The sequence below is a fragment of the Sprattus sprattus genome, assembly GCF_963457725.1.
Source record: "Sprattus sprattus genome assembly, chromosome: 4".
Classification (NCBI taxonomy): Eukaryota; Metazoa; Chordata; class Actinopteri; order Clupeiformes; family Clupeidae; genus Sprattus; species Sprattus sprattus.
Genome location: NC_137923.1, coordinates 33151756 through 33218952, shown reverse-complemented (window position 1 = coordinate 33218952; position 67197 = coordinate 33151756). Strand labels below are relative to the sequence as shown.

The 67197-nt window shown below is 40.4% G+C and overlaps 6 protein-coding genes across 7 annotated transcripts; 4 read left to right on the top strand and 2 right to left on the bottom strand.

Moving 5' to 3' along the window:
- Positions 1-20062: 20062 nt before the first annotated feature.
- On the bottom strand, positions 20063-21758 carry pold4 (DNA polymerase delta 4, accessory subunit). 2 transcript variants are annotated; one of them, XM_080838108.1, is made up of 5 exons: positions 21618-21758; positions 20851-20961; positions 20617-20682; positions 20290-20401; positions 20063-20200 (listed from the first exon to the last, which is right to left on the bottom strand). In XM_080838108.1, the coding sequence occupies exons 2-5, from the start codon at positions 20957-20959 to the stop codon at positions 20176-20178; spliced, it is 312 nt and encodes a 103-aa protein (XP_080694234.1). In that variant the 5' UTR covers positions 20960-20961; positions 21618-21758; the 3' UTR covers positions 20063-20175. The 2 variants fall into 2 exon arrangements, with proteins under 2 accessions (XP_080694234.1, XP_080694233.1); XM_080838107.1 differs by having other exon boundaries at positions 20617-20706; positions 21618-21753.
- A 13-nt stretch (positions 21759-21771) lies between these two features.
- Positions 21772-35574, top strand: ssrp1b (structure specific recognition protein 1b). The gene is made up of 18 exons (XM_080838109.1): positions 21772-21826; positions 22244-22328; positions 22738-22923; positions 23037-23142; positions 23753-23946; positions 24246-24346; positions 24502-24631; positions 25402-25505; positions 27014-27142; positions 29371-29592; positions 29947-30019; positions 31278-31413; positions 31512-31557; positions 31963-32092; positions 32439-32606; positions 32839-32936; positions 33405-33579; positions 34318-35574. Exons 2-18 carry the CDS (start codon positions 22266-22268, stop codon positions 34369-34371), a joined length of 2115 nt encoding a protein of 704 aa, XP_080694235.1. The 5' UTR covers positions 21772-21826; positions 22244-22265; the 3' UTR covers positions 34372-35574.
- Positions 35575-37787: 2213 nt separating this feature from the next.
- p2rx3b (purinergic receptor P2X, ligand-gated ion channel, 3b) lies at positions 37788-42743 on the top strand (the record flags this gene model as incomplete). Its single annotated transcript, XM_080836276.1, has 12 exons — positions 37788-37912; positions 38149-38284; positions 39289-39360; positions 39697-39772; positions 40152-40245; positions 40882-40959; positions 41110-41251; positions 41443-41579; positions 41878-41971; positions 42158-42223; positions 42331-42408; positions 42588-42743. 12 exons carry the CDS (start codon positions 37788-37790, stop codon positions 42741-42743), a joined length of 1254 nt encoding a protein of 417 aa, XP_080692402.1.
- A 5962-nt stretch (positions 42744-48705) lies between these two features.
- tmem187 (transmembrane protein 187) lies at positions 48706-49467 on the top strand (the record flags this gene model as incomplete). The annotated part of the gene is made up of 1 exon (XM_080836772.1): positions 48706-49467. The coding sequence occupies one exon, from the start codon at positions 48706-48708 to the stop codon at positions 49465-49467; it is 762 nt and encodes a 253-aa protein (XP_080692898.1).
- Positions 49468-49883: 416 nt separating this feature from the next.
- LOC308363468 (parapinopsin) lies at positions 49884-51609 on the bottom strand (the record flags this gene model as incomplete). The annotated part of the gene is made up of 6 exons (XM_080836275.1): positions 49884-50096; positions 50409-50487; positions 50591-50755; positions 50981-51119; positions 51284-51473; positions 51559-51609. 6 exons carry the CDS (start codon positions 51607-51609, stop codon positions 49884-49886), a joined length of 837 nt encoding a protein of 278 aa, XP_080692401.1.
- Positions 51610-52308: 699 nt separating this feature from the next.
- On the top strand, positions 52309-63844 carry ndufs8a (NADH:ubiquinone oxidoreductase core subunit S8a; the record flags this gene model as incomplete). The annotated part of the gene is made up of 7 exons (XM_080836922.1): positions 52309-52452; positions 58859-58916; positions 59071-59136; positions 59310-59399; positions 59592-59764; positions 62741-62869; positions 63037-63844. 7 exons carry the CDS (start codon positions 52309-52311, stop codon positions 63166-63168), a joined length of 792 nt encoding a protein of 263 aa, XP_080693048.1. The 3' UTR covers positions 63169-63844.
- Between the last annotated feature and the right edge of the window lie 3353 nt (positions 63845-67197).

Sequence of the window (67197 nt, the reverse complement as noted above, 5' to 3'; positions counted from 1 at the left end):
AGACGAGACAAGGGGGAAATTACTTTGCAATGGACTGACTCACTCCATGTAGTTTAATATGAGTCTGAAGTCAAATGTTTTAACTTTTGTGGGTAGAGGCTATTGTGATGTTCCTGCTGAGCTCCGCTCCGGCCACGCCCCCTTCAATCACACAAGCACATACACCTGTTTCACTCTCACTCATGCTCTCAGCTGCATGTCATCAGTATCATTCACCATCCCAGCTGCACTGCATTCAGGTCCCCAATCACATGATCACACACACCTGATTCACTCCTATATATAACCTGCACTCCACTCACTCCGTGTTTGGTCTCGTCGCTACAAGGGTGAGACCTTTGCCCAAGTCTTCTAGATCTGTGGCCCACTCTACGTCCCTGGGATTCCGCCTTCCGGCCACCGGCAACTACAACCCCATTGTCAGCTGGCTTCCAGCCCAGCAAGCTCTCTGTCCGTGGGCGTCCAGCCCCGCAAGCTCCCTGTCTGCTGGCTTCCGAGTCAGCCAGTTCGGTGCCGGCAGACTTTCAGGATTGCATTATCCAGAGTGCCGTGCATACGGCACCGGGAGTAATGTGACTGTCTTGTCCGGCCTGTAGCCGTGTACCTCTGTTCTTTGCCCTTGCGCACAGTAGCCAGAGTGAGACTCTGTGCGATCTTTAGTTCATGTTCCTAGATCTTTGTGTTAGAACTCTGTCTGTTAACCCTTTTGTGGATTTGTATACTCTGTTTGTGTCCTGTTCCCCGTCTGTACTCCATCAATAAACTCTGCATCACCTGAAACTCTTCAATCACAAACCCTGCAAGTCAATGTTTGAAATAATTGTCTTCCAAAATAAAACCATCATTTTACAATCTTGAGCATGTGTCAGCACTTTATTGAATGTGTTTGATCATAAAAATGTAGGATCTGGAATCTGGAAAATGACAGTTTCTCTGCTAAATGTGAATTGCCGTCACTTAATTGAAGGTGTTTCATTGTAATAAATGAGGGAAAATCTGTAAAATACCAGTGTTTCTCTGCAAAACTGTTAGGGCTGCCACTTTATTGAAGGTGTTTAATCTTAATTAAAGAAGCCTGACTTAATGAATGGTGTTTGCTCGTTATAAATTAGGAAGAATCTGTAAAATAACAGTATTTTTTGCTGAACTTGTAGTACTGTCACTTTATTGAAAGCCTTCGATATTAATAATAAAAAAATCTGTAAAATAACAGTTTTTCTCTGCTGAACTGTTAGGGCTGCCACTTTATTGAAGATGTTTAATCTTAATTAAAGAAGCCTGACTTAATGAATGGTGTTTGCTCGTTATAAATTAGGAAGAATCTGTAAAATAACAGTATTTTTTGCTGAACTTGTTGTACTGTCACTTTATTGAAAGTGTTCGATATTAATAATAAAAAAATCTGTAAAATAACAGTTTTTCTCTGCTGAACTGTTAGGGCTGCCACTTTATTGAAGATTTTTAATCTTAATTAAAGAAGCCTGACTTAATGAATGGTGTTTGTTCGTAATAAATTAGGAAGAATCTGTAAAATAACAGCATTTTTTGCTAAACGTGTAGTACTGTCACCTTATTGAAAGTGTTCGATATTAATAATAGATACAAAAATCTGTAAAATAACAGTTTTTCTCTGCTGAACTGTTAGGGCTGCCACTTTATTGAAGGTTTTTAATCTTAAATATCGAGGAAAACATTGTAAAATAACAGTGTTTCTCTGCTATACTTTTAGTACCCTAACTTAATAAAAGGTGTTTGCTCGTAATAAATTAGGATGAATCTGTACAATAACAGTTTTTCTCTGCTAAACTGTTAGGGCTGTAACTTTATTAATGGTGTTTGATTGTATTAATTGAGGAAAAATCTATAAAAAAAACAGTTTTTCTCTGCAAATCCTTAAATGGAAATATCTGTAAATATAGGGTTTTTGCACTTTATTTGAATTAGGATGTTTTACTTTAATTTTGCGGTTTTTGTTTGGCAGCCGTAGCTGCCAGTAATTTACTGTTTACAGATTTTTTTTTTACAGTGTAGGCAACATCCTGTGTTTTACCTCGGACCTCCGAAACGGATGGATAATCGATCGCACTATCATGACCTAGAACTTTGGGAAATCCCATTCAAGTCAATGGAGCGTTCTACTTGCATTGTGAAGAGCCGTATAATAAATCAGTGGTATATCATGATATTGCTTGATCATAGTCACAGAAGACTAAGAACAAACATGCCGAAATTAAACATTTCTGTTTAACACTTAATATAACATTCAATTGTTCTTCAATTATCAACCCCTATGTCGACACAACAATGAAAAACACACAAATACTGTAAATAAGTATGGGGTTAACCTATCGATCTTATCTGACTCCCCCACGCCCATTCTCCTGTGTGTCTTGAAAGTAAACAGATACGATTTATGTAATTCTGCTGTAATTATTATTGCTTACATGAAAACATTTCCTACATAACAAAAGGTGTTTTCATTTATATTTTGTTAGAAGTGTTTAAGCCTCATTACAACACTCCATCCATTCCGTTGTTGCACTACCACTGAATGGTATTTGGTGACTGTCTACATTTTTGCATTCTTACTTAATTATTCTAGTTGCTTAATTAATCTTGGGTTTTGGGTATGATCTGCAATAAATCAATTAGTAGCATCAAACAATTTTCACACCATTCCCCCAAACCGTCAGTGCTTGAGAGTAGCATGAAAAACAATTGCACTAGGGTGTACTAAGTGAACCTTCTAAATGTTTTTTGTGCTGCAGAGACCCCTTTCCTACTGTCAGAGTATAAAATGTGTATTCTGTCCTCCCAAATCTGATTATCTAATGATTGGTTCTTGTTTTGTTACAGTTGCACAAGCTAAAAGCCGTTGGGTTCTACCCCCTGCTGCTTGTGGGAAAGAAATGTAAGGGGGTGTTTAAGGCACAGCTGCTACACCTGGATGGAGACATCGATTCAAATAAGAAGGATGCCTTCAGTAGCATCCAGGATGTTTTTGAGAAACTCCTGAATTGTAAGTATGCTTTAGTACATTATTGAGGACCCCACAGAACTACTAACAGCAGTGTTTTCTTGTTACTCGTTGGGATATTATAGGCTTCAACACTACCACTAAAGCCCTATGAAACAATATTAAATAACATAGCTTGGATACATCTTATGGGCATATAGGTGAACAAAAAATACATACGGGCTTATTTTATAGCCTTATACTCTTACATTAAACAGGCTCCTCCGCATTACACACAACATTGATTATAATATGATTGGGAATTTGTAATGGATATAACGTATTTATTACATGTTCTGATTATTTCACAGTACCAAAGCCAGTCTCCACCAGCATTGCACCTGCCCCCACCCTCCCTACTATCTCCACTCCCACCCTCATTACCCTCACCACTCCCACCCTACCCACCCTCTACAATACCACCCTCCCCCCTCCCACCCTACCCACCCTCCCAACTCCCACCCTACCTACCCTCCCCACCCTACCTACCCTCCCCACTCCCACCCTACCCACCCTCTACAATACCACCCTCCCCCCTCCCACCCTACCCACCCTCCCAACTCCCACCCTACCTACCCTCCCCACCCTACCTACCCTCCCCACTCCCACCCTACCTACCCTCCCCACTCCCACCCCACCCACCCTACCTACCCTCCCCACTCCCACCCTACCCACTCCCACCCTACCTACCCTCCCCACCCTACCAACTACCACCCCACCCACCCTACCTACCCTCCCCACTCCCACCCTACCTACCCTAAACCCCACCCACCCTCCCCACTCCCACCCCACCCACCCTACCTACCCTCCCCACTCCCACCCTACCTACCCTCACCCCACCCACCCTCCCCACTCCCACCCTACCTACCCTCCTCACTCCCACCCTACCTACCGTCCCCACTCCCACCCTACCTACCCTCACCCCACCCACCCTCCCCACTCCCACCCCACCCACCCTACCTACCCTCCCTACTCCCACCCTACCTACCCTCAGCCCACCCACCCTACCTACCCTCCCCACTCCCACCCTACCTACCCTCCCCACTCCCACCCCACCTTCCCTACCCTATGTATATACAGTACTGTGCAAAAGTTTTAGGCAGGTGTGAAAAAATGCTATGAACTAAGAATGCTTTGAAAAATGTAAACAATAAATGTTTATTTTGTATCCATTTACATGGTAAGACTGAGCACAGCAACAAGACACAACGTAGTTATACTGCATCAGCAGGGTCTCTCCCAGACAAAGATTTCAAAGCAGACAGGGGTTTCAAAATGTGCAGTTCAAGCTCTTTTGAAGAAGACGTTGAGGATCGTAGACGCAGTGGTCAGCCAAGGAAACTTAATGCAGCTGATGAAAAACACATCAAGCTTATTAACCTTTGAAATCAGAAGATTTCAAGCAGTGGCATCAGCTCAGAACTGACAGAAACCAGTGGTACCCAGGTACAGACATTTACTGTCCGGGGAAGTCTGGCCAGAAGTGGTCTTCATGGAAGAGTTGCAGCCAAAAAGCTCTACCCCGACAAGGAAACAAGGCCAAGTGACTGAACTAAGCACGAAAACATAGAAACTGGGGTGCAGAAACATGGCAGAAGGTGCTCTGGACTGATAAGTCAAAATTAGAAATATTTGGCTGTAGAAGAAGGCAGTTTGTTCGTCGAAGGGCTGGAGAGAGGTACAATAATGAGTGTCTGCAGGCAACAGGGAAGCATGGAAGAGGTTCCTTTCCAGTTTGGGGCTGCATTTCTGCAAGTGGAGTTGGAGATTTGGTGAGGATGAATGGTGTCCTCAATGCTGAGAAATACAGGCAGATATTAATCCATCATGCAATACCATCAGGGAGGCGTATGATTGGCTACAAATGTATTCTGCAGCAGGAACATAACCCCAAACATACAGCCAATGTCAATAACAACTATCTTCAGCTTAAAGAAGAACAGAAAGTCCTGCAAGTGATGGTATGACCCCCACAGAGCCCTGATCTCTACATCATCGAGTCTGTCTGGGTTTTCATGAAGAGACAGAAGAATTTTAGGAAGCCTACATCCACAGAAGATCTGTGGTTAGTTCTCCAAGATGTTTGGAACAATTTACCAGCCGAGTTCCTTCAAAAACTGCGCAAGTGTATCTGGAAGAATTGATGCTATTTTGAAGGCAAAGGGTGGTCACACCAAATATTGATTTAATTTAGAATTTTCTGCTGTTCCTTCACTGCATTTTGTTAATTTATGAAGAATTGGTGAAAATAAACTGTTAACACTTCCATTTTTGAAAGCATTCTTAGTTTACAGCGTTTTTTCACACCTGCCTAAAACTTTTGCACAGTACTGTATATAAACATACTTTTTAATTCCACATTTGTGGGAGATATATACAGGAGAAATTTAAATTCTTCTCTAAATATAATTTTTCTGTTCTTTTACAGAATGCGGTCCTCCCTCCAGCACTTTCAATCAGTTTAATTAGCTGTTCTTCCAATCAGTTCAAATGATCAGTTCTTCCAATCAGTTATTGTTCATTTTTAGAAATCTATTCAAAACTTGAACTGATATTTATTATTTGTTTTGAAAATCTCTACCAGTGGAGAGGTTTTATTGTTCATTTTTAGAAATCTATACAAAACTTGAACTGATATGTATTGTTTGTTTGTGAAAATCTCTACCAGTGGAGAGGTTTTATTGTTCATTTTTAGAAAATCTATACAAAACTTGAACCGGCTAGTAACTGGCTAACTAGCTGTGTGCATATTTTGAGTATGTAATAATATATTGTTAATTTATTAAATGACATGTCTTCCTATAAATTGTATATCTTGTGTGTGTTTTTGAGGTGATATTTGTGATAATTGTGTTGTGTAACTGCTGTTTGTAATGACCGCAATGAAATTGGGTGGAATATAGCTTATTATAGCTTAAATCACTTCTACACATCTCAAGCATTGCAAAAATATATAAATTTTGTTTTCATGGTTACTAATTGTGTTTTGAGTACTTCAAGCATGGCTCAATATGCTCTGTTGTCAATGCCACAGAGCGGGTGGGATCAAATGCTCTCCTAATCCAACGCCGAATCCGAATTGAACAAGCCACCTCAATGCTTCAGGAGCAGACAAGGCCAACCACCAACCATCCCATATCGCTGACAGAGACAATCATATTCCATGACGATGATGATGATGATAAGGAGGAGCAGGAGGAGGAGGAGTGTGATTAGGTCTGCGCACACACACACGTACACTCATTCACTGACTCACTCATGAGTAAACTGACTGAAAAACATATGCATATTGCTATATGCAGTGATATTTTGATGGTTCTGTGTTGTATGATACAGACACAAGACTTTAAACATGACTGAAAATAAATGTTCAAGCATCTATGAAATCAAGTCACACCAGTCTCTCTGTACAGCATGTGCTTCCGCTGGCGAATGCTGAGGTACAGGTGCTCAATTTGGCGCTCCAGAGAATGCTCATCCACGACTGTGGAGGCTGTGATGAAATTGTCATTATTTGTGGTCAAAGAATGCCATAGAATGCCATAAAATGCCAAAAGACATGCAGTTGAATTTGAAGACATGCATGTTTATGAAGGTTAAATATTACCACATGGCCAGCCTTGGACTTCGGAGATCCAATTTTGGAGCTGAGTGTCATCCACACTCAGCTCTGCACAGAGGGCATGCAGCTTTTTAGCCTCCTCATCCAGCCTTCTCTGCGCCTTTAAAAAAATAGATCCAGAAACAGCACTCCTAATTGTCCATGTGCCTTATACTGTATATTAAAGTACAATAGTTTATGGCTTTTCAGGTATTTTAGAGTGTTTTTTAAAACATACCATTGAATACCTCTGGGCCAAATTTTTGTGGAGGTTTGCCATCTTCCGATGGTTCCACAAAATTGCCAACATGGTAATCATGTCTCTTCTTGCTGTAGTAATATAGTAAAAGTAATGGCTTTCGAATCATAGCAGAAATAAATACCCCAAAGCAAACACACTGTTTCATTTTTCTTATCATCATTGTTATTACTGTATTATTTTATACGTGTTGTTGTTGTTGTACCTCCTTTCGACATGTACTTGGTTGACATGGCAGCCCTGGACAAAAAACTGTTCACCTAAGTAGTAAACAATCAGTATGTAATGTCAATACTATACTATCACAGGAGACAACACAATGAAAGAACATTTTTTTTACAAAATTGAACACATTTAGCACACCTGCTCCACCTCCTCTCCAATGGTGTTCCCTGCGCCCTCTTGGTTGCGGCCTCCCCATTTCAGCTGCAATTCACAAACAAGAGTTTCAAGACAAGCACAATTGGTTGAAGAATTTACTGCACGAAATTTGACGCTAACCTCGCATGTCCATGAGTGGGCTTTGGCATGCATGACCGAAAGGAGGGGTCGGACTGCCTGGAGTGGCTGTGACACAAACATGTCAAAGATGCATTACACTCATAATACAGAATCAGAATCAGCTTTACAATTTGCTCTCAAAGTTGACACTCAAGGATGTGTTTATAAGTCACATGCATATGATTACTAATGTAAAGAATGCAGTGAAATTGTCAGTTCCCTCACCTATTGTGCATTGGGGGGGGGGGGGGGGGGGGGGTGTAGGGGTAGGCATAAGAGCTGCAGGGGGTGAATGATGCACAGCATGTTTGTGTGTGTTGGGGGGGGAGGATTGTCATGTCAGGTTGCCATGGTCGTGGGCACCTCAACAGGCACAAGCAAGATACAATATACAATTGACAAGAGGGAGGGTGAGAATAGTGCAATATCAGTATAGACTGAGGTTTAGGATTAAGTAGTGCAAGGCAGTTCAGTGATAATGTATCAGAAAAAGTATTTCTTACCTGCAACTCCTGAAACACTGAGGCCACCCTATTCAGGTAGGGGAAATATTTGCAGGCCACATCCATACACAGAAATGTCGGCCTAAGCGGCATTAGTTCCCTGTGTAAATAGAGGGGATATGCAAATATTTCCCCCCGAAACATGTTTAGTGCCTTCAGGAGAACGCCGTGCCTGCAGACGGCTATTTCCAAACCCTCCTCATCAATTTTTGAGGATTAGGGTCGACTGGTCTCTTTAGCTGCCTGCCACTGGCTTGTCCCACACCTGCCACTGCCTGATGTCTGATAAAACGCAGAATCATTCAGAATGAAGCAAGTTCATGACAACAACATTGCACTCTGCTCAAATAGAACTTTGATAACTAACTCACATGCTTTGTGTTGGTATGGATACATTGCACAAAGCAGGCCACCTCTTCATCCTTTGCAAAGAATGCTCCATCAAATACACCTACATGCAGAGATGGGCAAAAATACATCAAAATGTATTTTGATACAAAATACAAAATACCCCTCAAATAAATGTATCAAAATAAAATACAAAATACTGTTGCCAGAAAATGTTACATGTATTTTGTATTTTTAAAATACAGGAAATACTTTTTCTGAATTTTCAGTTTTCTCACAATTTGGTATAGCAGAACATTCAGGTTTGGGCTATTCAGTGGCGTAACGAAGTAACCACGGGGCCAGGTGCAGGCTATTATGACGGGCCCATGTCAGTGGTTCCGTATCCTTTTTTTCATGTTTGTAACCGCCGCCACAGGGCTCTCATTGCAATCTCTATGGCTTCCGGGAGGGCTATCCCCACCATGCTTTCGTCATACGTAATTGCAAGGTAAGGACTAGGACGCGATCTGGCACTCCTCGCCTGGGCGAGACGCTCCACTTTGTGAATGAACGTATAGAAGTTGTACTAGCATTTGTATTCAAAGTTTATACTTTAATCTACCAAAGTACTCACTATTTAACAATACAACTTCCACAAGTTACAGATTATCTTTGACAACATTGGCGCCCACATGTGATTGACAACACTGGCGCACACATATGACATCACACAGATAAATGACTCTGTGAGAATGAGTAAGATCTTTAGTGCGAGTCTCAACAACGTTTATAGTAGGCTAAGATCTTTAATAAGAGTCTCATGTGCGCCCGGGCCCCTGCCTCTATGCAATGCGGCGCGGAGTGCCAGATCGCGTCCTAGGTGAGGCGCGCCTCATTCACAAAGTGGAGAGTCTCGCCCAGGCGCGGAGTGCCAGATCGCGTCCCGGACCTTAGCTCTAATTGCGTATAAGGACATCACACGGCTTTCATCAAGTCACATTGTGTCAAGATGGCTCAGTGCAACAACTCAATTCGCTCTTTGAAAGAACCTCCTTTAAGTCGGTGTACTGAAGATAAATGACAAGGATCAAGACAGCTTTCTAAGTTTTCGACCACAACCCTGTTTTGTGAAAAAAATTGATTTAACATGAGAGTCAATGAGAGAGCTCTGGGGTGATTTCCTTTTCGTCCCAAAAAGGGGCGGGCCATAAGAAGCAACACTTTGGCAAATTGTCTGATTCGACAATGACATTCAGAGGCAGATCAGATAGTCTCGTGGTAGAATCCGACAGAAAAAAAATCTCCTTCTGCCTAAACACTGGTGAAAGTAATTGGAGTATTTTAAATACAAAATTACTCCACTCTAAAGTATTTGTTACAAATTACATTCGATTTTTTATTGGCCCTATGAAATACAAATTACAAAATACTCAAAAGCAAATTTACTAGTATTTCAAATACAAGTAATTGAAATACTGCCCATCTCTGCCTACATGAGACCTTTAGAAATGATGTGCAGAAACAAAGTCTATGAATTACAGCTCATACATTATACATTTCTTCATAGAACAGTTTATAAAGGAAAATGTAATACCCTGTGGCATTTTGAAAGCGGTAATGCTTTTGATTACCATCCACGGCAATGGCATGCATCTGTGGAGTACACGCAGAGCAGAGGAATGGGTCCATCCCCATGTCCCTCTCCACCTCATGCTCTGCGTGGGACCATTCAATGAATGCCCGCTGGAAGGCATCTCCACAGATGTTGCTGGCCTAAATAGTAATGATAAATATGGAAAGATATTATTATATATTATGTGATGAGAATTATTAAGAAAAAGAGAAAGGAAAGATATTTACTCTCCCACAGGCTTTACTCCTCTCCTCCAACATTCCGAGGAATGCCTGACGTGAGAGGCCCGGGGCAAGCAACTTCAACTGCTGAAAAGATTCCATCATTGTGACCTGGTACAAGGTGTGGTGATTCAACGTGGCAGGCCAGTAACCAAACTTGACCAGGTCCTCCAACCCAGCTGTCCAACTCTCTTGGCACAGGCCACAAGTTACAGAGGGGATGGACAGGTTGTAATGCCCTGAAATAATTGTTTGTACAGTGTTAACTCAAGCAAGAATAGAGATATGACATCCATAAAACATATCCATCTAACCATTCATCCCAACCAGGATGACTCCTCTGGCTGCTGTCATTGACAGAGCACTTGGACAGCAACCACATATTTTTGGCAGGCTGACCGGTAGAAATCACACTAAAGAAAATATATATAATATATATTTAACATATAGCTATATAGGCTAATTTGTCACAATAACGTTACATCATTTGTGTAATTATGAACACACCTGTTTCCATCAGATTGTATCCATCACCCTCAGGCTGGACAATTGTAGTGGGTGACAAGGGGTGATGAAACCCCTCAAAAGTGGCACTCCTATCATGTAGTACATGAAGTGCATGAACCCTAACATCACACTCACTAATAAGGAACTCCTTGGGCATGCATTCCTTGCAGTGAATTACTGCCCTGTTATTACAGATCTTGCAGGCAGGCTCTAAGACCTCGGAGGACATCAATGCTTGAACTAAGGACACCCCAGCTGACATTTTGCTGAGATGTTCCAGGGTTTGTTTTCGGGTCTACGGAGTAGGCCTGGAAATTTGTATCTTATCACAGAGAATATAATAATCATTATGAGAGCCTGATGACAAGGTAAAAGAGCGATAACAGAAACTGCACAACCACAACCAAAGCAAAGGCATACCTAGGACGTCAAATGAAACCGTTTCTGTTCCAGGAATGCTGCTTGTTGCTGTAATAGGAAATATGATGCTTTCATTTGTTCTTAGATAGATAGATAGATAGACATATAGATAGATGCTTTATTTATCCCAAGGGATCTTTTAAGAATGTAGTAGCTTATACAACCATGACACAGCACACATAGTATTATGTATATTTCAATGTTTTATTCAATGTTGTAAGGCGAGTAGGCGACCTTAGGTGTCTTGAAAGGCGCCCTATAAATAAAATGTATTATTATTATTATTATTACATACATATGTCACCTACATAAAAAATCACTCACAGATGTGTGAAAAGTAAAGAGCATGTGAAGTGATTGCAAAGGTCTGGTAGGGACTGCCCCTGTAATGTATTGACTATCATAAAGTGCTATGGTAAAGTGAACTACCACTTTTGCACACATTCTAATAATAACTCATAATAACTCCTTTTTTGGCAGGAATTTGATCACGTGGTGCTTGACCAGGTCTTTTAAATAGCATTTCGCCATTGCTGTCCCGTGGCTGCCATTGAACTGGCATAGCATGACATTTTTTCTAAAATAAGGGAGTTTCCATTAATTGTTTTATTTACAAATATACACTTGTTGCCACATGTTTAAAACAAATCTATACTCACAGTGGTCGCATCAAATTTAGCAATTAGATGCTTGCTAGTTTGAAGAGCCTTCTGGAAGTCGGACATTTCTGCAAGAAGATTTTCTATATTCAAATTCAAAAGCTGAAAGTGTCAGTGGTTTCTACGACAATACAGTGTAGGAGGTCAAAAGGTCACAATTCAATCCAGTACTATGGAATACTGTCCAAATCACTCTGTTGAGAGCACCAAGACATGAAAAGACAAATAATAACATTTTCAGAGCAATACTTTGGAGGAAAGGGGTTGTCAACTTTGGTTGTGCAGGGTGATATGTGTACAAGCAAAAAAGTGCAAAAGAGGACTGGGTGGGGTCATAACGAATTATGATAAATGCCTTGGTATGTAAGGTGAGCAAGCCAGCGTCAAATCCTTTGACTGAAGTAAGATATAACTTCTATGTTCTTCTACTTTTTCAGAGTTATGAATGCAGTGTCTTTGACTTTTTTTCCATTTACTAACATTCAGGACACTGTTACATCATCAGGGTAATAGACTTGACTTCCCTTCCATGGACATCAACAACCGAACGCTGAAGGAGGAACGCACAGATCTCAGGTAGAGAGGTCAACAGATCCTCAGGGACACACACCATCAGAGCTTTGTTTTGTTCAAGTGGGTGTACACAGGCTACAACCTAACACCATAGGCCCGTGAGCTTCAGCTCACATAAGATCTGTCTGGACAGCAGAATCTTTTCTGCCACTGTGAGGTTTGTGGCAGTGTTTAAATGAATACTGTACTTTACATTTACATTTAGTAATTTAGCAGATGCTTTTATCCAAAGCGACATACCGGGAGAATAACATTCAGACTACAGACTGTAATCTAGCTGTGCAAATGGCAACAAAATAAATACTTTTATGGCCTTTGTGGTTATGGTTCATGTTGTTCATAATGTAGACATGTTTGCATAACTCAAGTTCTGCAGATATGTCAGCAGAGAATTAATGTGATTATGACTAATTGCTATCGGTAAAAGCCATCACACAAACTCATATTCATATAACATATTTATAAAGTGGTCTGTGAGTGTGTATTATTATGTACTTAATTTAATTTATACATGATGAAGTTGTCCTTTGTTCTCTTAGCACAATACTGTAGTTGGTCAAGCCTCAGCCATAGACAACTTAGACAGAATGCTAAGAAAAAGTAATGTGGTGCAACCTCAAGACAGTAGTAAATACAAATACGTGTGTGTGGGGGGGGGATCGAGTCCCTGATTTCTATGATTTAGGGAATATAGTCATGTGAGCAATCTGATGGTTGATGTGGGTGGGGGGATCATAGCTGCTGGGTATCATAGCTGGGTATTTCTTAGATTAAGGACCAAATTGGGTTGCTGAAATTTAGAAAATTTTAATTCCAAATTTGACTAATTGGTATACATTAAACTATCAGTCCTTTAGTCAGAAGCAACGTTATGAGCAGGGTTGAGACCAAAAGATAAGAGAATTTCAGATTTTTTTGCCATTTTCTTAACTAAATGTCAAGTAAATGTGTCATTACCATCATATCATTGAATATAGTCAAGTAGTCAAGTAAATGCCATATGTCTCAACTTTTTTTTATACAGTGATCATTTAGATTGTCCAACATTGTCCAAAATATATAATTGTTGGATGTTTTGTAATTTATACATCATTTATTGGCAAAAATATGTATGTGATGGTGATGACATTACAGTTCTGGTAATGACAGTTTGTGTTGCGGTGATGACAAATCACTTCGTAACCTATAGCAACAAGCTGTAATGTGCTGGTAATGACTGTGCTGGTAATGACATTTTTGCCAAAAAACTAGCCTTACTAGCAAAGAGGATGGCTAAGCAAGTGTGGCTAACTTTCTACATGTAATGTACACCATTTTAACTATTAAAATCATAAAAATAATTTTAAAAAAATCAAAAATACAGAAATACAACACATGTGGTAATGATGCATAATAAGTGCGCATGCCCCACACAAAGAATAAAGAGTAGATTTACTTAATTTTCTGGACATCAAGGCATCAGTCTTGTAGCTTGAAATACATGTGCTCCACTATGATATTAAGTTACCATGGCCATCAAATAAACATTTGATGAAAAAACTGTAGGAAAGTGCCTTTATGCAGAGTGTGATGGTAATGACGGCTAAACCATGGGACAGGTAGAAATGAACCAAAATAAAGTACAAAATGCATATACAGCCGCGGAAAAAATTAAGAGACCACTTCAAAATTATCAGTTTCTCTGGTTTTACCATTTATTGGTATGTGTTAAAGTAAAATGTACATTTTAGTTTTATTATATAACCTACTGGCAACATTCCTACCAAATTTCAAATAAAAATATTGTCATTTAGATCATTTATTTGCAGAAAAATGACAATTGGTCAAAATAGCAAAAAAGATGCAGTGTCTTCAGATCTCGAATAATGCAAAGAAAACAAGCTCATATTCATTTTTAAACTACACAATACTAATGCTCTAACTTAGGAAGAGTTCAGAAATCAATATTTGGTGGAATAACCTTGATTTAAAATCACAACTTTCATGTGTCTTGGCATGCTCTCCACCAGTCTTTCACATTGCCGTTGGGTGACTTTATGCTACTCCTGGCGCAAGAATTCAAGCAGCTCGGCTTCTTTTCATGGCTTGTGACCATCCATCTTCCTCTTGATCACATTTCAGAGTTTTTTTTTTGGGATTCAGGTCTCGAAATTGGGCTGGCCATGACAGGGTCCTGATCTGGTGATACTCCATCCACACCTTTACTTGCCTGGCTGTGTGGCATGGAGCATTGCCCTGCTGGAAAAAACACTTCTCAGAGTTGGGGAACATTGTCAGAGCAAAAGGAAGCAAGTTTTTCTTCCGGGACAACGTTGTACTTTGCCTGGCTGAGGTTTGTAAAAGACCATAAGGATTTAACCAAAGCCGACTGGAGGGTCTCCTAGTTCGTCTTCTCTGATGAGTCCAATTTTCAGCTTTGCCCAACACATGGTCGCCTGATGGTTAGACGGAGACCTGGAGAGGCCTACAAGCCACAGAGTCTTGCACCTACTGTGAAATTGGACTCATCAGAGAAGACGAACTAGGAGACCCTCCAGTCGGCTTTGGTTCAATCCTTATGGTCTTTTACAAACCTCAGCCAGGCAAAGTACAACGTTGTCCCGGAAGAAAAACTTGCTTCCTTTTGCTCTGACAATGTTCCCCAACTCTGAGAAGTGTTTTTTCCAGCAGGGCAATGCTCCATGCCACACAGCCAGGCAAGTAAAGGTGTGGATGGAGTATCACCAGATCAGGACCCTGTCATGGCCAGCCCAATTTCGAGACCTGAATCCCATAAAAAAAACTCTGAAATGTGATCAAGAGGAAGATGGATGGTCACAAGCCATGAAAAGAAGCCGAGCTGCTTGAATTCTTGCGCCAGGAGTAGCATAAAGTCACCCAAGGGCAATGTGAAAGACTGGTGGAGAGCATGCCAAGACACATGAAAGTTGTGATTTTAAATCAAGGTTATTCCACCAAATATTGATTTCTGAACTCTTCCTAAGTTAAAGCATTAGTATTGTGTAGTTTAAAAATGAATATGAGCTTGTTTTCTTTGCATTATTCGAGATCTGAAGACACTGCATATTTTTTGCTATTTTGACCAATTGTCATTTTTCTGCAAATAAATGATCTAAATGACAATATTTTTATTTGAAATTTGGTAGGAATGTTGCCAGTAGGTTATATAATAAAACTAAAATGTACATTTTACTTTAACACATACCAATAAATAGTAAAACCAGAGAAACTGATAATTTTGAAGTGGTCTCTTAATTTTTTCCGCGGCTGTATATGCTTAATCTGTGCATGTAGTTTATTAGTTCAAGTAACATTAAATTCATTATGCATATTTTTATTATTAATTTGTGATAAATAATGCTTGAGATATGGCACGACATGTGAAAACTATGGTGGCGGACAACACCAAAACACAGATTGTACCACTAAATACCAATAAAATGTGTGAAAATCATTAGTAAGAGCAACCATAAAAAAAAGTCTAGGCTTGTTTTTGTCTATACTAATTAATGGATCTAAAATGTATTAGATTTAATTCATTTTTAATATAATTACACCTTGTGGACTGAAATAGGCCCCAATTCTAAGAAATACCCACCTACTGAGGATAACAGTCCTTGTGACGGAGTACCGTCACTACAGTTGAGTATGCGCTATGACTGCCATACCAACGGGTGGTGTCACAAAGGGTGGTGTCACTGCTCTGTCCCTTCGCTACAAATGGTGTCAGATGTGAGATGGCTTGCTGTGAGGTCATCGGAAGCCCACCTCATTTGCATACCGAGACAAGAATGAATACAGAAATAAATGCAGCCAAAAATGTAAATGTAGGAGAAAGAAATGCAAAAAGGCGCGAGAAGAAATAAATACGGTACGGGAAATAGTACGGTAAAAAATGTGTAAATGAGGAAGGAATTAATTTGGGAATTAATGTAAGCGTAAATAAATGTAACAGTAAATAAAAAGGACTCATTTTCCATTTCCATTCACATAACTGCATGATATATTTTTTCTAATGCTTTTCTTTGGTGCATTTTTAGTCATTTTATTACAGTGCTTTTTTATTCCTAGGCTTCTTCTTCTTCTTCTTCTTCTTCTTCTTCTTCTTATTCTTGTTACCTTTTTCTGCGATTAATTCAGCCCGAACCGCTTAACGTAGAAACTTCATTCAAACTTTGTCGCGTAGGTCTTGTAAACGACACTTATGCTATGTATTTTTCACTTTTCTAAACTTTATACTTTTTAAGATATTAAAGAAAAACGAATATACATTTCTCCCATTGACTTATATTGGGCCATTATGACATCATAATAGGGTCTTTAAACTGGCTTGCACCTGTGCTTCACTGACAGCTGCACCAAATCAAAGGAACCTCTTCTCTCTCTGTCCCTCTCAATTTAACTGTAACTAGGAACATTAAGACACCTTCCATTCTCTACTTTTTTTTCTCTCCATCTCTCCATCTTTCTCTCTATCCCTCTCAGTCTACTTTCTCTCACACTCAATCTCTCTTCTTCACTCCATTTTTATCTCCTTTTTTCAATATTTTCACTCTCTTTTTCTCTTTATCCAGAGCCACTCTTGTTCACTCTTCTTTCCTTCTTCCACTCTTCTTTCCTTTCTTGTTCAACTCTTCTTTCCTTCTTTCACTTTTCTTTCCTTTCTTCACTCTCCTTTCTTCTTTCCTTCTTTCACTCTTCTTTCCTTTCTTCTTTCCTTCTTTCACGCTTCTTTCTTTTCTTCTTTCCTTCTTCAACTATTCTTTCCTTCTTTCACTCTTCTTTCCTTTCTTCACTCTTCTTCCCTTTCTTCTTTCCTTCTTTCACTCTTCTTTCCTTCTTTCACTCTTCTTTCCTTTCTTCTTTCCTTCTTTCACTCTTCTTTCTTTTCTTCTTCCTTTCTTAACTTTTGCATTTCATGCACTGGTATTTCCTTCAGGAAATGAATTTTCTAGTTTATTTATGACTCACATTTTTACATTATTTATTTTTTAATTATGTCATTTTTGGCTTTCCATAGACTTGTGTGAATCGTGCAGATCCGAAGAGTTATTTTTTGGGGGGGGGTTGATTATAATTTCATCAGTAATTCTAGATTGCCTCCACCAAACAAGTAAATAAGAAAGCAGCGACTATCTCCCAAACCCTCGAAAGCTGTTGCAATGGAGATTTAACGTTACTTTCTGTTTGAAGATAAAGTAGCAGATAGTGTTGAAGAAAGGGTTAATTGTAATTGGACGACTTTACATGTATATAAGTCTTTGAACAACATTAACACCTACACATACAAAATAAATCAAGAAGGATAGCCAAACCGATTGATAAGCAGCATAGAATGAGAACGGCAGAAAGTAATTCTAGGGACGTCAGATCACACATTGACACTGGCTGTTTTTTTCCTCTCTTCCTTCCTTTTTTTTATATGTGAAGGCTGAGATATTCCTAATGTTTTATTCAGTCTTACTGGTGGTCCTTTTGGAATACCAACAGGTGCACTTCGTTGTTGGATAGGTGAAGCCTATGTACTGTTCTCACTACGTATTAAGCATGACATAGCATAACTATGTTTCTAGATAACAGCTGTTGCCATTTCCAAGAGACGAACATTTTAATGATGTCAAACTAAAAGTCCAATACTAAACTGTGTTCGTTTCCATTACAACAATACAAGCATTATACATATGCTGACCTGAATAAGCAGAGGGCAGAACAGCCTATTTTGCTACATGTTTGTGTCCCAGTAATCTTTTTTTTGGCATGTTGGTGAAGTTATTTAGAGGACCATTTCTCAATTGTATTATCAAGAATAACTCAAGAGGGAAATTCTCAACTCTATCACAACTTCCACTTGCTCCCGCAATTTCATTGCAACAAACTCTTAAAAAACACAGCAACTTTTTGGAAAAGCTCCCACGAAATCAGGAATTTTTGGCTACAATGTTAACCTACTCACTTGAGCTGCAAATCCCTACCATGCTACAGTATAATTAGCACCTATATCAGCAGATGTCTTCAATATGTGTATTGTTGTGCCATATTTTATATCTAAATGTGTTAATTTATCTTCCTAAAACCCACAAGAGGACACTATTTCAAAAGGATATTTTCAAAAATGTCTCATGGGGAGTATGCCCCCAGACCCCCCTAGTTTTGCTGGGTAACAGGAAAGATAATAGGTTTTATCTAGGAGCTTAGCCCCCCCAAAAGTGTGAACCTAGATTTGCCCCTGGGGGACTGCGTTGTGAAGTGGTGGGACCATGTCATGAGTTTGGGGAAATATCCAGCTCTCCATCTTTCATGGGCCACTGGTAGAGTCCTCCTTTAGTCTCATGGGAGATGTGATTGACACTAAAAGATCTAACATGAAGATCTCCACCTTCAATGCAGTGCAGACTGTGAAATATGTGCTGAGGTCTAGGGGCAAGACTGGCATTGGCATGTTAAAAAGAGATGACATCAACATGGGGCCAGTTGATAAAACGTTCTGCCCGAGCATTAGGGCTGCAGGGAGAAGGGACAAGACTGACAGAAAGAAGAGGACAAAGGCAAAGCAGAAGAGGCAGGCGGAGTATGGCTGCTGTGCTACATGTGAAAGTGTCGAGAAGGCCAAGACTACTGGCCAAAGAGAGGCAGACATGTCTCAAACATGTTAAGAAAATAAATGCAGCCAGACGGAAGGCCCTGGATACATTGCAGGAGATGGCCAGGAAGAAGAGGAAGAAGGAGTAAAGCAAGAAGAAGTGCCAGATATTTCAATAAGAGTTCATGTTTCGGAATAAAAAATGAAATTGAGTATTCCAAATTAGTGTTGGTGTATGTTGATATTTCAGAATTTCATTTTACTCTATGTGCCTATAGGGGTGGGAGTAAAATGAAATTCTGAAATATCAACATACATGACATGCATTGAAGCTCAGGCCCTAATAATAATGACAAGAAACCATACAATTACAATAGGGTTTCGCTGCATCGCAGCTCGGGCCCTAATAATAAGAACCATACAATTATAATAGGGCTTCGCTGCATTGCAGCTCGGGCCCTAATAATAAGAAAGCATACAGATACAATACAGCTTCACTGCATCGCAGTTCGGGCCCTCATAATAAGAAACCATACAGATACAATTAGGCTTTGCTGCATTGCAGCTCGGGCCCTAATAATAAGAAACCATACAAATACAATAGAGCTTCACTGCATCGCAGCTCGGGCCCTCAAAATAAGAAACCATACAGATACAATTAGGCTTTGCTGCATTGCAGCTCGGGCCCTAATAATAAGAAACCATACCGATACAATAGAGCTTCACTGCATTGCAGCTCGGGCCTTCATAATAAGAAACCATACAGATACAATAGAGCTTCACTGCATCGCAGCTCGGGCCCTAATAATAAGAAACCATACAGATACAATAGGGCTTCGCTGCATTGCAGCTCGGGCCCTAATAATAAGAAACCATACAGATACAATAGAGCGTCACTGCATCGCAGCTCGGGCCTTCATAATAAGAAACCATACAGATACAATAGAGTTTCACTGCATCGCAGCTCGGGCCCTAATAATAAGAGACCATACAGATACAATAGGGCTTCGCTGCATCGCAGCTCGGGCCCTAATAAAGGCTTTTCTATTCTATTCTATTCTATTATGCCATAATACATTTTAATGGTACATGGAAATTAGCATGGAAAAGCGCACTCTTGTCTCCTCTGATCCGCTGAGGTCTTTTGTGTTATCTGAGGTGAACTGAATTCCTGAAAAAGAAAAAGAATACAAACTACTGTTCTGGCCTTCAGTGAGGAGAACTGACAGAGGTGGAAGAAAATCCAGAAATGCAAAGGATGATCCTTAAAGTCAATCTTTAATTGGAAAACGTAGTGTAAAAAGTTTTAAAAAGGAAACATTCTATAAAGTAAAGATCCTTTTCTTGTCATCTTCACCGATTCACCCTTTCTTCACAGGGGGTAGTCTCGCCATAAGCTGGGGAAAAAAATATTCAAACGTCTTAACATTTTGTTAAATTCTTTTGATGTGTTTACTAGGAATAATGAGTGTATCGGATAGATTACCAGTGTGAGTAGTCTGGGTCGTTCTCTCTGTTCAGCAGCAGGTCTCTGATCTCCTGAGGGGGGTCTAACCCATGAAATGCTGCTCGGTCCCAGCGCTGCAGTCGGCTAATGCCTAATAAACATAAAACACACACACACACACACACACACACACACACACCCACACACACAGAAACCTCCCAAACACACACACACACACACACACACACACACACACACATCCACACACACAGTGCACAGTTACACACCACTGTGCTGCCTCACAGGAACTGTATCATAATTTAAAATGGTTTCACTGCTCATTTTGAGCAATATACATGATCATACCAGTGCATGGTCCAAAGTGCCAGTCCAAGTCAAACTTCTTCAGTTCCAGCAGTTCTCCTTCTCTTTCTGATAATTGTGGACTATCAGACACTGTGGCATCAAGAAAAAATCTACATGAAAGTCCATGGACTAAAAATGAAAACAAATCTCTGTCTCTCTCACACACCCACCCACCCTCTCTCACACACAGACACACAACCTCTCTCACACAGAGACACGTAATATCTCTCTGACCTGGCTCTGGTGGTGGTGGTGGTGGAGACTTCTTCCCCTGTATGTCCTCTTTTCCTTCTTTCTTCACCACTTTATAGATGTCTTTGATCAATGGCTGTTTGACTGTCATGGCTGATAGACGAAATTTGAAACACATTGTAAATAAATTGTTAACCCCTAGTATCGGTAATAACAGTGCCAATGACACACTCACACAGTGTGCAGATGTGTGTTTATTGATGATAAAATGGGAAATAGATGTTGTAGCGTTTCGTTTTTTATTTCCCAACTGAGTAGCCCCTTATATGCGTCAATAGCCCCTTATACATGCGTCAATAGAGGGGTATCCGTAAAGAACAATAAGCTGTTGGCTATCCGGTGTGCGTTTGTGATTTTACATATCTTTCGACTACGACTGGCCTGTAACATTCAAGGTTTCCATGATGCAACGTGAACTGAAGCATTCAAAATGAGAAATGTAACGTTTCGTTACCCCTGCAGTAGCTTTCCCGTATGGCTAATACATGAATGCTGCTCTTTGCCCTCAACATCTGATTAAGACGGAAAAGTACCCTGGATATTCTCTGTTTGTCAGTTTATACACTTTACATAATGCAATAAATACATTTAGAAAAATGACGGTGCAAAACTCATTCACGGATGTAGCCTACAATGTGCAGAACACTCTGTTTAGAAGCGAGTATTCGATATTCAGAATGTCCCGATCCAGTATAAGCATACAACCAAACTATTTCATACACGAGTATAAACAGCTTACAAATGCTTACCTGGAACTGACTCAAGCTTTTGGGCTAAAATCACACACAACACCGATTTTTCGCTTCGCGATCAGACGAGGCAGAAGCAAAACACTTACAAAGGAGGGGTTAACGCGTGCATTGCGTGTTTGCGTCATGCTCTACGCACGACACAGCATATTTCCTATCAGGCATACGGGAGTCGGCCTGGCAGCCTGACCAACCAGACAACATTTACAGTAATGTTGATCAATATCTTCGGTGCACAAAAACAGTATATAAATGCTATTCAGTTCTGATTATGGTTGCGTTATCTATTGGTAATGCATAGTATGTTGAGCATATTTGGCTTTGCAGTGAAATTGGGTTATGCTATGCTATGGCTACTACTGTAACGTCAATAATGCTTCAGTGATATGCCCACGATGTTCTCAGCAAGACTTCACGTTTGTGACGTTCCCATTGCTCCACGGATTTGACTTGACGTTTGACTTGCTCCATAAGAATAATAACTTTTGTTAATTTGGTTGAATTTTTTAGGATTTAAGTTGAAAGCCCTATACAGTATCTCATGTGTATGAATATCTGAATATGAATACTATAAACGTGAAGCAAAGTAAATCCTGTCTCATGCCCATCTGTAAATGTCGCTGTAGGTCAGTGTCACCCGGCCAGTAAATGTCAACCATGGCCGACACTCTGGAATTTAACGATATTTACCAGGAGGTCAAGGGGTCGTGGGTAAGTGGAACCACCGAGTTGGACCATGACATACAAGGGGTGCAATATTATTCAATTTTTGAAGGCATAACACATGCTGTTAACTTGTATTTACATTGCAGGCCTTGCAGAGCAGGAATACACTGAATTCATAAAACATATTTGGAAAAAAGTTACACGAAATGAAAAACAGCATTGGGAATGACTCTCTTTTCATTGTTCCTTCTGAAACACATTGTTTTGTTAGTTAGGTATACAAATATCATTACTGCCTACAATAATAACATTGAAATACTCACATCACTGCTATTTCAGTTTACTGTTAAATGCCCACACTGTTCTAAGCTGAAACACAGTGCACTAATAATGTTCATATTTCACAGTTGTTTAGGTAGCTGTGTCAATGTTGTACGTTCTGTACCTGTCTCAGAATGATGGACGCCTGCGCTTCGGTAAGCAGACGGTTGTTTACAAGAACAGTAAGACAGGGAAGGTGGATAGCATCCATGTGCCAGAGCTGACACAGGCCCAGTGGAGACAAGTGTGTCTCGGCCACGGCATCAAACTGGTCACCAGCACTGGCCACATTTATAAGTATGATGGCTTCAGAGACTCGGTGAGTGATGGACACGGGTCGGTGCCATGTACAGATCTGTTCTAGAAACCAGAAATTCTCTTAAAATTAAAAAAATTTTCACTCTCTTTCACTGACTCTCATTGTTTGACCAGGATTTTGAGAAGGTACAAGAGTACTTCAAGTCCAACTACAAAGTTGAACTGACAGAGAAAGACATGTGTGTGAAAGGCTGGAACTGGGGAACAGCCAAATTTGGTGGTAAGGTATTAGAAAGTAGCTATTTTTTGTGATTTTCAAATTACCATTGAAGCTTACACTCTACTTTGCTCTCTGTCGTATCATTTAAATACTCTACAACTGTTTCTACACCGTCACTGAGGGTTTATTATACATTTATAGAGACCAGTGGTTGTACTTCACCCATTTCCATGTAACATCACATATTTCAGTGGTGTATATTCACAGTGTGCGTTTGGACAAATTCTCAAGGAGAGAGGGTAGCCTCCGCCATCACTTGGTTTTTGATCTGTGGATGTTTATTAAACTATGAGTTAAGTTGGTACCTTTGAACTACCGATCAAAGCCATAGTATTAAAGTAACCTATTTGTAATCTGTAAAATATAAATTTCTGCCGTGGGTTCACAGACACACTTTTCATGCCTGATGTTAGTATCCTTGCTGTGCATATGTTCAACCTAGTCTTCCCATACACATTTGATCTACAAAGTAAAAAAATATATTAAGTTCATTCAAAAGTTCAAATTTGAAAAATCTTTTCCCATCAGAAATGTCTCTTATAATCCCCTATTAAAGTTGTGCCATTTTCTTCATCTAACCATATAGACACATCTTTTTTTGGATCAATAGGCCCTCTTTTGTCATTCGAGGTAAGTGACAGTCCAGCGTTTGAGGTCCCTCTCAACAGCGTGTCCCAATGCACTACGGGTAAGAATGAGGTCACGCTGGAGTTCCACCAGAACGACGACGCTGAGGTCTCTCTTATGGAGGTCCGCTTCTATGTCCCACCCAGCACAGGCGACGATGGCATGGAACCTGTAGAGGTGTGTGTGTCTGCTGAGCATTGGCCTTTATTATCCAGCAGATGGCACCATTTAACAAGAGTTTTTTATTTTATTTATGCGCTCAGCGCTGAAGTATGTTACCATACATTGTTTAGGCAAATATGTAAAGGATATTGATGTTATTCATATGTCTATGTAATGCCTACATCACTTGTAAAATAACATGACAATTGAGCTGCAAAATGTTCTAATCTGTGAATTTATAACTGTACTGGGTCTGACACCAGTGTGTTTAATTGCACTACATGGCATATTATATCAGCTTATATTTCTTGCAGGCGTTCGCTCAGAATGTTCTGTCGAAGGCCGATGTGATCCAGGCAACTGGAGATGCTGTGTGCGTTTTTAAGGAACTGCAGTGTCTAACGCCCAGAGGAAGGTAAAAATGCTAAACATGCTAAATGCCAAACAACATCTCTAATTTTTCCCCATTGTATGTTATCACTAAAGTGAAGTGCTCACTGCATGATGCTCTAATATCTGGGTTATTTCCACTGACACCGCCTGGTGACCTACTGGGCCCTCTCCCCACAGGTATGACATCCGGATCTACGCCACCTTCCTACACTTGCATGGCAAGACATTTGATTACAAGATCCCCTACACCACTGTGCTGCGCCTCTTCCTACTCCCACACAAGGACCAGAGGCAGATGTTCTTCGTGGTGAGTGTCAGTAGCTCGGATGCTGATCTGTAAGTCCCTTAAGAGCAGTAAGGTGATACACTTTATTGGAAAACTCTGTTTAAAAGAGCAGAGGTTAATTGGTCAACTTCACTGCTAGGAAAAATGCTTGGAATAATAATAAGGCAACTCAATGTCAAGGAACAGGCACTTTTATTCACAGCACCGGGGAAAGGTCCAGAGCAACTTCACAAGTTTTCAGATCACAGTCCCAAGGATCAGAAGGTTGAGCCCCCTGTTCAATTAAGTTTACTACACATTATGTGCATAGTCTTGTCAAAGCGACAAACTGGTCTGATCTGGTTTACTAACATCAACCCACACCTGCACACGCTTTGTCTGTTTCTCTTCTCACACTGTGTACCCTTTGTGGCTAAAAGATGTTAGCCTCAGTCCCATCCACTCTTCAATGCGTGGAGGTAAGCTCCACACATTCTTCTAGTTTCTGTAAAGTAAATTCAAAGTATTGCACCCATTATATTGTTGGGCATGTTTGATATTTGAAGAATGTATGCCGGTATGTAGTGTGTAGTTACTTGCAAGTCAATCGCACCTAACATTTGAAGTGTTTTTTTTTGGTTCTGTAACATAAAGTGGGTCTTGCCAAATGCAAAACCGCCCATCACTATCACTATATGAAAAGTGTTTGTCATCTTGTTAGTTTGAGATCAGTGTGAATAAATGTATGCATTGTGTACCAGAATGTATATGGTGGATTGTCTCTCTTGTTTCTCTAAATCACTCTTCTACAGATCAGCCTGGACCCTCCTATTAAGCAAGGTCAGACCCGCTACCACTTTCTCATCCTCCTTTTCTCCAAGGAGGAAGACATCCATCTCACTCTCAATATGAGCGAGTGAGTAGGGCCCTGTCAGCGGGGTTTGTGTGTGGGGTGGGGGGGGGGGGCAGGGTGGTATTGGTATTTATGACATTAGCGAAATGGGCGGTTGTTAGATAAGGATGGAATATGAGAGAAAAGTGACCCAGTAGGAGAGAGTGTCTGAGAGCAGTGCAAATGGAGCGATGACAGATGATGATGAAATTTTGCTTTGGTTTATCACTCTCTCTCTCTCTCTCGCTCTCTTATGGTTTAGCTCTCTCTCTCTCTGTCTCTGTCTCTCTCTCTCTCTCTCTTTCTCTTTCTCTCTCTCTATCTCTCTCTCTTATGGTTGAGCTCTTTCTCTCAATTCAATTCAAAAGAAGCTTTATTGGCATGACCATAACGTTGTAAAGTATTGGCAAAGCATTTGGTTTGCTTTGGATATATAAAAGTGATAACATAAACAATACATATATATAAGTGATTATTACATAAACAATACAAGACATATATACACAGGGTACATCAGAAGGGGAAAGGGAGAAGTGGGAACAATAATACATATTAATTATCATCAGGGGATTAACACAACAACAGATATGAACATACATGAATTTAATTAATTCATGGGCTGTCCCTCAGTTTATGACAGTAAGTTACATATTGTGCAGTGAGGACAAGGCATTCCTTATTTTCTCCGGTGAGGTATGTCTTCACTGCTCGCCAGCAGGAACTCAGGGAGGACCTCACCAATCTTTTAAAAATACTTTTGTCTTATGTCCTTTGCCTGTGCCTACCCACCTCTATGGCCAGGCTGTGTTCACTGAGTCTGTACTTTGTCAACGTGGTTCTCAGATTTTTGTCTGTGATCAGGGTCAAATAGGTGGCTAAAGAATAATTTCTGTTTAGGGCCAAAAATAATTGCATTTTACTTTGTGTCTTTGTTTGTGTTTCCCAATGGGTTATGTCATTTTGCTTAATTGTTTTTCCAATTTGGTTTATCCTGATTTTCTCTCCCTCTCTTATGGTTTAGATCTCTTTCTCTCTCTCTTCTGGTTAAGCTCTCAGTCTCTCTCTCTCTCTCTCTCTCTCTCTTATGGTTTAGCTCTCCGTCTCTCTCTCTCTCTCCCTCTCTCTCTTATGGTTTAGCGCTCTCTCTCTCTCTCTCTCTTATGGTTTAGCTCTCTCTCTTATGGTTTAGCCCTCTGTCTCTCTCTCTCTCTCTCTCTCTCTCTCTCTCTTATGACACTCTGTGGCCATGTGTCATTAGCCCTGCTCTGCCTGCCTATTGATCTCAGCTCAGTTTAGGCTTGGGTCTAGTTATACCAGGCTAACACATGGCCTCCTCTACTTATCAATCCTTCATCTCCTCCTTCTTTTTATGGTTTTACTTAATGCAACCCACAACACAACACAATTTCTGCATCAGTTTCAAATGATATTCTCTCTCTCTCTCTCTATCTCTCTCTCTCTCTGTGCGTGTCTCTCTCTCTCTGTCTTTCTCTCTCTGTCTTTCTCTCTCTCTCTCTCTCTCTCTGCTGCAGGGATGAGGTGGAGAAGCGCTTTGAGGGGAAGCTCAGTAAGAACATGTCAGGCTCTTTGTATGAGATGGTGAGCAGAGTTATGAAAGCTCTGGTCAACAGGAAAATCACAGTGCCAGGAAACTTTAAGGGGTAAACCACAGACATGCATAATACACATACAGAGTGAGAGTGTGATAGTTAGAGAAGACATGCTAAATGTATCTTTGTTTTTCTAGCACACAGTTCCCCAAGGGAAAACTATGCAAAGGCACTTATCCTTTGCTCTAAAATATTATTGGTTGAAATATTAAAAAGATGTATTTTGTGGTTTATGGGGGAATTTCCATAAAGCAAGAGAAAGCTCACTTAGCATCCTTCCTAGGTTTCCCCTGATAGCATGTTGTCAGACTTCATCAGCCTTAATGTTTGGATAGTGTTGGGTTTTAGATGCATCCTGTTGGGGTTGGCCACCATAGTTAGGTTCAGTTCACTGTTAGTACATGCTGTGTGTTAACATATGACTGTAATACAGCACTTTAAAATATCAGTTTAAGAGAAGCTGTTATTTCTGTTAAACTGTGAGATTTCAAAAGCCATCTTTCTTGCCTATTTTGGTGATCTGAGGATAATGTTTATATGGTTATACAGTATTTTATATACAAATGTACAATGTAGTGTAAATGTAATTTGTGTATGTGGCGTTGTTATAAGTACTTTAAATATTAAAAAAATATATTGAAATAAAATTTCTCACGTACACCATTTAATCACTCTCATTGTCTCTCTGATACACTTTCTCTAACTGCCAATCTTTGGCCTGTATCTCTCCTGTCTTACTGCCTATCTCTGGCCTGTATCTCTCCTGTCTGACTGCCTATCTCTGCCCTGTATCTCTCCTGTCTAACTGCCTATCTCTGCCCTGTATCTCTCCTGTCTAACTACCTATCTTTGGCCTGTATCTCTCCTGTCTGACTGCCTATCTCTGGCCTGTATATCTCCTGTCTTACTGCCTATCTCTGGCCTGTATATCTCCTGTCTTACTGCCTATCTCTGGCCTGTATCTCTCTTGTCTTACTGCCTATCTCTGCCCTGTATCTCTCCTGTCTAACTGCCTATCTCTGCCCTGTATCTCTCCTGTCTTACTGCCTATCTCTGGCCTGTATCTCTCCTGTCTGTCTGCCTATCTCTGCCCTGTATCTCTATTGTCTAACTACCTATATCTGCCCTATATATCTCCTGTCTAACTGCCTATCTTTGGCCTGTATCTCTCCTGTCTGACTGCCTATCTCTGCCCTGTATCTCTCCTGTCTTACTGCCTATCTCTGCCCTGTATATCTCCTGTCTTTCTGCCTATCTCTGGCCTGTATCTCTCCTGTCTAACTGCCTATCTCTGCCCTGTAACTCTCCTGTCTTACTGCCTATCTTTGGCCTGTATCTCTCCTGTCTGACTGCCTATCTCTGGCCTGTATCTCTCCTGTCTGACTGCCTATCTCTGGCCTGTATCTCTCCTGTCTTACTGCCTATCTCTGCCCTGTATCTCTCCTGTCTAACTGCCTATCTTTGGCCTGTATCTCTCCTGTCTGACTGCCTATCTCTGGCCTGTATCTCTCCTGTCTGACTGCCTATCTCTGGCCTGTATCTCTCCTGTCTTACTGCCTATCTCTGCCCTGTATCTCTCCTGTCTTACTGCCTATCTCTGGCCTGTATCTCTCCTGTCTTACTGCCTATCTCTGCCCTGTATCTCTCCTGTCTAACTGCCTATCTCTGCCCTGTATATCTCCTGTCTTACTGCCTATCTCTGGCCTGTATCTCTCCTGTCTTACTGCCTATCTCTGGCCTGTATCTCTCCTGTCTAACTTCCTATCTTTGGCCTGTATCTCTCCTGTCTGACTGCCTATCTCTGGCCTGTATCTCTCCTGTCTGACTGCCTATCTCTGCCCTGTATCTCTCCTGTCTAACTACCTATCTCTGCCCTGTTTATCGCCTGTCTAACTGCCTATCTTTGGCCTGTATCTCTCCTGTCTGACTGCCTATCTCTGGCCTGTATCTCTCATGTCTTACTGCCCATCTCTGGCCTGTATCTCTCCTGTCTAACTGCCTATCTCTGCCCTGTATATCTCCTGTCTAACTGCCTATCTTTGGCCTGTATCTCTCCTGTCTTACTCCCTATCTCTGGCCTGTATCTCTCCTGTCTTACTGCCTATCTCTACCCTGTATCTCTCCTGTATTACTGCCTATCTCTGGCCTGTATCTCTCCTGTCTTACTGCCTATCTCTGGCCTGTATCTCTCCTGTCTTACTGCCTATCTCTGGCCTGCATCTCTCCTGTCTTACTGCCTATCTCTGGCCTGTATCTCTCCTGTCTTACTGTTTGTTCAGTCATTCTGGGGCTCAGAGCATCACCTGCTCCTATAAGGCCAGCTCTGGCCTGCTCTACCCTCTGGAGCGTGGCTTCATCTATGTGCACAAGCCTCCCGTGCACCTGCGCTTCGAGGAGATGTCCAGCGTCAATTTCGCCCGAGGGACCACCACCACACGCTCCTTTGACTTTGAGATCGAGACTAGGCAGGGCTCCCAGTACACGTTCAGCAGTATTGAAAGGTGCAAACAACTACACTCTTCACGCAGCAAGTCTCATTGACCGATGCCCATACAGAGGGCTAACAACAGTACACAGGAGCCTTGGCAGTTGTCAGTTCAGTGATGCATGATGTATTTTTATCGCCTTAGCAACTACAGGGTAACACCCTGCTTTCTCACAGTTTAAAGACCAATTTCTGATGGAGGTGGATATCAATTAGCAATCCGAAAGATAGTAGTTTCTTCATTGTACATACTGTATGCTCTAAACATTGGATAACATTATTGCATTGTTTGTGAACTCTAAGCACTATAGACTGTGAATAGCAGAAATTAACCTTTCAATGTTTCCCCAATTGTTTCCATCTCTTTTAGAGAGGAGTATGGCAAATTGTTTGACTTTGTCACTGCAAAGAAGTTAAGCATCAAGAACCGTGGCTTCAAAGAGGTAAGTCCTTCACAAAACTATGTTGGGTCGTTCCACCCAAAATGACACAATCCTTGTCTTGTAGAGGTATTATAAAAGAGATGAAAGTGTACATGATAATCATTCTCGTGGTTTTTTGTTTCTCCGTGTTGTGGTCCTGAAGAAAAAGGTCGGTATAGAGATTTGTGGGTTGAAGTGGTGTCTACGGGACTGCATGGGGTGTGAAGAGTGTGTGTGTGGGACAGGCTCTGTGTGTTTGTTTCAGTGTGGGTGTGTACAGTCATCATCACTGCTCATATTCAGTCTCTTTGAATATATACAATATCGAGTGCTGTGGAGGTGACTGATGAATTCCTAGTCTGTCAATCTCCTGCTAGGTGTGATTTTTCTTTTTCAATTAATAACAAACAGGTCATGATTCTGAATAAAAGCTGAGAACTGTTTTTATAATCACTGTTTATAATCATTTACAGTAACTGCTTAAGGGAATGTCTGCCCATGTGTGTATGTCTAATACTAATGCTGATAATGAGTGATTTCAGTGTGTGTGTGTGTGTGTGTGTGTGTGTGTGTGTGTGTGTGTGTGTGTGTGTGTGTGTGTGTGTGTGTGTGTGTGTGTGTGTGTGTGTGTGCGCATCTGTTCATGTCTGTGCATGTCTGTGTGTGCATCTCTGTGTGTGTTTGTGTGTATGTGTGTGTGTGTGTGTGTGTGTGTGCGTGTCTGTGCATGTGTGTGTGTGCATTCTACTTATGTTTTGCTACCTCTAACTGCACAACATAAACAATTATTTACAGATTTTAAGCCTTTTTTTAAACATCTATAAACTCATGGTATAATACGTTAAATGTAGCAATGAGAGTTCCTAGTAATATTTCCAATGATGTGTTCTCTGTATACTTCAGAGTGGGACCACTCTCAGGTTAGCCCATCCGAAACCAGGCACACAGGAAACTGGATATTGTTTCTATGAAATAACAGCAGCCTGTTTGTGGCTTTTCACCATTTTACAGTGTGGTCAGCTTTGATCATTTCGAGCAGTGATTCACTAGCCTTGTACAGTGTGTGGTTGAAATAGGATTATTCATTGAAAGCCAACAGGGTTTGATCTTTGTATGTGAAATGAATTATATACATTATGTCTCTCCCTGACTGAGGTTTGTCTGTATTGTAATGCAGCACTCAGATGTGGTTGTGTCGACCTGACTTGTCTCGTGTGGTCATTTACTGGGATGTTTCTTTCCTGTGCTTTTGTGCTCACCGCTCTCCTGGTGATACCAGGGCATGAAGAGTAAAGATGACATGTACAGTGATTCAGATGAAGATCAACACGATGCATACCTTGAGCGCATGAAAGAGGAGGGCAAGATTCGAGAGGAGGAGGCAAATGACAGCGACAACTACGAGGGCGATAGTGGTGAGTTCCCGTCTTAGAGGCAGGATGGGGGAAAAAAGCAGCTGCTCCTGTTGGATGAGAATTGCAACCCAAAGTTCTTTGTCTCGCCTCCTCCCCAGATGAGTCTTTTAACCCAGGAGAGGAGGATGATGACATTGCAGAAGAGTGAGTGACTGCCTTGATCTCAGTATTTCTCCACCACTTTACCATCACATTCCCATATGTCACCTAGGACATACACTATATAGAAAGGGATTTTGTTTTCTGTCATCAACCAGTCATTACTTTGTTTCCATATAACAAAATCCATGTCATGATGGGATGCAGCAAATTACGCCCACATCAATTTGTTACCCTTTTTCCATTTCACCATCTCAATTCCAATATGTCACAATATGAACAGAGGATAGCAGTGTAAGCAATGGAGGAGGCACTGTGTCACACCAGTTCAGTCTTGGACTGTGGGAGGGGGACAGTTGAACTATCCTTCTCTAATCTCTCTGTCAACCCATCAACCTGCACTGAATACTCTTTGTTGTCTGTTACACGTGTTATTGTGTCGTATTCCAGGTATGACAGTAAGGCATCTGTCAGCGACAGTGCGTCAGAGGATGGGGACAGCGAGGAGGAGGAGGAGCGCAAGAAAAGGCCTGCCAAGATAGCCAAAGTGGTGAGGGAGAGGAAGCCACGTAAGAAAGCGGTGAGAGACAGAGAGAGAGAACATAGAAGAGAGAACAAGGGTTAGGGTCACCCAACAGTATTAATAACCCATCCAATTTTGAATTGAGTTATGTCAGTTGAAAAGCCATTAGGCTCCATTTTGGATATGTGTGTCTTTGTGTATGTGGCTCTGTGTCTTTATATGTGTGTGTGTGTGTGTGTGTGTGTGTGTGTGTGTGTGTGTGTGTGTGTGTGTGTGTGTGTGTGTGTGTGTGTGTGTGTGTGTGTGTGTGTGTGTGTGTGTGTGTGTGAGTGTGTGTGTGTCTGTGTGTGTCTGTGTCTGTCCGTGTCTGTGTGTGTGGTTGTCTTTGTATTCACCCTCTTAGAAAAGGTCAAAAGACACGGGTGCCCCAAAGAGGCCCATGAGTGGCTACATGCTGTGGCTGAATGCCAGCCGAGAGAGCATCAAGGCAGAGAACCCTGGCATCTCCATCACAGAGATCTCCAAAAAGGCTGGGGAGATGTGGAAGCAGATTGCCCATGATGATAAAGAGGTAACATGGCTGTCTCTTTTGCTATTCTACTCTCTAATGCTCTTGTCTAGGAATCTACTACTCTGCCATGTTTGTCTGTATCGATCATGAAAATGTTCATTCTCACACAGAGCATGTGAGCTTCTGTGATTTTATATCATTTTTAATGTAATTAATGTTTGTTTGCCTCCTTTTCCCATCCTTCCTCCAATTCAATCTCCCTCTTCCTCTCTCTCCCATTTCCCTGCTACAGGAGTGGGCGGGCAAAGCAGAGGAAGCGAAGAGGGACTATGAGATAGCCATGAGGGAGTACAGAGAGGGTGGTGGTGGGTCCCCTGGCACTTCCAAAAGGTAGAGAGCCTCCTGTGCCCTGGCTCTGACTGGATGTGTTGGAGTATCAAAGGGTCACAAGCCAGATGTTTGACTGTAGGCATAACATTCTGTCCACAAGGCACCCTAAAAGTTGCGTTTTGTAGATTTAATTGCAAAAACATGCTTCAATACAACAATAACATGACTAGAGATTTGTGTATACATTTTGTGTACACACTCCTCTGATTGACATTATATATAGCCAATGAGAGAGCATTTTGTAATACGCTGAAATGACATTGCATGCTGTATGTGTCCACCCAGACTACCACACTGTGGGCTGGCCATCTGAGAGTAAAACTGAAATTAACCCCAAATTGAACTTCAGCTTCAACAATAGCCCAGAGACTCTCCTATCGTTTGAAGGGTGTGTATAATGAAATCTGTGCATCAACAGATCTGTGAGGAATTATTATTATTTTTTCTTTATTTTTTTCCCTCAAACAGAGAGAGGAAGAGGAAGGGAGGAAAGAGTGATGACAAGAAGAAGAGGAAGTCGGCGGGTCAGGAGAAAGAGAGAGAGCGTGCAACAGGCAATGACAGCTTCAAAAGCCGTGAGTTCATCTCCAGCGAGGACAGCTCATCAGAATCTGACCGTGGCAAGAAGGGCCGCAAGCGCAAGGTAGCACAGATCTATACTGTCATGCTTATTTCTAGTACACCCAGCTGTGTTAAAATACACAATACCATAATATCCATCGTTGAACACAATATATGCTTTAATGGGCACGGTCCACAGTATAGCACTGTGCAATATGCTATGCTACATTGATAGCATAGTCTTTCATGGAGAAGGGGTTGTCACATTTCTCAAAAAGAAAATACCACAGAATAAGTGAGATTTATGCAACTCATTGTATATGTGGATTAGAAAAGAAACAGTCCTGTATATGTGGATTAAAAAAGATACAGTCATGTATAGGTGGATTATAGAAGATACAGTCATGTATATGTGGATTATAAAAGAAAATAAGCTATTTCTTATGCTGTATGCATGCCCCCATGGCTGTTGGAATGATGAACAACAGGAAGTCTTTCCTGAAAAGAAAGTGGGCTAACAGACTCATGTCACCAGACAGCTGTCTGCACTTAAACCCTGACCATCATATAAATGTCTCCAAGCCACTCTCCAGGCCGGTCCTACGTCATAACGTCAATCGCATCATAGCAGTCAAGGGCATGTTGTTCTCGAAATCCCTCTGCACTTTCCTCATAGTTCTACTCTATTATGTGATCAATATTGTTAATGTGGCCTTTCCCTCTCTCCCTCTCCATCTTTATCTGTCTTTGTCCTCCTCTGTCTCTTTAACTCTTTTCTTCCCCCCTCCTGCTCTGTTCCGTTCTGTCCCTCCCCCAACAGGGAGCAGCAGTGGCCACCACCCCCCCCAGCTCAGAAGAGCCCAGCTCCGACTGAGAGAACCTGCTAATACACACTGACAGCCACAGAGTGGGCGAGGAAACAGAGAGGGACAGTGTGTGCGTGTGTGTGTGTGTGTGTGTGTGTGTGTGTGTGTGTGTGTGTGTGTGTGTGTGTGTGTGTGTGTGTGTGTGTGTGTGTGTGTGTGTGTGTGTGTGTGTAATGTTTATTAGGCATTAGCCGACTGCAGACTGAATTTCACATGGCATCACTGTCTTGGTCCTGTCACTAGAGGAAAAGTTGGGTTGTGAGTGTGCCCTTACGCTACAGCAAAAGCCCTTCAAACATTTTTCCACCATCTCAGATTGAATTAGCCATTTACTATATATCAATCTTTCTTTCTTTCTTTGTTTTCTTTCTTTCTATTTTTCCTCTCTTTCTGATTGAAAGAGCTATTTAATGGACATGTTGAGAGACTCACAAAATATTTGCATGTACAAGCAAGGTTCTGATGGAAGGAATTGATACAGCATTTTAGTTTAGATGGTCTTTGTTATTTCCCAATCATACTCTGTTAGCATGTCTGGTTTCCTCAGTGAGTGATGTCACGGTGCCAAAGCACTGTGGAATTTGGAGTTTTATACAATATTCCTTAAGCAGTCAGGATTCAGTCCTAATTAATCTGTGAGAGAAATCTACTTTTCTTAAAGCCTGTTACCACACATTGTGTACATTCATGTCTGTTCAACAAACAAACAGCTGATGTTTATTACTTGTCATAAATGAGGCCTTGATATGTCTCTATCAGAAAATATAGTATTAAGCAAAACATAGAAAACATGCTCACGCACAAATGTCAATTGGTTCTTATGTAAGCATCTGACACACACACCTACTTGTATATCTGCGTGGTTTCTAAGCGGATGTGCACAAGGAAGTGTGTGGCTTTTGACAATGTGGTAAGACAGATGGAAGGGGTTCTCCTCGACTTTATACTGGTAATTCTACACCCACTACTTCGCACAACCACACACACACACACACACATGCACATTTAAGGTGCATTAACCTTTTTGAACGCCCATACACTTCTCAAAGACAATCAATTATGTCCTATCCTCCCCCTAGTCCTCCTACTTCACATCTGCCCCTCACTCACACACATATGCACGCAACTCTTCCTCTGTCATTAAACAACAATCATTTACTATTTTTGCACTGGATTCATGGTGAAGCCTAAAGTAAATGCTATACCTTTCACTCTTTCTTGTCCTTTATTTTGTCCTTTGTTCCTTGTCTCTTGACCCTTAGTGTCAGCATTCGCTGCCTTTCAATACATTTTCTTGAATGTTGTCTGTGTTTCATTACTTTACTCTGTTACAGCCAGGATCTTTTACACCTCTTTCTCTATATTTACTCTTTTGACTGCAATCAAATTTTATAAGGCTCTACCTTATTTACGTTTCTCTCTTTTATCTATATTCCCTATTAGCCATTACAACTGTCACTCTTCATTCTGTGTGGTAGTGGCTTGCAGTCTATTTTATAATCAAGTCCATTTTCCCACTGCCACACCCCACCCAACCCCCACCTCTCTATCTCTCTCTCTCTCTCTCCCATTCTTCCTCTCTTCTCTTTCTCTTTTTCAGGCTCTTGTTTCAAGTGGAATCTAATAAGGATTGAGAAGTTCTTTGCACATCATCGCAATCATGGCCCTTATAGCCATCTGTCTGAGGTCCACCACCCTCTGTGGGCACTTCGCTGTACTGATTGAGAGGAGAATGGTGCCACTATAGTCTTTCTACATTAGGGCCAGTCCTTCCGTGTATTGAATGCCTGACGAATCAGATGTTAAGTGCCCATGCACATCTGTGTCCCAAAGTCTGTGTGTGTGTATCTAGAGAACATTGCGTAGGTACATGTTAAAGCATAGTCTTCATATTGAATGTTGAAAATACTGTGTAAAGTGAAAGGCATATTATTAATGTTTTTATTATAATGTGTTCTGTATGTGGACCAGCCACTAGGTAATTGGTCTGATTAAATGTGTAAATAATTCAGCTCAAGCCACGTAACGTAGAAACTCGAACTTCATCTCCTAGGTCTTGTAAATGACACTTAGGCTACTTATTTTTGTTTTTCTCAAGTTTTTTAATGTAAACAAGTCAAAATTCCCTGGGTGGTGGAATCTTTGTGACATAAATTGTCAACAGTAAACTCTCTGCAGCTGTCTCTCCCTCACCCCTCATCTACCTATCTATCGTATCTCTCTCTCTTGCTGTCTTAATATCTAACATCCCGTCCACTCCCTTTCTTTATCTCTTTTTCTCTCTCTGTCACTTTATCTATCTATGTGTTTCTTTATCTTATCTTTTATACCTAACTTTCCGACGTCTTTGATTTCTTTATCTCTCTCTTTTTCACTCACTCTATCACTATCTTTTTTTGTCTGTCTTTTTCTGTTTCTTTCTCACTTTCTTCATATCTAGCATCTCAATCTGTTTAAAAGTATTTGTCTTTCTCTCTTTTACTTGCTCACTCTCTTTCTTCACCCACACACTCTCTATATATATATTTATCTATCTATCTATCTTTATCAAAGACACTAAACTGTCTCACTCTTTTTAACTGATTTACCCCTCTTTCAATCTATCAGTCTTTACACACCTCTCTGTCTCTTCTGTTTTTTTCCCTTCCTTCTTCTTTGTCTTTCTCTGCATACATTGAATTTTTCAAATATTCTAATCTCTTACTTTATATTTATTTAAAATGTTTTCATGCACTGGTATTTCCTTCAGGAAATGCAAATCGAGTTATCATCATTATTATTATTGATTCCCCTCTACATATCATGTCTAGCGCTCAACTGACATAATGATTTAGATGTAACACACAGTTTGCTTTGAGGAGAAGCGTGAGGAGGAGGAGGCAGCCGTGTTGAGTGGCATTGAATTTGTGTGAAATTTCATCTGTCATTCTTTGTAATGGACACAAGTGAAGATTAGATTTACAATTATGTATGTTGTTTTTTGAGTTGACATGCATATGGTTGGCAAGTGTCATTGTTTTGCCGGGTAGGGTCATTAAGAAAGGGGTGGGTACTGTTAGATGGGAAAGGAAGAGGAGGAGAAAATCAGAGAGGGTGGAGAAACTGTTGGATAGGTGAAGCAAGACGAGAGGAGAGAGAGAGAGAGAGAGAAAGAGAAACGCAACAGAAAATAACAAATGCTTCTCATGACTTCTTGGGATATTTGTTAGTAATAATCTTCCTGGTCATGGAATTCAAAATGGAGATGTACTACAGTGTAGAGTGATTTAAGACACACAGATACAGTCAGAGAATTAGACAACAGCATTACAAGGATATTTTTGTAGAGATATTTTTCAATCTCTCTGACACACACACACACTCACAGACAGACTATTCACAAGAGCACGGCAGGCAGCCCTCTCTCTCGAGTCCTGATTTCAGAATGATAGTGAATTGTGTCCAAGACTTCTTCACCTACGAGACCACCAAGTCTGTGGTGGTTAAGAGCTGGACTATTGGCATCATCAACCGCGTTGTCCAGCTTCTCATCATTACGTACTTTGTGTGGTCAGTATCAGCAGCATGAGTTTGTTTGTGTGAGGAATATATAATGCAGATATTTTGTCTGTGGTGTACTTTAAAGTGATTTCCGGTTATTTATTCTAAATTGTAAAATAGTAATGTACCTTAGATTGATGTTATAATAGTGCATCAAGCAACGTCTGCTTCAGTATTACACTTCAATTCTATACTTCTGTCTCTCTCACACCCGGTCTATTTGATTTCTTCATATATTCCTCCAGTTATGTATTTATGCATGAAAAGGCTTACCAAACAAGAGACTCGGCCATTGAGTCATCTGTCATGACCAAGGTGAAGGGCTTTGGCATATACAACAACCACGTTATGGATGTGGCAGACTATGTCACCCCCACTCAGGTAACAAAGTCTCTCAGTCACTGTGGGCCTACTGTATTCTAGGATGCATTTGGACTTTTATACAGTATATCCTCAGGGACCAAGAAAATACTTGATTGTTATATGTGTTTAATGACCAATAAATAATGCAGAATGAACAGATAAATATGTATTGATTCTAACCATGATACAACCATATAGTCTGATGGTAAGGTAAGACACCATATTTGATGCAGTGGTGTAGGACTCGACTCGTGAACCCCTCCTCCCTCACATTTGTACAACTCCTCTAAATATTATAGTGTTCATAGGAATGTTTTCATTAATGTAAAGAGTTGACAGGGTAATATTGACTTATATTGAAACACCTAAAACTACGTAAGACTCTTGTCAATAAATTATTTTGAGAAATGTTTACGTTTTTACGTGTAACATCTCCCAGTCACCAATATACGAAAGTGGAGGTGTGGTGATAACATATTTAGCTAGCAAGTAATACAATCCGAGTCCAACCACGTCTCTGAAACCAATTCGGTTACAATTTCTAGCTTTTGATCGTTTTCCTCAATGCATTTGCCAACACAAAACAACTCAAAACGTTGGCTAGCCGTCTCTCTCATTATGTCAACTATCACCAATGGAAGCGACCACGGTGACGTCCAGTTAAGAAAGGACTCAATCGCTATTAGAAGTTGAACTTGTTTTTCCGTGTCGGATGGCATGGGCACGTAAGTCAGTAACATTAACTTTGAGGTAAAATATACCTCAAAAGTTGTAATTTTTGGCAACAACTACAGGTCTAATTAAGTCTTTTTTTGGTGACTTGGACTCGGACTCGAACACTTGACACTCGACTCGAGGTTTAGTGACACGACTACAACACTGGTTTGATGTATATTGTGGACATGCAAACAGAAAACTATATGGATGTTTTGATGAACTGGTTGGATACATGGGTAGATGGATAAGAGATGTTGATCTGATTGATGTAAATTACATAAAGATTGACCCTGTCTCCCTCCCAGGGAGCCTCTGTGTTCTGCCTCATCACCAAGATTATTACAACAGAGAACCAGGTGCAGGGCTACTGTCCAGAGGTAAGCTCACACACAGCTTGAACTTCACACACACCAACACACATACTATGCTGCATAGTTTTATCAATGTAAAACATTTAACAAATTATTAAATATGAGATCACTGTACAATTTTTCCTTGTCGAATGAAAGAAAAGCTGCATAACTGATTTTACTGTACATTTTGTGTTGATAATCAGTAACTGAAAAACTCATTTGTCAATCCCTGACCTAAACAATCTGTTCAAGCATATTTTACTTTGCAATGTAGTTGCTCAGCCCATCCTATATTAATGACTTGTCTTTGATGTCCACTTGTCTTTTGGACTCCACTCATCCTTTTTTGATGCCCCTCAGTTTATGTCCCCAAAAGACCGAAAATATGCTTGCACCAAAGACGAAGATTGCCAAAAGATGATGCCGGCCAGTCACGGTGAGACACTTTCAGCCTCTTTTCAGCTTTGACTGTTTTCTTTCTTTCTCTCTCTCTCTCTCTCGCTCTCTCCAGTGGATTGTCATACTCAATCCTCTCTGAGCTCTTAGTAGGAACTTCATCTAAGCCCTCAATTCATATATCATTTTTTGTGGTATCCGCTTAATGAAGCTCATTAAATGTTGATAACTCTTGCACGAATATTTTAAGAGACCTCTGCCCAGTACAGGAGAATCACGATGTCTAATGCAATGTATGTTTGTGGATGTTTTTGAAAAAAGAGAAGATGAGGCTACTCATTAGTGTTTAAAGAGAAACAAAAGAAAAAAGCAGAGAAAGAAAGAAAAGTAAAAGTCATTGCATCTTTTTGGTCTGCCAGGTGTGTTGACCGGCAGGTGCGTGCCCTTCAATGCGAAGAACAAATCCTGTGAGATCAAAGGCTGGTGCCCTGCCGAGAATGACGAAGTCAAAATGTGAGTTTGGTCTCAGCCCTGCTAAACTTAGTTCCTGTCTGTGTCTGCTACCTAATCTCTATGTTCATACTTCCCCCTTTATCTGGTCAACTTATTATATTTAATGTTACTTTGTCTTCAGTCCATCCATTCTTCTGACTGACCTATGTCATTACCTCTGTGGAATCAGTTAATCTCCCTGAATAGCTTGAATACATTGAATGTCTTTCAAAACAGCTCCTGATCCTGATTATACACGTATGTGCGTATACGTCCTGTGAAAGGATACCTTATCTGTAAACATGAGATGAACAACTTGTTGTACATATTATGTTTTATTTTATTCTTCTTATTATTATTTGTTGTTTTATTGTGTTTTTTGATGACAGTACAATGAAATTGCAAGAATGTAAACATACATTGTAAATGTAAACATGCAAACAAAAGTAGAGACAAACCACAGGCATATGTTTTTGATGCCAGTACATACCAAGAAATCTAATGTATCAAAAAGTATAGACCTCCTCACAAGACCACAAACCATAAAAAACTACACAAAACTACAAAAAAAATTAAAAAGTCCATTCCGATGGTGTTATAGTGCTTGAGCACCTCTCTGAACCAGGGAATAACAATCTGTATGCTTCTCTCTCACAGGACACCCATGATGGAGGTGGAAAATTTCACTATCTTTATCAAGAACAGCATTCGCTTTCCCCGTTTCAACTTCACCAAGTCAGTGCCCACTTCACACAGAGAGACCATACAGTTTAGGCATCATCATGTTCTCTACCATTATCATAAACACCATTATCTTAACATTAACATCCATTTCTTTCTTTATTTATGTATTCCCCTTTTGTCTCTCTGTTGCTCATTCCTCAGGGGTAATTTCTTGCGGAACATCACCAGTCAATACATAAAGAAATGTAACTTTGACCCAGTCCACCACAGATACTGTCCCATATTCAAAGTGGATGATGTGCTTCGATTCGCCCATCAAAACTTCTCCATCTTGGCCGATAAAGTAAGAGTCGCTCCCATTCTCATCTCTCATCCACTGAGAGACTCATCCAGTCTCCCCACTTACATGTGATTTTATTCCACCATATATACTGTATTTATGTCTTAAACCTCCATGTCTCTCCCTTCAATCCTTTACTCTCCCACTCTCTCGCTCTTTCTGTCCCTCTGTCTCTGTCTGCCCCTTTCTCTCAGGGAGGGGTGATTGGAATTAAGATCGGCTGGGTCTGTGACTTGGACAAATCCGAGGATGAGTGTAACCCAACATACTCCTTCACTCGTCTAGATGCTGTGTCGCAAGAGAACAGCGTGTCTCCAGGATACAATTTCAGGTGCTGCTACTGATATTTTAATGTACGCTGCACATAGTTTAATTTATTTAAATTATTGTAAACACTGAGTTAAAAGACTTTTTGCTGGTCATATAAACTTGTATTCAATGTGAATTTAACCACCGAACACTCAGCAATAACCATCTCTAAATTATACAGACTCAACCAAATGGATCAAGTATTCTAGTATGGGTAGTAGTTAATGCACTAAAAGCTTCTCTGGTCATCATAAATCATAAATCTTCATTCTTCAAGATGTTTTCCTTCTGTACCCTTGAACATTTGCCTTTGACTCAAGGTTTGCCAAGTACTACAAGATGGACAATGGAACAGAGTACCGTACTTTATTGAAGGCCTATGCCATTCGCTTTGATGTGCTGGTTAATGGCAATGTGAGTCATCAAACAATGTGTGTGCCCATGCGCTTATGTGTGTGTGTGTGTGTGTGTGTGTGTGTGTGTGCGTGTGTGTGCGTGCTGTGCATGCATGTGTATGTGTTTGTGTGTGTACATACAGCTGTCTGCAAGTGTACATGATTTTTAACATTTAATTTTAACTTTCTACGATAATTTTCGCAGGCTGGTAAATTTGACATGGTCCCTACTCTTATTAACATGGTAGCAGCCTTCACATCCGTGGGTGTGGTATGTACCATCTTCCTCTTTTCTGACCAACATAACCCTTACAACATGATCATACTGTCCAATCAAATTAAAGTGAGATTTATTTTATTTTATGTTTAATTAACCAGGGAACTGTGCTCTGTGACATCATTCTCCTGAACTTCCTGAAAGGAGCTGATCAATACAAGGCCAAAAAATTTGAAGAGGTATGTTCTCTTCTAGTACTGTTATAAACAGTTTCAGGTGCTTATAAGAAATACTGGGCTTAAAATAATGGTACATGTTATCAAGGCTATATATTTCTAATTCTTTATTTGTATAGGCTTTTATACCTGCAATTCTTTTCTCCATATCTTTTGTACCCTGCAACCCATCCCAACCATAGGTATCAGGGGATGAAATTCCGAGGTCTGCCTCCTTGGTAGATGGCCTGTATCGGACCAGAGACCATAGTCCGTTGTCAATCAGACTGGATGAGAAGCAGTCCAATGACTCTGGGGCTTATGACTCTGGGGCTTATTCCTTGGGGCGATGTCGTTAACTTAGACTCAGATTTAAAAAAAACTCAAACAGTAATTTAGTCTTAAATTAGCATAGAGTGTGCTAAATGTTAGTTTGTATGGCTGTTCACTTGTCCACTGTAGCAATAAAGATATTTAAAATGAATGCTTTGTAAATGCTCAAAAAACCCAATCTAACATTTGAGAACATTGATAGTAATATTAACGGTAGGCCTACAGTATGTAATGTATTATAAGATTATAAAGAATGTTCATTGAGATTAAGATGAGATTAAATAACTAACCCTATCTTTAATAAAAACAAGTCATATTAACTCTCCTGAGATCCTGCCTCACCCTATGGGGACATTACATTTTGGGTTTGCTATACCTTATACTTCATTCTGCTTAACTTAGATATGATGTCCTCATTTGTAGGCCCTTTTTGTGCCATCTAGTGATAGCAAAAGCACAATACACTAATCAGTATAAAAACAAGATTGCGTTTATTACCAAAACCAACCAATACGTTCTACAGTCCAAGATAAAAATGGAAAAAGTACAAAACAGTATGCCAATTTTTATGTTTTTTGGTTGAAACTTGTTTATTAATGCTTAATTAGGTTTGTAGTTTAAAATGGCATACACATTTGACAAGTTTTAGCAATAGTAACAACACTGACACTGTTAATTAGGAAGTACTCATTTGAAGACATCAGAACTTTATAATCGTATTATAGCATGCAAGGGGGTTGTTCGCTTCAGCAAACACACACTCACTCACACACAAACACACAAAGACACATGTCCACTTGCACACACACATACACACACAGACAAATACACACACACAATCCCACACGCATTTAAACAGTTATATACACACATTCGCACACATAGAAACACACATTGTTTGCAATTTTGTTTTAGCACAGACGTGTTTAGGCATTGAAATAAAGTTTTATATTTTGTTACACTGACACTGGTGACTTTATTGTGTTATACAGTAAAATACACCCGATGTCTTCATATGAGGAGCTACTTCCTGTTTAAATATAGTTCTTCATTTTTATACTTATCAATTTTTATCAGGTCCTACTAATCCCAAATATCAAGGATAAACTAAAAATGCACCAAAAAAATCAGATCTTGGGTCTTTAGAGTAAGGCATATTACTAAGCAGATGCATTCGAAATCTGCATTTGTTGTTGGCATGAAACCGTTCATCTAAAATGTGAATTTTTCTTTGAACCATTTTTATCATGTATATATGTGAAAAATAAAGGCTTAATGTTCACCTTTTACAGTTTAATATCTTTCTGACATAAATCTGAACAAAATTAATTGTGAAATTCATTTATTGGGAAAATATGTGATTTTTTTTATATGTTTTATGCAATCATTTTTGTCTCTCTGTATGAAAGAGAACGATGACGGTAGTTAACCTCTAGTTTTCCTGCCCTTTGAAATCTCTAGTCTGTAGCAGCACCCTTAATGCAGTACATTACATACTTACAACCTTACACCATAAAGACGTGAAAACCACTGCGGTTCATACCGGCTTTCGCTGCTTTCATATACATATATGTACCATTTTTTGGACAGTTTATACTGTACTGTATACACTTCCATATTTCTTATTTGATGAACAGTCAGGTTTCCCTAGATTATTCCACTTATGTGAGGGAAGATGTAAGAAGGTCAGTGCTTTGACCTTCCCTTGGTCTTAGGAAACAAGCCTTTCCATTTGGGCTTTGACTGAAAGACAGGATAAACAAATGATGAAGCAGTGAGAGAGAATCAACAAGTGTCAGAGCAAATATAAGAACAATATAGTAACTGAATAATCACCTTCCCAGCCACAGATCCCAGTGATTGTGATGACGTGTTGTCTTGGCTGTCAGTTAAAGAGGAGTGAGAGTAGAACACCGAGCTGGGGAAGACACAGGGTTGAGGAGAGGGGGAGTGGGCGGGCAGGGAGAACTGCGGGGGCGGTTGGAGGACAGCGGAGGGAATGTTGTAGAATATAAAATTTGATTTCTCTGCAAAGAAAGAGCGATGAGAGTGTATGAAAATAACTTCACAGTGTTTAGTTATACCTGTGACATGACTGTTTTTGTCTCACATCTTAGTCTCTCACCTGTCTTTCTTTTGCCAGGAGGCCGATGTTTTCTCTTTTTTCCCAGGCTGATTCGACTCTTCTGCATACTATTGTCTAGTAATTCCTTTGACTGGTATAAGGGGCAACAGCACAAACAGTGGTCATGCAAATTATGTCATGTTCATGTTGCTCAACTGAACTCTGCAATGTAACAACACAGGGTAGTTTAATTTGATTTGCTACAATACTTTCTTCAACACAGAAGATAGTATGTTCTCACAATGCATACTGTATTCTGTTTATTACTGTAATTTGTATGACCACTACCTGTACTCTGAAAATGTATATGTGCCGTGAAGTGTGAGGTACTAAGAGGTCTGAGGCTAGATTTCTTATTTGTTCCTCACCTGTATGACAGAGAAGTCCAGAAATGGGATAGGTTTAGAGCTCTTCCAGTTTAAGGGCATGGGAACCATGTATTCCACATAGTCATAAATGTCCCCTGATTCATCTTGGGAACAGCTGGGATTGGTCCTAGTTTCTGGTGGGTTAGCCAACTCCTCTGGTGGCACAGCATAAATATATGTATTGGATTCCACTCCTGGATCATCTTTGTGTCCTTCTTTTACATCTTGTTGTTTGGCAATATTTTCACAAGAATGGCCACTTCCAGAATAACTCTTTGGCCTTGAGCCATGATCCAAGTTAGCAGTCACTGACAGTTCATTGTCATCACAACTAGGAAGACTGCTAGTCTGTGACTGGTCAGTTTCCAATTTCAGGGAGGGACACTCTTGAACTGGTAGGTATTTTGACCACTCCTCTCCTGTAAATATTTCCTCCATTAAGTTCATGGAACATAGATCCAACTTAAAATCACGGAAGGTAATGACCCTGCCGAAATAAAGACGAGCCATTGAGTTTCACTTCATTACTTGCAATGCTTCACAGGCCTAGTCTGAAAACCTTTAGTTTGTTAAAAAAAATCATACATGTTATCTGTTCAAACTTGATAGTGCAGACATGAACATCGGTGCTGCTTGATGGTACCAATATTGTTGATTTAAATATAATTCCATGTCAGAAGTAAGCACTGAATGACGTCCCAGTTATAACACAGCTCACAGCATTAAGATAGAATGACAACAATGCAAGCATGAAGGTTAGTGGGAGGGAGCTCTGGAGGATGAGAGCACTTGGTATTTTAAGCCAAATCCATTTGATATGCATGTCTCACATGTCTCAACAAACATCACTTCATAAAGGCCTACAGATGGTGGCCTGTAGGGTATATTAGTCAGTCATGCAGGTGTTCTAACAGGTCTTTCTCACCTCTGTAAACATGTTTTACTCTCACTGGGTTCTTGCTCCTCATCGAAGGAGGTAGGACTGCTCATAGCCTCTTCCACAGACTGAGATTCTGGTTCCAAACAAAGAGGCTATTTAAACAGAAACTGAGTGAATTACTACTGTTTAAAATGATTAATAGAAATTGGGAAAAGCGCTGCTGAATATGTGAAGTTAAATACAGTAATATTACTACATAACTGCGTCGTATTTACTGCTACTGACCTCCTTTTCTTGGCTACTTCCACTCCCCTGATTGCTCTCACGCTTCTCTCTCCATGTCTCCTTCAGTTTCTCAGTGACATTTCTCTGCCTGTCATCAGTGTTCTTCCACTTGTCTGACACCTTTCCCAGAGAGGTGTTTGACCCTGCTGACCCTGTTGAACCCCTTTTTAATGAAGTGTCCTGGACTGTAACATCGGCACTACATCTCCTGCGCACGTCCTTGCTGTAGACTCCAGGAACTATGGTCTTATTGTAATTTATAAGATACTTAAGTGGCTGTTCACCACTCTTAGAACAGGATTTTACCAAGCCATTTTTTGTCTGGTCTGAGGTATCCAAAGATCGTTGTACTTTCCTTACCCTGTAACCTGATGTTGTATTGTGAGTCTGCACTGAAGCAGATGGGTCAAGCAGCATCTCATCAGAGCTCTGACTGAGAGATTCAGCCATGCTGGACAGTGGTAGAACATCTTCATATGCTTCACTTTCTATGTTCTCTACTGAAACTGGGATGTACTCTTTCCTTATTTCCTGTAAACTGATATTTCCCAAGACGGACTCATCATTTCCTGAACTTTCCTTTGTTTCCAATGTTATGTTAGAAATCTGAGTGTGGCACATGTCTTCATTGTGTGATGAATCCTCATGAAGTGACATGCTCTCCTGAATTTCAAAGGTAGATGTCCTTTCTTGTCTCTCTGACACAGTGAGAAACAACTGTCTGCGTTCCCATTTGGGAATGGAATTAGGAGAGGACCTGAGATTCCCCTGTTTAGTAGCTGGTAGTTGAGTGTTGAAATTCCTGCTTGATGCTTGCTGATCATTATCACCCCCACTAAGTGTATTTTCCACAGCCTGGGTCTCCCCCAGGGAACTCAAATCAGGACTTCTAGAAAGTTCATCCTTCCTCAGTTTTTGAAGCATCGACCGCAGTAAAGAGGCATTTGACACTGCAGATGAATCCTCTATGTTATGAACCTAAAACAAAAGGATTACAACAGTTATTAAAATCGAACTAATCTCATAATAGTTCTGGGTATACTGATATGTTTTGCAGTCCAATACACATAGCAACTTATTGACATGCATAGTCTTTCAGTATTTATCCTTCGGTGTGTTATTGCCTCAGCCAACTTACCTTAGAGTTGTGTGTTTCCATGGTGGTTCTGTCTCACTCCCAAATCTCTCTCCAGTAACTGCTACTGGTCCTTGAAGCTGAGCTTTATTGTGGATGACCTGTTTATACTCAGCATTCTTACCAACTACCATCTCTTACCAGAAGTTGCTAAAAGTGTCTCGTTAATTCGTATCCTTCTCCTGCCCCAGGCAGTTTCACTCTGCCACCTGTTTTACAAGTGTGAAAGCGAGGGCTGGTCAAAACTGCAATAACCGGTTCTTTTTGTTTTTGCCAGCATCACTAAAAGTATCTCAACAATGATGTAATTCAGGTTTCTTAAATACATTTAGCTTCCCGGTGTTTCACACATGGAGTACAATTTCATATTTGTCCAAGGGAAAGCTGAAAGCTTGCCAATTTGAAGTTAAGACAGCTTAACCTCTATTATTTTACCTGCCACCACCTTTTTTAAACCAGTACCGTCCAGCAGTAATCTCCAAGTTCCACACAAGGCCAGTACACAGCAGAATGTAGTAGAGGTAAGGCTTCTTCACTATCACCATGAACACACATCAGGACATCGAATACATTTCCACACAATTCAAATTCAGGATCAGTATGCCATCAGGGCAAACCAGTAGTACATAGGTCTTAAATTATCAATACACTTTTAAATGCTCCCCAGAAACCACCCACAGTTTGCAAGATGACCCCTCCCTTAATTCCCCACTTGCACACACGCACCACATACTCCCTCACACACACACACACACACACACACACACACACACACACACACACACCAAATGTATGTAAACATGATTAAAATATTTGTCGACATTTCCGCCATTGAGACCCTCCCGTGTGTCTCTGACCTCAGTTTATGAGCACCGGCGTCCCTAATGCACAAGGAAAAAAGAATGATAAAAAAAACACATTAGACAGAATGGTCATATTCACTCCATATTAAAATAAGTTCACACACTAGCAAAAGACGAAAGGAGACTATTTACACCACAATCCCAGTTTCATCTCGAACAGCGCTATGAATTGAATAGAAAAGATATCAGCCAATGAAAGCGAGGCTGTATGTCATATGACTTTGTGTTCGGGACTGACCCTTGTAACTTGTTTCTGTCACTTTTAGACAAAACATTTCTGAAGCTATTTTCTGCGTCTGGAATTGCATAGGATTACATCAGAGTTGAAAATCATGGTGGGCATCGCACTTGTTCACGTGTTGATCCCATTTTGCCTATGCATCATTTTAGCAAACAGTGGATTATTTGACAATGTTCTGGTGGATCTGACCTATGATCACTACGCGGAGAAAATAGTTGAATGGCTACCTACCTTTCTGGCTATGCCGTTTAACTGCTTGGTCAACTTGGGGTACATTATCATGGGCACTTTTTGGCTCCTTAAACGTATAGCTCCTCGCGACAGTAGGGAATGCTATTTTAAAGACGTGTTTGCCCTCATGGCCATTTTGTACGGACCAATACAATGGATTCGTCTTTCGTCTTTGTCACGAACACCAGCTATTCTGGACCAGTGGTTTACCCTACCGATTTTCGCGTGGGTACCGATCTGGTGTCATTTCAAAGAGCATGGTTGGAGTCCACGATATGTGCTGCTCGCCGAATCTGTTTCCATCCTTAGCTACACACAAGCTCTGTTTCACGACATAGGGTTTGAGACGGCTTTGGCCTTTCATGTCGCTGGTGCTGTCCTGACAGGCGTTAGGATTCAAAGAAGTCACGGCGATGCAACTTCATTTCGCTACCTAGTGCTTGCAGTGTTGTCATGCAGCGGTTTCGTCGTGCTGAAACTTTTGGATCTCAGTCTGGCACAGTACTGGTTGTTTCAGTGTCTAACTGGACACTTTTGGTCAAAAATATGTGACATTCTGCAGTTCCATTTCAGCTTCTGCTTTCTCACCTGCCTTAATAAAAAAGACCAGAAAAGGACATAACTGAAACGGTTTGGGTTATCATGACACTGATGATTTGATTTGAAACCCTATGGAAGAACCACTCAACCAAATTACAGCAGCAGTTTGTCATTTATATTTTGGACAAGCCAGATTAAACAAATATTTTCAGATTGTTGTTCCGTGTGAATAAATCATTATTTTACTTCATTCTTCTGTTATCGCTGCATGGTCCACAGGATTACAATGATGAGAATAAGGGTTGCATGACATTATCACCCTGCATGACCTATGTGCCAAGACAAAGATTGTATTTCATTCTTCTTTCTAGCTGAAAACGTACCTTAATTCAGGCATAGTTGTGACAACCTGAATGTCATAAAGCAAGAAAAGAAGTTCTCCTTACTTTATTTTTGACACAAGCTGATCATACATGCAAGCACACAGCTGTATCAATATCACATGTCTAGTTTTGCCATTCTTGTCAGTTCAGGCTCAGGTAGGCTCAACTTCCGATTAGTCCACAGCAGAGCAAACAGTGCCTGCCGAAAGTCTTGATTAGTGCAGTAAAGGATGGGGTTCAAACCACAATCCAGGTAAGCCATCACAGACGATACTGTGCGGAGCCATTCTGGCGATGGGGACAGGTCCAACCTTCCAAGCAGTATCAACTGAGGAAAGATGAATTGTATGTGCTGCAGTCAATACTGATGCATACCTCAATTCCAGCTTCCAGCATTTTATAATGTAAATATAGATTGTGTGCGGCTGAGCAGAGAATCATAATGCATGCCATTTTGACTGTAACTTAACCTATTTTGAGTCAATGGTATTGTCACAAATGAACTGTCAAACAGCAATGAATGGGGATATTTAAAAAAAAATGTTATTGTGTTTAAGATAGATGAACTGAGCTAAGCTGATGGGCTGTTCTTTAAGACATACGTCATCCGTACTTGTTCTGATCCCAGTGTTAGTCTTACCTCAGAGACAGCAAAAGGGGTGTAGCAGAGCAGGTAAAAAGCCACTAGCAGAGGTGCCACAGAAGAGAGATCTGCTGAGCTATTAAGAAAGAGTGAGAAAGAGGTAGGAATAAAAGTTTACAAAGAGGATAAAGGATATCACTGTGAAAAAACGATGTATCCTAGTGGTAGTAATCACACACTTGTTGCAATTTTTGCCATAACCAGCGGAGGACAGAAGGGAGCACAACAACATCAGCAGAAAGGGGAGGAAGATGCAGATGGAGAATGCGCAGAGGATGTAGACAAGCATGTCAGAGTACACACTCTCCCAAAAGACTGCACACAGCATCTCAGCAGAATCATACCTGTGACACAGCAATGCCATTTAGCCAAGTATTACAGCACCACAGCAGTATGTTAAAAAATGTATTGAATTCAGAACAACAAACAATTCAAGTAAGAATAATAATATAATAATGCTAATTACAACTTGTGTGTTTTTGTTTACATGAAGATAGGGAATAGACGTTTTTGAGTTTACTTTTATTAGTAACTAAGTAAAATGGTGCAAATGTCTGTTACTCCCTCACTTGATCCAGTCATAGACTACAGGCACAATCCCAAACACCACACCAAACACCCAGGAGATGAAACATGCAAGTGCCATGATGACAGACCAACAACTTCCTGTGGAGCCTATGCCCATGAGCCTTTGGACACAGAGAACAGCTGAGACATGAAGGATAAGTCATGAGAACATGATTAAACATACATACTGAGAACAGCAAATGTAGGCAAATTGAATCTGAGTTAAAAAAAAAACAAAATTAAAACAAACAATCATTTAAAGCAAAATGTCATGTATTGAAACAAATGACTGACAGCTATTTCACCTATACTCCCAATGGATGAAGTCATGAAGGTGAACTTGAACAAACTGACCACCTCACACCATGGAGAAATCTGGCCCCCTGTCAGCATGGCCAATAAGGAGCCAGAGATGATCACAACAGAGCAGCTGAGGTCAGAGATAGTCAGACTGACCAGTGGGAGCCAGTGGACGCACTGAAAATGATATTTGCACTGAAATAGAAGGACCTTATGTTAGAGGGTAGTGCCGCTGGCGTGAAGACAGTGAGAAGAATGGACACATAATTCTTGCCCTTACCACAATTTTGACAATGAGAACCAAACTGTTTCCTAGAACACCTAGCAACATCTCAACACTGAGGACAGCCACAAGGAGTGATCTCTCTGCCCTGGACCATGGCCTGGACTCCTGTAGTATTGTAGTACTGTTTTCTGTAGCATTCACTGTATAAATCGTGCATAAATTGACGTTAAAATTGGCCGCCAGTTCATATAATTCCCTCATTAATTAGACTTGTTGGTATTTTTACTTCTTTAAGGAAATCAACATTATTAAGTATCACTCAATACAATACAATCATTTGTTCATTATTTAAATTATTTAGACCAGGAAATGAAGGTTAAACAACCCAGTGACTGAGAGTAATAACATAAGCTACAAACAACAGAAATAACCTTTTTACTTACTGTTAGTGATAGAGGCACTTGAAGTATAATCAGAGAGGATTGAGGCAGTATTCTAAAATCTTTAGTAGAATCCTGCACACAGTCTATGTCACTGCAACATCACCTAGGCTACATCATCTACTGCAATTAAAATGATGCTGCCTCACTGATTTTGAATTTGTAAAACCTACTGTAAGCACTTTGGAGTTGCAGATAAACAGGCGTAACTAAGCTGGAGGATAGAATGTTTTATTTGGGATATTATTATTTTTTTGTAATATAATAATGTCTTATTATTTTAGAGTATTTTAAGATATGTGGCAGTGTCATTTTGTGTGGTGCCTGACTGACCGGTGTAAACCATAGTATCCTGACAAAGTCTATGCTAGCCAACATGTCGAAAGAGTCAAGTGGGCAAGTCGGACATTGTTCAAGTAAGCAATTTGTCGTCATATCCTGTACTCATATTGTGCACTTCCCGAATCGTCCGCTGTTCTGGTTAAGAAGGCCAAATAGCGACAACCCGGTGAGTTCATTGCATTTAAAATGTCTGGAACCACCACATAAGAGATGCCGTGTATGAATGTGGTTCTTTGTTGTTTTTGAAACATTCACAGGGCTTCTGCTATTTTATTTAGTAAAACAATTGGTAGCATGCCAGTCATTGAAAGTCCTTGAGATTTTAGCTTAGCATAGCTGGCTAACACTACATAAGTTTAGACTCTCTGTCACATGCAAATTCAGCTAAAAGGTTAAGTAAAACGCTAGGAAAATTATGACTTAGTGAATAAGGCGGGAATCCTTTACTATAGTCTGTGATACATTAGTAGTAGGAGAAGGTCAACGTCAGTTTGGTGTTTTTAACTGGTGATGTATCTAGTGTCCTTAAGTGACGTTGATTACCATAGCCAAGGTTAGCCAGCTAACCCGAAGAAGACTGTTGATTAGCCAGACACAGCATATTTAAATATAATAGCTAGAGAAAGTCGATTAGTGATGTCTCGTTGTTTTTCTAGTATTGTATTGTGCAAGGGAGACGGACGTGTGTGTGTGTGTGTGTGTGTGTGTGTGTGTGTGTGTGTGTGTGTGTGTGTGTGTGTGTAAGTGTTAGTGTTAGTGTTATTTGCCCATAATGCTGTACGTGTGTGCCTTTTAGAATGGTTAATGCTCAATTCTGTGCTTAGAGGGCGATTTTAAAGTCTAGGCCCTATTTTTTGTTTAGATCTTTTTGAGTCCAGATTTTCACTAGGGACCAAAACAATTGAAATTTGTCTTGTATTGAGTTAGAACGTAAACCACTTGTTTTTTTGTTGTATGAACGTTTCAACTTGGATATGGATTAGGGTGCCACATTGTTTAAATACTGTAGCATTGTATGGTAAATTAATTTCGGACTAGCTTGGTGGAGGAGTTGAACTGTACTGAAACCAGCCTGGAGAAGACTTTATAGGGCCACTGCTCCAGTGGTGGTAACAGGGTAAAAATGGAATCCTCAGGAAGCGGTTTACATGGGGCAACACAGTTTAGGAATATCATTAGGCAGATGCTGAGTGGACCAGCACAGGCTGGTGCCAGTCGGAAAGCCAGGGGTAAGGCTACATTGCTGGAGAGCAGACCGTTGTTTACCACCTTTTTTCGCAAGCAAGAAGAGGAAACTAGACGAGCAGCACAGGGTTCTCAGTCAAAGCAAAGGCAGTGGATGAACTGACATGAAGTTGAGAAGGTTATCATCAGTTGGAGAGAATAGTTGGCTATGGATGTGTCAAGCTAAAAAGGCACCGGATGCCTAAAAGAGCCCGGGTGATGTAATGTTGACTTTCGAACGCCTCTTAAGTGACAGTTGCTATGCCAACGCCAATACGTCACCCGGGTCTTTATCGCTCATAACGCGATTTACTTCAGAGCATATTGCATTGAACTTCGCTACCTGAGACCGGCTTGCTTGTATTTGACCTACAATAAACCAACCAAAACAACCATTTGATGTTTGACTTTGGTAGGAAAGTTGTTGATTCGCTAGTTTATATAAATCAAATGTATGTATCAAAGTAAGCACATTCCATCAGCTAGCTAGCTCGTGCTAGTGTCTTGTTAGCTTGAAGCTATTAATCTGTTGTTGTGCTTAAATTAAGACACTCCTTAATGTGTTGTGATTTTTAGACATATCTGACGGCACCCACAGTTACATTTGAACAAAACAGGGCATTGTTTGCACAACATTTTACTAAAGAACAACGGGGGATTGCTAGCTTTGATATGCTAGCGGACATTGCTAACTTACAGAATACCATCAGGCAGGTGTAGCTAAAACTTTTTAGTCGCTTAATATTGTGCCTAAACGGACACTTTGTACCCCGACACTTTTTGGCTATCAGTCAGAGAGTCTCAAGAGTTGTTCGAAAGCCATCAGCTACTTTTTAGTCGCTTAATATTGTCGCACAAAAGGAGGAATTGCTATTAGCAATATAGATGCGGGGTACGCGGTGACCGGGTACGTAATGCTAACGTTGGCATAGAAACTGTCACTCAAGAATCAACATTACGTCACCCGGGCTCTTTTAGGCATCCGGTGCCTTCTTAGCTTGACAGATGCTAACCACATTCAATTAATTGTTGAAGCCACTTCCTCCCAACTCTACAGAATCTCAGTCAGATGGTGGGTGAAGATAGAGGCTGTAAGTTGTGTTTGGGTGTTGACTCATTGGAACATATTTTACCTGGTTGTAAAACTAGCTTGACCCAGTGGTGCTACACGTGGAAACATAAAGAGGTTTTAAAGTCATTGGTGTAATTGTTGATGATAGACAAGTTGAGGTTAAATATTTCCCTGTTAATGACAGGGACAGTAGAATTTCTTTTGTATGAAAGGGACAGAAAAGTGGAAAACCAGGCATGTTCAAGCAGTACTAACAAAGTGCGGGATTGGAGATTACTGACTGATGTCGGAAGGTGACTTCAAGTTCCACAGTGTATTGTTGTGACTGCTATGAGACCAGTCACGCAGAACTGCTAGTGGAAGCGAGGGAATGGGGTTGGCAAGCACACACAAGACCAATGTATTTTGGTTTTCAAGGACGGTCCTTTAAAGGAGTTGTCTGAGGGTGCTGAAAAGGCGAGCCAGTGGTTATGGCTGAAGTAATCACAGACTATTTAGGGACATGTGAATTACCTGTATTAAGTAAAGAAGCCTGTTGTTGCAAGATGTTTGGGTGCCAAGGGTGACCAGGGTTTGTAATCTTGGGGGTTTTTCCCACCCCCAACCAATGTTCCCTCTAAGCTGCGGCCGCGCAGGCCAGTCGAAGAGGTCGCGCAATAGATTTTTCAGACAGCGCACATTTTTCAGACGGCATAAATGATTTTTTTTTAAGGTTTAAAAATCTGAGCATCAAAGGGGATGTATGCTAGATATTCAACATTTAACATACTGACATATCTGACAACCAAGCCGGATGTGCGTTAGAATGTTTACATACAACATTTCCTTTAGCTCTCTTGCCGGCTCTGCTCCAGCAGTTATAGGCTACCATGGCGAAAAGAAAAGGCAGAGCAGGTGCACCAGAAAAAGGTCTGCCTAAAGTTTAAAACATGAGCAACTAGATGAAATAGTCCAAACTCCAAACTGACTCAGGTAGGATAAAACTTTGACATATTTACATATGCTCGGAGGCAAACGCGAAAAGAGTTCGCTCGTGGGAAAACATGCAGTGAACAAAAGTGACATTATTCTGTTTGTCCTTAAAGTTTGTGAGCACTTGGATGCCCGCTTCCCTGAGCCGAGTTAAAAAGTTTGTTCAGCGAGAAGGCAGCAATCAGTTGAGCGAGTACAAAACGGATGGCACCCAGGCTAGAGCTGAGTGGGCTTCCTTTGAGCCGGACACGTTGGATCGTGCAGTTAGTAAATTTGATCATGGGCTGAATGACGTGACCAATCTTGCGAAAAGGTTTGAAGCGCTTCTGGAGGAAGCATAATATGCGGTCCCGGGACACATTTGTCGAATTCAAGTTCACGGTTATTGAAAAAAAAGGTGGTCGCTGAAAAGTGAGCATTTTCCAGATCTGGTACAACTTCTTGACATTTGTGGCACATTCCAAGCATCTAGCACCGACTGTGAACGCGGTTTCAGTCTAATGAATGCCACGAAGACAAAATCGTGAGGCGAGAAGATTTGAGGTAGAAATTTCCAATATTTTCAATTAGACCTATTAGGCCCTATTCAAAGTGATCTTGATAACTGCAACAACATTTTGACATATGTTTAGTCAGAAAGGTGTGTCTTCCATAGGCCTGCAGACAAGATGAGCCACACAGCCAGATAGGCCTAGCTCCCTCAATGTAATTCAAATTACATGTTTTGTAGCTTAGTTTGTTGCAAACCACTCCAGTTATTAAATTATTTATAAAGGCTACCTTTAGGAAAAAATACACCATAATCACTATATTTATTGTAAAGCACTGCATTAGCATTTTTCTTTCAATGAAGTTCTACTTAAATGTTGTACCTGCTGAGAAATGACTAAACACCTTGGATACTTTTATTTTGTGTGTGTATATATATATATATATATATATATATACAGCCGCGGAAAAAATTAAGAGACCACTTCAAAATTATCAGCTTCTCTGGTTTTACTATTTATTGGTATGTGTTAAAGTAAAATGTACATTTTAGTTTTATTCTATAACCTACTGGCAACATTCCTACCAAATTTCAAATAAAAATATTGTCATTTAGATCATTTATTTGCAGAAAAATGACAATTGGTCAAAATAGCAAAAAAGATGCAGTGTCTTCAGATCTCGAATAATGCAAAGAAAACAAGCTCATATTCATTTTTAAGCTACACAATACTAATGCTTTAACTTAGGAAGAGTTCAGAAATCAATATTTGGTGGAATAACCTTGATTTAAAATCACAACTTTCATGTGTCTTGGCATGCTCTCCACCAGTCTTTCACATTGCCGTTGGGTGACTTTATGCTACTCCTGGCGCAAGAATTCAAGCAGCTCGGCTTCTTTTCATGGCTTGTGACCATCCATCTTCCTCTTGATCACATTTTAGAGTTTTTTTTATGGGATTCAGGTCTCGAAATTGGGCTGGCCATGACAGGGTCCTGATCTGGTGATACTCCATCCACACCTTTACTGGCCTGGCTGTGCGGCATGGAGCATTGCCCTGCTGGAAAAAACACTTCTCAGAGTTGGGGAACATTGTCAGAGCAAAAGGAAGCAAGTTTTTCTTCCGGGACAACGTTGTACTTTGCCTGGCTGAGGTTTGTAAAAGACCATAAGGATTGAACCAAAGCGGACTGGAGGGTCTCCTAGTTCGTCTTCTCTAATGAGTCCAATTTTCAGCTTTGCCCAACACATGGTCGTCTGATGGTTAGACGGAGACCTGGAGAGGCCTACAAGCCACAGAGTCTTGAACCTACTGTGAAATTGGACTCATCAGAGAAGACGAACTAGGAGACCCTCCAGTCGGCTTTGGTTCAATCCTTATGGTCTTTTACAAACCTCAGCCAGGCAAAGTACAACGTTGTCCCGGAAGAAAAACTTGCTTCCTTTTGCTCTGACAATGTTCCCCAACTCTGAGAAGTGTTTTTTCCAGCAGGGCAATGCTCCATGCCACATAGCCAGGCCAGTAAAGGTGTGGATGGAGTATCACCAGATCAGGACCCTGTCATGGCCAGCCCAATTTCGAGACCTAAATCCCATAAAAAAAACTCTGAAATGTGATCAAGAGGAAGATGGATGGTCACAAGCCATGAAAAGAAGCCGAGCTGCTTGAATTCTTGCGCCAGGAGTAGCATAAAGTCACCCAACGGCAATGTGAAAGACTGGTGGAGAGCATGCCAAGACACATGAAAGTTGTGATTTTAAATCAAGGTTATTCCACCAAATATTGATTTCTGAACTCTTCCTAAGTTAAAGCATTAGTATTGTGTAGCTTTAAAATGAATATGAGCTTGTTTTCTTTGCATTATTCGAGATCTGAAGACACTGCATCTTTTTTGCTATTTTGACCAATTGTCATTTTTCTGCAAATAAATGATCTAAATGACAATATTTTTATTTGAAATTTGGTAGGAATGTTGCCAGTAGGTTATAGAATAAAACTAAAATGTACATTTTGCTTTAACACATACCAATAAATAGTAAAACCAGAGAAGCTGATAATTTTGAAGTGGTCTCTTAATTTTTTCCGCGGCTGTATATACACGTATATAATCATTATCATTCATAACCAGTGAACCAGTCATAACCTCCCTAAACCTTATTTATTTTCAACCAAAGATCCTTTAAGTTTAACTAAACTGACTGGTAAAACACCATCATTAAAATGTTCCAAAGTCCAGCCATTATAAAGGATATTGAATAAATAGCAACCTTGTAGACATATTGATGCATTTGCGGTCATCTCTTTGGAAACCTATGGCTAACACAGGCTCGTGTTCATTTTCGTCAGGTCGCGTGGTTTACGAATTGCTCACAGTGCTGAAATGTGCGCTCAGAGTACAAAATATTTGCTCAGTGCTGAAAAAAAATAGAGGGAACATTGCCCCCAACCCCTTACCTTACTCTAACCTGAGTTCATATCCAATTCCTCCCCTTACCCTATCCTGGGTTCGTACCCCCAAGGGGGCTACCCCCCACAAACCCTCCCACCCCCTTGGACTGGATTGTTTAATGAAGAAAGTTAGTAACTAGCTGATCTTTTTCTGTAAGAGAAGTTGCTGCTTTCTGTAAACATGACCGCAAACATGTAGGTCAAGCCAATGGCTTCAGGCGTCACCGGTAGGTTAAATTGATATAATGCTATATAAACATCAAGACTAGTTTGATGCTTTATTTGTTGTCATGATCTAGACTTGTTGTCTTGTACTGTAAGGTTCCTTTCCCTCAGTATGACATTAACTTGTCTCTTTTTCTCAGCGTTTTCCAGGCGTGATGTCTGCGACGTTACGTGTGCTGTACTCCGTGTCCAGGCCGGGTAAGTTAGGCACCATGCTAATGATTAAAGATTAGATGGAAAAGAATACAAATATTTTAGCAAACGTGTTGTTTGCATGAAACACCTTTGCATAGCACCACTGTTATAAATGCCTTCTCCTCACTTCATTTTGTGAAACATCTTCTTTCCCTAGGCGCTTTGGCCCTCAGCCACAGTATAGTACGTCCCATTAGCCTCTCAGCTCAAAGGGAGGGATTCAGTAAGTATGACTGTAGACAGTTTCCTGCACAGCATAAACCTGTAGCATCTGTTACTATTATGACACAAAAAAATCACTGGAAATGTATACAAACTTTGATGTTTGTCACTCTGCTTTTTCAACAATGGCTTTCCATTCGGTTCCTTTCCATTGACTCTGTCTTTCTCTCTCAGAGTATGTCAATGCTCAGGAGGTTGCCACAGACATGAAGTCCATCACCGATCGTGCAGCTCAGACCCTTCTGTGGACCGAGCTCTTCCGAGGTGAGGCCTCATGTTACAACACCAGGCTGTATTTGTGTGTCAGAATCTCATCCCTTCATGGTTATCGACCTCACTCATCCTGGTCCTGCCATTATATGGAGATAAAGGTTTAAGGTTCTGTTTTCATACTTCCTTTTCTTATAAGTTGTTACAGATGTGCATAAATATTTTGATGTTTTTCTTTCTCTGTAGGTTTGGGCATGACCATGAGCTACTTGTTCAGGGAGCCAGCTACGATAAACTACCCGTTTGAGAAGGGGCCCTTGTCCCCCCGCTTCCGTGGTGAGCATGCACTGCGTAGGTACCCTTCAGGAGAGGAGCGCTGCATTGCCTGCAAACTGTGTGAAGCCATCTGTCCAGCACAGGTAAACTGCAGCTCAACATCTTTGACCACCTAATTTGTATCACGTTTTTGTTGTTTTGTTAATGTTACATTGTGGTAGCTGTTGTGCAGTAAAATACTGTTTCAATAGTGGAGTAGGTTGTGTAGGTTTAGATGCATTCACACTCATTAATGCTGCAATCTTTCTGGAGTTTTGCCTCAAAACACATCAATACAAGTTTGTATCAAACAAGTACGTTTACTCAGATCTGCTCAGATCTTGTTTTTACCCTTATGGTCTTCATGCATTTCATGGAAATTACTGTAATTTTTTCTGCAAACAACAGGAGGTTTTAATTTTGTGGTTGAATTTCTACTGAGTTACTATATAATTATATCTACATTACAATCTCGAGTGTCTTTAAATTATTTTGCCATAATAAATAAACTCTCTGATTACACTAGTGCAGGGGTTTTCAACTGGTTTTGTCCCAGGGACCACCATTCTGATTAGAAAATAATCCGCGGCCCCCTGATATGCCTGCGCGCGTGCGTGTGTGTGTGCGTTCGTGCATGTGTGGGGAGAGGGGAGACCTGTCAGTGTAATATCTGGGCATTAGGGATAGGAATCTTCACCATCAAGGCGATACGATACACATCTCGATACACTACCAACGATTCGATACATTCAAGATTCATGGAATTACCAGTGATAAGATACGATACGATTCTCCTACCTCCTGCGATCCGGTGCGATACAGTACGATCTAATTCTAAAGTGCGATACGATACGATGCGATACAATACGATGCGATGCAATGCAGAAGAAAAGTACACCATGGAATACATAGTTCAAGTTATGGCACTTGAAGCATTAAAGCTGGCTGTGCCTTATTTTGAAACAAAGGAAATACAACTTAGAGAGTAATTAATTGTAGGTCTCTGGAACTTTAGGATACAAGTGTAACCTTTAACAAAAATTCAGATTTCTCTTTAGTGCATGTTGTAGAACAATTTAAGCCCTACACAAAGGCATGTTTTCCATTTAAGCCTTTAAAAGTGCTTTACGTTTATACATGAGGTAAACCAAATAAAATGGGCTAATACAAAAAGGTGCAGGCCAGGAGATTCCATCCACTATAAAAACTAATAGGAAAGCATTAACAGGAACATATTGCATTTTCCCCAAAATATACAATGCACACCATTGATGAGTACACCCCATTTGAAAAGTAACATTTTGAACAACATTTTAATAAGCACAAGTTATTTCCAAAATGTGCATAGGTAAATGTTATGCCCAAAATGTGCATACAATATCTGATGAACAAAGTAAGGTTAATAATGTAACTTAGGTGACATTTTTTCCATTTACTCAGTGCACATTTTGGAAATAACACGTGTACTTATTCAAATATAGTTCATAATGTTACTTTTCAAAAGGGGTATACTCATTATCTCCATGCACTGTAATATGATTCATCATTATGAACAAATGGCCATAACAAGGGAGTAACAGTTCCCCATCTGGAAATTAAGACAAGTGAATCCAAACACTTAACCCAGATGGGTCTTTTTCAAGTTCTTTTTAAGAAAGATCTCGTTTGTAGAAGCCAAAATCTTTCCATACCGTAGACTTAAAGCCCACAACCGAATGTATTACCTCCGTTTCGTTTTCCTCCATGCTAACGCGCTATCTGACTGGCTGCCGGCTTTTTTAGAAAGCACGTTTGTTTGGACACGCCTATTCGCGCGAGCCTTGAGCCGAGACTAGAGGGGTAGGGATAGAAACACAACTGAAACTCAGAGACACGTTTCTAAAAAGTTATAATAATAGATAATAATCGGTTTGTATCGATGCAGATAATTTTGATACGATGCATCTCGAGTTTATGTGCACTTTTTACCGATGCAGACGTTTGCAAATCGATGCAACTGCATCTTACACGTCGTATCGATTTTCCGATGCGCATCGGTGAATCTTCCCATGCCTACTGGGCATGGTGAAGTCCACACAGCCTGTCTATTCATGGCGAAATGGTAGACAACGACAGTCTCATATCATTCTCTTGCCCTGTACTTATTCTTCAAGTACGCAAAAAAAAATGCTCTCACACATGTAGTTTGAAAGTTTGCAAAATACACCTCATTGCTTTTGCAGCAAGCTCTGGAAATTCTGTCTGGCAACTTATTTAGAACTTAAGTCATATGAAAATCACGCAACATCTGTTGCATGTACTCAATAAGCTTGGCATTCAAGAAAACGTAATACGTCTCCATATGCTGCAATAGTCTCAACGGCTTCATAGCTTCAGTTGACAGTAATGTTGAACACACGAAACACAGTGGTACCTCCTCTCCTGCTCTGGCTATCATCACTGTAAATCCGTATTTGATGTATTCCTCATTGTTTTTTCTTTGTTGGCTTTGTTTCCCTGTATCCTGTGAAGGTGTACTTCTGTCTTGGCAGCCTGTCTCTCTCCTCACTAAACACCGATCCATTGGTGCTTCTGACCAGCTTACTCCACGTTAGAGTGAAATGTTAGCTAAGGACAGTAGATAACTTCAGTCGTTCACCAAAAGTTTTACTTTTTCGACTAAACTTAAAAAGTACTCGTAGGCTATGCACGCGAGACTGTACGTTATGAATAATCCGGTATGGCGTGACTTTACGAACGCAATGCATTTACATCAGCAAAGCACAGGCTACCATCGACTGAATAGGTGCAAGGCTACATTCTGTCAGCGTGAATCTCCTTTATATTATTTTAGACATATTTTTCTTATTTCAGACATTTTCAAGAGTAATCTGGAAATGTGTTGAAATATCAAAGCAAATCATTTTTATTTTTTTTTAATCGCGGACCCCCTGCAATACCGCCGCGGACCCCCGGTTGAAAACCCCTGCACTAGTGTGTCTTTGGTTTCTACTAGAACTCAAGGTCGTTTCAAAACACTAGGGATGGATAGTTTCCCGCTGACGACCGAACTTGACACTTGAGTCTTCCTCCTCTCCCAGGCAATCACGATTGAGGCTGAGCCCCGTTCTGACGGCAGCCGGCGGACAACACGCTATGACATAGACATGACCAAATGTATCTACTGTGGCTTCTGTCAGGAGGCATGCCCTGTGGACGCCATTGTGGAGGTGAGACTTAACCCAGCAGAGCACTGCAGCCATTAATGTCTGCTTGTTGTATTAGACATCGGAATTGGTAATGGGAATTCTTGTGAAATTCTTTACAGGAGGTCTTCCCCCCCCCCTCCTTTGTAATATTTACTAATTAATTAATTTCCTTTGTATGTTTTTCTCAGGGACCCAACTTTGAGTTCTCCACAGAAACTCACGAAGAGCTGCTGTACAACAAGGAGAAACTGCTCAATAATGGAGACAAGTGGGAGGCCGAGATTGCTGCCAACATTCAGGCCGACTACCTATACAGATAAACAGACATGCGTGTACACATACAAACACACACACATGCATACACACATGCATATACACAAACGCAAAGATTGATTTGATGCACACTGACTGACTACAAAGGGATGGTAACTGACAGTGACTAGAACCATTGCAGATTCATACATGTACACACACACTCTATAATGGACTCACTTAGACTCCCTGTGACTTGGCTCTACCACACCCTCTGACAGACCTGGACAAACACATACTTACACACAAGCCCTTCTCATGACTATCTTATAGAGGCAACCCAAAGTTCTGGACCACCCACACCTGAACCTCACCCCATGTAAACACAGTCTGTTTCAGTAACAGCCTCTGACTCGACTTTAATGCATTTTGGTTGACTTTGGGTGGGTGTTTAATCTTTGCAACAAGGTGTGCTCCTCAAGGGAGATGGGTGGATCATAACACAGCAACTTATTCTTCACAGCAAGGCAGCCAATATCCCTCAACCTTCTCCCTATCTGTATCCACCCTACTACAGTAAGTAGGAGGTATCGGAAGTGTGTTATTCAGTTAATGCTACATATGATTGCCTTCCTAATACATAAATAAAAATGTATGCGTTTGTCTGGAGAATTGTACAGAGATTAAATACTTGTGAACCCTAAAGGAAATGATTAAATTAATGTTCTGTCCTAAGTTTTCAAACAGTCTGCTGTGTTTTCTTTTCAGCTCTGTAAACTTGTTTGTATCACACAATATTTGGTTACGGATGTTGTTCCATTGTGGATTTTTGTTACTTTCAGCCTTCATATTAATGACATGATTCTAATGTAAGAACTGAAAATGGGTCAGTCAGAATTGTTCATTGTTAGCATTGACATCACATGATCGATTAGGCAAATTAAACACTTATTGAAATAACCCACTTTGTTTACTGCATTTTCTGTCTTGGGCTACTGTAGAGTGTTGGTAACTAACATTTAAAATGTGTCAGTTTCATACATAATTAAGGTTAGACCGAGATATAATTATTATTTGTATGAGACTAAGCCCATCATTGTTATATGGTACTTTAATTGATACAAGACGTTTGAATTACAATGTAGAAGATGTAGAAAGTATTCATGCTCCCCTTATATCAATGTCAGCGTGCATTTTCTGTTAATGATAAAGCTTCACTCTATAGCTAAATGGCCCAGAGGAGTGTGTGTGAGCGTTCTTGCACGGCATCGCCCTGTGTGTTATGTCTGTGTAATAAGATCCCAATCCACTTGCCATTCTGTATCAGCGTCTGAACGCGTGCCTGTGTTTAAAAAATGGCAAAGAGAAAACGAAAGAAAAGTCTTGCTACGCTACAATGTGATTTTTCTGTACCGAGTCTCTGTTATGCTCACACAGCTTGTTTTGATGTGAGATGGAGGAACGCTAAAGACCACTTTTGTCAAGATACATGCAACAAGAGAATTTGAAAAGAAATACAATGCCCTCCACAATTATTGGCACCCTTAGTGAATGTGACCAAAACAGGCTATGAAAAAAAAAATACATCTTTGCTCTGTATCCTTTTGGTCATTCACTGAAAATATTCATAAAAATCCTACCTGTTCATTTAAGTAAAAATATTGAACTTTTTTTTTTTTTGCATTAAACTAAATATTTTTCTTCAAAACATGGGTGCCACAATTATTGGCACCCCTAGAAAATCTTATAATTAAAATCTAACTGAAGTATATTACCAGTCATGTTTTACATTTTTAAGTTCACCTGTTTGATTAGGAACTCTTTAATGGTCAACCATGATTTCCTGCTTCACATTGGTATAAATATGAGATGACAGGCCAAATACCCCTAGTCATTTATCAAGATGGGAAAGACACAAAAGAACACGTTGACGAAGTGCAACAAAAAGTTTTGGAGCTGCTGAAACCCGGATATAGGGATATAAGAAAATATCTAAACAGTTTGAAAAACCGGCAATAGTTAAGGAGTTCAAAGTGTCAGGAGATGTAAGGAATCAGCCTGGAAGAGGACCTGTCTGTAAATTGACCCCACACACTGTGAGGAGAATGGTTTGACTGGCAAAATAATCTCCAAGGATCACAGCTGGAGAATTTCAGAGGTTAGTTGAGTCCTGGGGTCAGAAAGTCTCCAGAATTACCATTAGACGCCACCTACATCACCACAAGTTGTTTTGTAGGGTTGCCAGAAAAAAGCCTCTGCTGTCAATCAACAACAAACTTACTTGCCTACAGTTTGCCAAATGTAAGACAGACTTTTATTATAGAGTAATATGGTCAGATGAAACATTTTGCTTTCTTTCAATATTTTTACGTCAATGAAAAGGTTATTTTTTTGTTAATTTAAAGAGGTAAACAGCACAAGACATATTTTTTCATGGCCTGTTTTGGTCACATTCACTAAGGGTGCCAATAATTGTGGAGGGCACTGTATGTTGTTGAGTATTTTGCATTTCGCACCATGTTGGTGATGCAGCTCTCATTAGTTGTGAAATATCCTCAAGTTTATGGTTCAAAAGCCTTATCTGTGAGGAATTCACATAGCCTCCATCTGTCTCACCATCCAAGCAACTGTTGGAGTGAAGGTGAAAGCCAAAGCCATTGTTTTCCACAGCAAGAAGAACCTGCAGGTAATCAATGCTTCCTGACTCATCAGAGCCTTAGGAATCTTATTATTGCTTAACCTAATGTGAGCAGGAACCCGGAGTGAGTGCTTAAACACACACACACACACACACACACACACACTTCATCATATTCCTCTTCACTTACAAAAGTTGCTTTCTGAATCCTCCTTCACAGTAGAGTGAAGTACAGGCATACACCACACATGCACACACCTGCATGCAGACAGAATTATTTGCTTATAAGGTTTTAAGAGCCTCCGTATTCTCTTTTGGGTCTTTTTGGAGAAAGGAAAATTGAGGTCCACTACAATTTCTCACAAACATCTTCCTCTATCTTGTCAGATCTTACAGATCTCTTGCATCCACAGGTTATAGCAGAAACTGTCCTACCGGACGAGGATGATGATTTCTACCCCATGAAACCTTAGGACCATTGTCAGACATGCCATCACCTTCAGAATGTTTGTCTTTGCTATATTCAACAGTTTACAAAGTATTTTCTGTAAAAATGGATTTATAATGCCTATCATGCCTTGTGTAATGTAAACACCTGACCACTAACATTACAAAGCAATATTCACAAATGAGACAATAATGTATTCCGTCTGATTTACTGGTATAATATCAAAGGTATATAAAACATTTTTCGTAAGAACTGTGAGAGTTGAAAATCAATAAAATCAGTAAATGTAAGCCAGCTATTTAATCTTGTTGGACAAGTTGAATCTGTACATGCCAAAGCCTAAATAAGCCAGTTAATGGTTTCGCCATTTTTTTTTTCTTTAGATTCATATTTGTGTAATGTGTTAAGGTACTGGTGTAGTATAGATAGATAAATAAATACAAATTCATGAAGGAGCAAATTGATGACTATGCCAAAGTATGGCATAAATGTAATTTATGTTTATTATAATTTACTTTATGAAAGTTATATTGCTTTATGAATATACCATTGGACATATTAACTATATATAAATATATTTAAACCTATGCGTAATGATGTTGAATTTTGTACACCCGACTTATTTTTGCAGATATTTATGTAGATATTATCTACAGTGTCATTAGTTTATCGTTTGCTTCTTTAGCGTGTTAAAAAAATATGCCAGTCCAGACTTAAGTGGAGGATCTTAGATCTTGGAGGATCTAGTTTTCTTGAATGAGTCGTATTTTATGGCCATGTGGTCTGAACTTGGACCTTTGCTGGAATGTTTGCCAAGTGCTCACAAGTCTTAGCCAAAACGATTTGAATGTTATTATGATGAAGTGATGGTGAATGGACGGAGCTGGCGGAGAACTGCACACTTTACTTGCAGTGTTTGAAAGATTTAGCGGAGCGGCTCAGGGCACCAAGAGCGCATCCACCTGTACACGCAGACCTGGTTGCATGCATAGAGCATGCGTGAAGTGTGCC

Excerpts from the sequence above, each read along its gene's own strand:
- pold4 (XM_080838107.1), bottom strand. The coding sequence starts at position 20,959 with ATGACAGTCAAACAGCCATTGATCAAAGACATCTATAAAGTGGTGAAG. Across the intron at positions 20,707-20,850 it reads ACCACCACCACCAGAGCCAG|TGTCTGATAGTCCACAATTA; the intron begins GTCAGAGAGATA and ends TTGATGCCACAG. Across the intron at positions 20,402-20,616 it reads GCACTTTGGACCATGCACTG|GCATTAGCCGACTGCAGCGC; the intron begins GTATGATCATGT and ends TATGTTTATTAG.
- ssrp1b (XM_080838109.1), top strand. The coding sequence starts at position 22,266 with ATGTCAACCATGGCCGACACTCTGGAATTTAACGATATTTACCAGGAG. Across the intron at positions 24,632-25,401 it reads AGAGGCAGATGTTCTTCGTG|ATCAGCCTGGACCCTCCTAT; the intron begins GTGAGTGTCAGT and ends ACTCTTCTACAG. Across the intron at positions 33,580-34,317 it reads AGAAGGGCCGCAAGCGCAAG|GGAGCAGCAGTGGCCACCAC; the intron begins GTAGCACAGATC and ends CTCCCCCAACAG.